Source organism: Manis pentadactyla, chromosome 11 (genome assembly GCF_030020395.1).
Source record: "Manis pentadactyla isolate mManPen7 chromosome 11, mManPen7.hap1, whole genome shotgun sequence".
NCBI classification, from domain to species: Eukaryota; Metazoa; Chordata; class Mammalia; order Pholidota; family Manidae; genus Manis; species Manis pentadactyla.
Genome location: NC_080029.1, coordinates 54620131 through 54691787, shown reverse-complemented (window position 1 = coordinate 54691787; position 71657 = coordinate 54620131). Strand labels below are relative to the sequence as shown.

The following is a 71657-nucleotide window of genomic DNA, read 5'->3' as shown; positions in this document are numbered from 1 at the left end:
TAATTTCTTCCAACTACAAAAGAATAAACTCCAAATTCAAAAATGACTTTCTCCTATTTGAATTGCAGCATGGACTTTCAGTCTAGAATCCTACAAAGAAAACAGGTAAGTTTCCCTACATTAACTACCATTAAACTCTGTTTCTCCCACTAGAAACATAAGTTAAATATTTCTAAAAATATTTTTGTCATATTTTTTTGCAGAGACCAGCTCTGCAATCCAGCTAAAACTGAGAGGGGTGAGTGGGAGGTTGAGAAAAACACAGAGAGAGCAAGAAAGACACAGAAATCAAAGTTGGGGTCCGGAGGTCTACTGACTGCTAATGGTGGAGCGTTGACACAGTTTTATTTCACACCACACCTTATATACACAGGCACACGTTGGCGTACCGCCCACAATGATCTCACTTCCAGGCTGATCTCATATCCGGTGTTCTTACTTCTGGTGATCTCATTTCCGGCCCTCCACATCCCCCCCTTTTTTCTTTAACAAAAGCTTCAGGTAGTGGATAAATACATTAAATATTATAGCAAGCAGGAAGTTTCCCCACACAGCCCTTCCCTACAGCTGCCTTTTCCCTGTGGTCCAAGAGAGAAGTGAGAAACAAATCCTTATGCAGTGAGGGGGCAGCTGCTGATGGCCAGGTCTCTGTCCACTACCTGGGTCCCAATTTGAGCTGTGCATGGGCAGTGAAGCAGTGATGGGGGGAGATCTCTCTCAAAAGTGGTGAGGCGTCAGATCCCTGCAAGGCTGAGGGTTCTGTTGGTCCCCAAGTTCTCTCCTGATGGTCCCTCTGCAACTGTTCCTGTCTTAGGTTGCTCCTTCCCAGAGGAATCTTACCTGTCTCTTGCTAACCAGTCATCCTCTGGGGCCGAGCAGGGTGATGTGAGGCATGCAAGTGAGAGAGGATCAGCATCCCCCCAGAGGGACAGTTCTCTGTCTCCTTGGTTACCTATGCCCCCGTGGCCTCCACACCCAGCCCCTGCCTTGGGGTTCCCTTGCCTGCTGGCAGGGGTCCAGCTCTGGTCACCTGGAGAACCCAGGTTTATTATGGCATGGCACCAGTCTCTTAACACAAGGCAACTTCATGTACAAGGAACATACAAGACACCCTTTGGTCACAGTAGATAATGGAAGATACCCTTCCTGCAACAACAGAGTAGGGAGATTCTAGAAAGGGCTGTGTTTAGGAGGGAAGAAGAAAGGTCACAAAAACAGCAAACATTTAGTCACGTGAGAAGGTTGGAAAAGAGACCTCAGGGCAAGCTGGAAACATTCCCTTCTCTCTTTAATTGAAGCTGCAGTCAATATAGGTTCAATCAGTCTACGTGGATTCCTTTCTTGGGGGCTCGCCAGCTGAGTAATAATAAGCAAAACAAAACGATATCGCAGACACCAAAGCAAGCAGGTTACCAGAGGGTATGTTTCAGGATACTGAATGGGTTAAAGCACTTAAGATATTTCAGGACTTGTTTACCAGTTCTCAGGGATTTATTACATTTACTTGGGCATTCTGGATGTCTAATATCTTTTGATGCAAGTTATGCAGTTCGAGGCTAAGGTTTGTATGTTGCCACAGTCCTAGAAGATGGCTGTGAATTTTGTTCCATTTCCATCGTGAACTGTTATAAGGTGCATTGGTAACACAGATGCTTTTAAGTGCAGCGTGGCATAGGTGCCCTAACTGCCATTGGAGGATTTCAACCTTATCGCCTACGGCTATCACTGTATTTACCAGCGTGGCAAGTCAGCTTGCTATCTTTATATCAATGACCTCTTGAGTTTTTAGAGCTTGTGAGGTGTTTTGGGCCAATTGATTGACATATTGGGCAGTGTGTATGGTTTGTGAGAAGGCCATAGCTGCAGTAACAGTGGTGATGAGGATAGAAATAGCAGCCACTAATCCAGCAATTATGAGCCTTAACAGCTCTCCTGGAGAGTTCATTCCTTATTTTTATGAGTCTGTATCCCCGGGTCATCATACCACATGGCTCAGATAGATTGGAGGGCAGCATAATATATGGTGATTGGGAAAGACCTAGGATGTTCTTTCCTTTGTTCCAGGTAGACACACATGAAGTTAGGTTGCAGTTTATGCAGGTAATGTTATACAGGTTTCCCTGGAGAGAGACATTAAAAGGTCTTACAAGCAGCACCTATGCGGGTTGCACACAAGCTCGTACCCCATAGGGATGTACAAGATTTAGGTCACTTGTGGAAGAGGCAGTAAAATTAACATGCTGCGAGGTGGTGACGATGGGTGATATATATCCTCCAGGTGTCATCCAGTCTTGATTTGGTCCAGTTAAGAGATGGGACCAATCAAACACTAACTCTGATGAATGACTAAGATTGTGTTGGGCAGCCAGAGGGTGAGCACAATCTACCCAATGGACAAATTTGTCCAAATCTATGCTGGTACTGTTCACACAGTAGGGTAAGGGAAAATGAGTTGGGGCCACAATGGTGGTATTAGATAGCTCTACTATAAAAACGGTGGGTATGTATTTGCCAGTCCCAGGGCCCACTAATGGTTGCTATCAGGGCACCTCCCAAAGCAGTTTTGTTCACTTGTCCCAACAAACACCCATCCATGGGTTGGTGGACTCCACATAAAGGAGGATCCACCACTTGTTCACAATAGTTAAATAGTGCTGATTGCTGCCAGCACAGCCCATCTGATCCTGAATGTCCTCCCAGGATCTGGGTGTCATTAACAGACACCAGGACCAATTCATCACCTCAGGTAACGGTGTAACACTGGGGGATTTGTATAAAAGGTCCAGTAGGTCTCTCCCTGTACTAATCCCACCTGGATGGTGATGGCTAACATTGCCAGAAACAGCTTATCAGGCATCAGAGTCAGACCCTGTTGTCTGACCATCTCCTCTCCCTTCTGAATTAACCTCTTGAGCTGTCCCCACGTTGGAGGATGGGTTCTTCGTGTCTGTTGTGATGGTGGTTGTTGAAGGAGGCGGACTTCTGAGGTGGTCCTCGTCCTCATCCCAGGAGTCGACCACTGTATGATTATGCTTGACCAGCTGTTCAGGGAGCCAGCGAGGACCTGTAGCAGACTTAGGAAAAACACAAACATGACCTCTCCCCAGATAAGTACTGGGTCAGGTCCTTGCCAAAGACCCAAGAGGGGGTCTTTCTATCTGACCAAATTTTTTGTTCTGAGGGGTCCAAAATCTTGTCTGATGCTGTGAGGCCCTGTTCATCCACAGAAAGAAAATTTAATGTAAACAGGGCAAGGTTTAGTTGATTTGCATGAGAGGTCTCATATTTTCCCCATCTGTTTAAATAACTGATTTTTAAGTATAAGGTGGGCTCTTTCCATTATACCTTGGCCCTGAGGGTTATAAGGAATTCCCATTACATGTTGAATCTGGAAGGTGGAACAGAAATGTTGGAAGGCTCATCCTGTTTATCCAGGCCCGTTATCAGTTTTAATGATTTTAGGACTACCCATGGTGGAGAATGTGCACAAACAGTGGGAAATAATGTGTTTACTGGCCTCTCCTGATTAAGGAGAAGCACATATGAAACCAGAATATGTATCAAGGGAAACGTGAATGAAAGGGATATTCTTAGAGGATGGCACATGGGTAACGTACATTTGCCAAATTTGATTTGGAACTAGGACTCAAGGGTTGACACCAAGGGGTGCCATAGGCAGTAAAGAGTGACAATTGTGGCATGTGCGAACTACCTGTCTAGCCTGTTCCCGAGTAATTCCAAACTGTTTTTTTAAGAGTTCTGGAATTTTGATGAAATAACTGGTGAGATTGTTGAGTGCCAAGAGCAGAGACTCTGAGATCAAAGTAAAACCCTCTAGAGGAAGCTCACAGTGGCGGCATCAGCAGCAGCATTACCGGCAGTCAGAGGTCCAGGAAGACTGGTGTGTGACTGAAGATGTCCAACATACACTGGATGGCTCCTCCAACTAAGAGCTACCTGAGCTTTATGAAAAAGATGAAAGACTTCTTCAGCAGTGACTTGAGAAATAATAGCTGTTTCCACAGTATGGAACACTGTGAACACATATTTACTATCAATGTAAATATTAAGGGATTGTTCTGGGTACAACTCAAGTGCCCAAAGCACAGCCTCCAGCTCTACCCTTTGGGTAGAGCAGTGGTGAGTGCGGTGGGAGCGAGTGCCTTCAGGTGTGTGAACAGCGGCAGTACCCGAACTGCATCCATCCATGTAGATGGTGATTGCATTGGGGATGGGTTTGCAGCGCATATCCTGGGAAAGGTCAGAGGAGTATCCTTAAGAAATTGTAAGAGCTTGTTGGGTGGATAGTAACAGTCTTCCCAGGGAAATTAGGGAAGGCCAGCTGCCATTTCTCAGAAGTAGACCACAACCAAGCTTGCTGCTGAGCATTGTAAGGGACAATAACGAAAGAAGGTTCAGCAGCCACAAGCTGCCTAAGTCGGGCCCTTACCTTATGAATCACATCACACACCAGGACATGATAAGGAGTAAGATGCTGAGGATGGGAATTTAGGAGATGAACCCATTCAAGGGGCCCCAGGGGTTGCCATAAAACACCAGTAGGAGTTGGGCTGGTGGTACAAACAATAACAGGCAGGTGCCTGGGGATCAAGGTGAAACACCTGAGCATGCCAAATAGCAGGCTCAACAAGTTTTAAAGTATCTTTGGCATTGGGTGTTAAGTGTCTAGATGAGTAATGGTCGGGGTCACCTGAAGGAGTTGGAAAAGTGGTTGTAACTGTCCCATTGTAAGTCTCAGAAACAGTCATAGCCAATTGATGTCTCCAAGTAGTTTTTGGAAATTTTTCAGGGTGTGCAGGTGCCTAGCTTTTATCTCCACCTTCTGGGGCTGAACAATCCTCTGTAAAATACAAGTTCCCAAGTAGAAGAATGGAGTTTGCCTTTGCACCTTCTCAGGAGCAATGCAGAGTCCATGGGTATCTAATTGTATTTTGAGCAGCTCATAAAGCTGAGACAAAACCTCAGGGTCTGCATAGGAACAGAGAATATCATCCATATAATGGATAATGTATGCTTCTGGATATTTGTCACTCACCACTTGAATGGCTTGTGCAACAAATGTTTGACATAAAGTGGGGCTACTGGCCATTTCTTGAGGAAGTACTTTCCATTGGTATCTTTTCATGGGCTCTCTAAAGTTAACTGAGGGCAAACTAAAGGCAAAGCATTCCCTATTTCCCAGATGTAAAGAATAGTAAAGAAACAGTCTTTCAAGTCAGTAATAATCAGGGAATGTTTTCAATGGATCACAGTGGGTGAGGGGATCACAAAGATGGGAGTGTTCCAGGGACTAAGGGAATCCTCAATATGTCCAGCTCCCAATTGCTCAGACACCAATTGTTGGGCAATTTTTAGCTTCTCCTGAGTCAGTGGCCATTGGTCCACCCACACGGGCTCATCAGTTAACCACTGTATTTTAGAAGTCATCAATATTGGGGAGGGTGATACCAAAGCCCCTAGGGCAAATTTAGTTTGTACCCTAAGCCAGACTGATCTTGGTGGGGCTGTGGGGAGATCAGGAGTGGCTGACCTTGGCCCTCACTTCCCAGGCCCGTCCTGGGCACATGCCTCTGGTCCAGCATTATTTGAGCAACTTGAGGACTAAAGCTATAGAGTAAAATTGACATTTGAGCTAAAATATCCAGTCCCCACAGATTAGCAGGGAGGTGACTGAGGACGTAGGTTTGGAAAGTCCCTGTATGTCCCTGCTTGTCTGACCAGGCCAATGTCTGAGAACTCTGTAAAAGACCCCGTGCCATACCAATACCCTGCAGATCAGTCATAGCCTCTCGGGAGGGCCAAGTGGTGGCCCAGTGTGTGAAGAAATGACCAACACGTTGGCTCCAGTATCCACAAGGCCTTCAAAATGCTTCTCATTAATCTGAAGAGTCAAAGTAGGTCGTTCAAGTCCCACCTGTTGGACCCAAAAGGCACCCGAGGAACTGAAGCCTTGGTCCCCTCTTGGCTGGGAGGAATGACACTGGCCGGCTTGTACGAAAAGCAGCACAAGTTGAGCTATACGGTCAGAGGATAACATTTGAATAATTCTGAAAGGTGAGCAACACATCACTTTAACTTCACGTGTGTAGTTGGAATCTTTGAACCCAGGCTTCACCTGTAGTTCTTCAAAGTTCCAGCTACTCCTGCCTAAAATAAGTCATACTGTACTGGGAGGTAAGGAGCCGTATACTCCAGTGGGAATAGCTTGGGGGTCCCATATCTGGAGTTAGTACAAATCGGGAGGTGGAACTGAGGTCCAATCCTGCGCTTCCTGGGGTTGCTCAACAAAGTTGTTGGACTGTCTTATGTGTGGAAGGACGATTGAGGGAGCACGGGTAGGGCCCCCATTATTTGCTGGGGCCGGAGTGGGCCCCGTCGAGAGTTTCCTGACAATGTTAGTCCCTAAACATCAGTACGTGATCTACATTCATTGGCCCAATGTTTGCCTCGTTGGCACCGCAGGCAAATTCTAGGAGCCCTATTGAGTCTTTCCCGGTACTGCAGGGTGTTGGTAGGAGGTGCCCTCGTATATGCTCTTTTGGGTGAGGGCATCCACGAACAAAATGGCCGAGCTGTCTGCAATGAAAACATCCATCTTTAAGATGGCCCTTCATCGTGTTAAGATTTGTAGTGCAGCCACTAATGCTGCACCCGGCATGTAGGAAGATCCACATCTTCACAGAGTTTGACACTCAGAAAGGCTTCCCTTTTTCCTAAAAGGAGGAATGAGGTCCTGACATGTACTGTTTGCATTTTCAAAGGCCAGCTGTTAAGCGAGAATATTCCCAGCCTCAGAATCAGAATCAGAATCTACTGTAGATATTGCCTTCAGTAAACGAGGTACAAATTCCTGAAATGGCTCATCTGGGCCTTGCCAAATACTGCTGAGCTCTTCAGTTTTAGCTCCTGCGGTGGGCAGGCTCCTCAAAGCCTTGCTTCCACAAACATTAATTTGCTGACATGCTTGTAAAGTGAACTGAAGTTGATTTAACAAGGCAGAATACTGCCCTTCCCCGGTCAGCATATCCAGATTGATGGGAATATTATGCATTTGATTTCTATTGACCTGTTGTACGCACAAGTCTACAAACTCATTCCTCCATAGCAAATAATCACCGCCATTGAGACATGCCTTAGCGAGCATTTTCCAGTCATTAGGAGCCATAGCTTCAGATGATACTCCCTCCAAGAGAGCAACAGTAAAGGGCAGTTGGGCCATATTGAGAGCAGGACTTTTTGAGCTCTTTCAAGCTTTTGAAAGGGATAGGATTATGGTGTCTGACATTTCCATCCCCTTCCCCTATTTCAGTGGTAGGCAGAGGGAGTGGAACTCAGATGTGTCTCTGGGCTTCCTGGATTCTGTGCTGCAAAGCTGAGCAGTGAGCAGGACTAAGAGATACTCTGGTGGCAACAGGAATGGAACATCCCCTAGTAATCTGAATACTAGGGGGGTTACATAGGTGCAGAGGGGTTCCCTGCTTGCTGCTCCAAGGCCTATTAGTACAAATGAGTTATAGTAGAGGTTTAGGGGAAAACATTTTCAATTTTTGAAAAGCAGCCAATACAGACTTGGTATCAGTAGGAGGTTTCAAGCTGTCAGAGGGCCCTGTCAGCCCTCTCCCTCCATCTCAGACTCCAAGGAGGTAGATTCCTCCTGCTCACAAAATGAGTCCTCCTGATCACCATATTGGATGCCATGTTGGATGCCTTGGGCGCTATGTTGTCTTTCTCAGGGGCCTCCTTCTAACACTGTTGTTCCTCCTTTAACAAGTCTTGTTCATACTTGGGAGGTAGTAATTCATTGTCTTGTCCACACTTGGGAGGTAACAGCTCACATTACAGAGGAGCTGTCACATAGCCAAAGCCTTATAACTGGTGATGGTTTGTTTCAATTGCTCGACTATAGAGCCTCCCTCCAGAAGTTATCAGGCAGATGGGTAACCTTGGGGGAGGGGTCCAAGTTTTCCTTCACTAAATTCCATAAAGAAAATGTTTCTACAGGAAGTCCTGAGGCCCATGAAGGGTGAAGCACTGTTTAAGCTGCAGCCCCACCTTTTGCCAAGTCTGCTCATTTATGGTTCCTTCTTCAAGGAACCAAGGGCAAGCAAGTATCCTGCACAAAAGAGAAAAGATTCTAGCTGCTGGCTGCGTACATTACTGCCACAGGTGCAAAGCATAGCCTTAAGTATATGTACAAAGACTTCTCGATCCTTTGACCCTAACTGTCCCATGTTTTACTCCTGACTCTATTGTTCTTGTACTTTAGTCCAGACATTGCACTCTTGACTCTATTGCTCCCATACCATACTCTGGAATCTATTGCTTCCATACCTTATTTCCCGATGCGCATCTGCTCCTCAGGGAGTCTCCTCACTTAAGTTTTCCATCACTCCATTCTCAGGTCCCTGTTCAGATGCCACCTGTGGAGACTAGCTCTGCAATCCAGCTGAACCTGAGAGGGGTGAGTGAGAGGTTAAGAAAAACACAGAAATAGCAAGAAAGCTACAGAAATCAAAGTTGGGGTTTTGGAGGTCCACTGCTGCTGATGGCAGAGCAGTGATGCGGTTTTATTTCACACCACAGCTTATATACACAGGCACACTTCCATGTACCACCCACAGTAATCTCACTTCCGGGCTGATCTCACATTCAGTGTTCTCACTTCCAGTGATCTTAACTTCCGATGATCTCATTTCCGGCCCCCCACATTTATTTATTTTTTTCTTAATTCTACTGATAGAAATCATTAGTGGGAAAAGCATCATAATCATAAGTGTGGTAATATGTAGATATGTTTAATGCTCCCTTAGTTCTTCACCATAAAACTAGCATAAGAACCTGAGTGGGCAGTAATGGCCTTCCAATGAAAATTTCTATATTAAATGGCCCAAAAAAGAGACAGGCCATGTTACTACATCCTTTCACATCTGTACGAGAAAAATATGGTAAACGAACCTTATATTCTCACATTTTTGAAAGACCAAAGAAAAAACATCCTTTTAAAACAATGACACCAAGGCTCAGTTTCAAGTTCACAATATAGGAAATCTCTGGTTGGCAAACCTTGGACAATCCTGTGAGGCAGGCTAGTGGGACTGGCAGGGCACTTTTCAGCCATTTACAATGTCACAATGAATATGAAGATGCTTGCTTGAAAACTGGCACTATGACAGCATGGTAAGCAAAGTTTCAACAGGACAATTTACATGTTATATCAAGGTAAAAGAACAAAAACAAGAGAGATTCTACAGTCTTTATATCCTGAACAGTTATGGGAATCTTGGCATGTTTGCTGTTTTGTATTATCACCTCTAAAGGAAGACCCCTCTCAGGGCTCCTAATAAGAAAGAAAACTAGTAGATCAAATGTCATCACTGGTGATCATCTTGGGTATAAAATCAGGAGACAGATCACCACAGAGAGACCAAGCAGACCAGATAATTTCCAGAGCTTGACCATGCTCCTACCTTTCAGTCCATGTCTTCTAGGATTGAGGACTGATGAAGAGGTATTTCCAGTTCTGCTTACACTCTTGAAAAGTTAAATAGAGGGATCTCATCAGCAGGAGAGGGATGAAGGGATAAGAAATCAGTGGAGATATCATCTATTAATGCTATCTTTTTTCCACCTTTACTGAGGTATAATTGACAAAGTTGCTGTTAAGAGGCAAAAGGGAGCAGCCCACAGAAAAAGATCCAGAAATCTGCAGAAATTCATGAGTCTTTTGCCAAATACTAAGTGGTGCACACAGAGAGAGAATCTACAAAGCTGCACAAAGAACTACTATTGGAAGAAGAATAATTGCCAGGCAGCTGTGAGCTGAACAACTACTGGAGTTCACCCAAGTTGGGGAGCCATTCTAGTTCTGATCACCAGACTGCAGAGGCCTTAGTGAAACACCCTGCAGCCCTCAGTGGACACCTCAGAAAGACTCCATCTTAGGAGTAGGGCAAATCTAGTCCTCAAAGAACACTATATACTGCATTAATAATATGTAAAAAAGAACACTATATACTGCATTAATAATATGTAAAAACAACCCTCATTCAAACCACAAACATGTGAAAACTGAAACTTAAAATATTAACATTTACAATTGCTTCAAAGAAAACCAAATAAATATAAACCTCACAAAATGTGTACTGAATCAGTATCCTGAAAATTACAAAATGCTGCGAAAAGAAATCAAAGAAAACCTACTAAATAAGGCCACACTGTGTTCACGGCCGGAAAATTTAATGTAGTAGAATGTCAATTCCCCCAAAATTAATCAATAGGTTTAATGCAATTCCTATTGGAATCCCAATAAAGATTTTTTGTAGACATAGACAAGCATATTCTAAAATTTATTCAGAAAGGTAGAGGACATAAAATAGCTTTAAATTTTTTTTGAAAAAAGAATAAGTGGGAGGAATCACTCTACCCAGAGCAGGGCTTCTGTGTCGAGTCCAAAAGACTATCCTCAGGTTCAATGATTTGCCAGAAGGACTCACAAGACTCAGCATACTGTGGCTATAACTTATTACACCATAAGAATACAAAGCAGTTAGCAGAGGAAAAAGGTGCATGGGGAAAAGCTCGGAGGAAATCAGGCACAAATTTCTAAGAATCCTCTCCCACTAGAGTCACAGCACTTGCTTCATTCCTCCAGTAATGAGTTGTGATTATATACGTGAAATGTTGTCTACCAGAGAATTTCATTAGAAATTCAGTGGCCTAAGCTTTTATTGGGGACTGGTCAATAGGCACATTTTGCTTATACATACCAAAATTCCAGACTCCCAGAAGGAAAGCAGGTATTCAGCATAAACCATTATTTTTGCACAGTGTAGTCACAGTGAGCTACTCTTATCAGTTAGGGTGGTGGAACCTTCCAGAAATCCCAGTTCCCAGAAGCTAGACAAGGGCCAACCTTGGAAATAGACCTTTCTAAGAAAAGCAGTGACAGGTCTCCTTATCTTAACTCTTTTATTCACATCAAATAGCTGCATCACTATATAGTTCCACTATTCAGGACAGTGTGTGGTATTGGCAGAGGGATAGACACATATATCAATGGAAATAGAGGAACCCAGAAATGGATCCATACAAATATGCCCAACAAATTTTGGCAAAGGTGCAAAAGCAACTTAGTGGAGGAAAAACAGTATTTTTGTCAACAAATGGTGCCAGAAGAATTGGATATGTACATACAAAAAGATGAATTTTTGCTTAAGCTTCACATTTAATACAAAAATTAACTTAAAATGGATCTTGGACTTAATGTAAAACATGAAATTATAAAATTTTTAGGAAAAAAACCATACAAAGATCTTTGAAATATGACACTAGGCAATGAGTTTTTAGACTTGATACCAAAAGCAAAATTCATAGCAAAAATTTGATTAATTAGGCCACATCAAAATGTAAAATGTTTGCCCTGTAAAAGACCCTTTTAAGAGGGTTAAGAGACAAGGCTGGGAGAAAACATTTTCAAACCACAAATCCAACAATTCATGTTATTACCTGGAATATATAAATAACTCCAAAACAGTAATTAATCAATCTGATTAGAAAATGGGGAATAGTCATGAACACACATTTTACTAAAGGGGACGTAACAGATAGCAAACAAGCACATAAAAAGATGTTCAGTATCACAAGCCATTACATAAATGCAAAAGAACCACATGAGGTGGTACTATACATCTATAAGAATGGCTAAAATAAAAAATAGTGATAATACTAAGTGCTGGTAAGAATGTGGAGAAACTGGATCACTCATACATTGCTTGTGGGATTGTAAAATGGCACAGCCACTCTGAAAAAGAGTATGGTAGTTTCTTACAAAACTCCACATGCAGTTACCTAAGACCAGCAGTTGCAGTCTTAAGCATTCATCCCAGAGAATTGAAAACTATATATACAAAACCTGTATGCAATGTTCATAGTGACTTTATTCATATATACCAAAATCTGGAGATAACTCAAATGCCCTTGGAACAGATGAATGGTTAAACAAACTGTGATATATTCACAACATGAAATACTACTTAGCACCAAAATGGAATGAAGTAATGATACACACAACAACTTGATAAATCTCAAGAGAAATATGCTGAGTGAAAAATCCACTGTGCCTATAAAAGGGTATCACAAGAGACTGTTGTGATGGAACTGCTTTGTATCTTTATTGTGATGGTCACACAATCTATACCTGATAAAATTGTATGGCACTAAATGTGCACACACAAGCACACACACAAATGAGTACGTGTAAAACTGGTGAAATCTGAACAAGGTCACTGTATTGTATCACATACAATTCTGCTTACACATACCAAAATTCCAGACTCCCAGAAATTTCCTGGTTGTGATATTGTACCATACTTATGCAAGATGTTATCATTGGAGGAAACTAGGTGAAGGGTACACAAAATCTCTGTATATTATTTCTTACAAGTGCATGTGAATGGAAACTTATCTCAAAAGTGAACTTGAAAAAAAAAAAGCTTCAGAGGTATAAAACTGATGTGTAAGTAAATTAAATGCCTGTCAGCAGAAAACATTCCATTAAGGACAACAAAATCTGGACTCACAACAATATAGTATCCATTATGTACAACATATCTTAATTGTAGAGAAGCAGGAAAAATATAAACTATAACCAAGAAAAAAAAATCAGCCAATAGAAATTGACTGAGAAGTGACTGAAGTGATGAAATTAGCAGACAAGTATTCATAACTATTATAAGTATGATTAAATATATAAAGGAAAACAGTGTAATTAAGGAAAATAGAACATCTCAAAGCAGAAAAGTACTAGATATAAAAAGAAGCCAAAAGATAATTCTACAACTGAAAAAATACAGTATCTGAAATGAAAATTTTAGCAAATGGACTTCATAGCTGATTAGACTCTACTGAAGAGAAGACAAGTAAACTTGAAGACAGAATAGAAATAATCCTAAATTAACCCAGAGAAGAAAACTAGCTGAAAAAAAAATGGACAGAACCTCAGTGGACTATGAGGTAATACTAAGTGGCTACCATATATGTAATTGGGAAGGAGAGAGATGTTGGCACAGAGAAACACATTTTTTCAAGATAATAGTTTTCTTTTCCTAAATTTCATGAAAAACATAAACCCATAGAAGCAAAGCAGGATAAGGGGGGAAAACATACAATAAACAAATTTCTGAAAATCAAAATAAAGGGAAAATCTTCAATGTATCCAAAAATAAGACACATTATATTCAAGGTAAGAATTACCACTGGCTTCTCAAGAGAAAGAAAGCAAGTCAGTACACAAGAGAATGAATAATATCTTAGTATGGAAAGAAAAAGACTAAAATTCTATGTTTAACAAAAGTAAAGACCCAAATCAAGGCAAAAATAAAAATATTTTCAGAAATACTAAAGCAGAGAGAATTCATCATCAACAAATGTTCCAATTATGTATTACTTGCTAACAAACTATCCTGAAACTCTGTGGCTTAAAACAACAAACATTATATTTAGCAATACTGTAAGTCAGAATTTTTTGTAGGATGTGGTTGAGCAATCCTTTTCTTTGTGGCATCAATTGAGTTCACTTGATAGTATTCACTTACATATCTGACTTCATACACATAGCTTTTCTCGGATACCGAGTGTACTTCTAGTACTTCAAGATGGCTAAAAGGCAGGAACTATGTATCAAAGAGACTATGTGCAGCCTCACCAACCTGGGGCCTCCAAGTCAGACTTCTTAACACTCACTTCAAGAGCAAGAGTTCTAGAACATTAGAATTGACATGGTCTTTTATGAACTAGATCCAGAAGTCATAAAGCATTACCTCTGCCATATCCTATTAGTTAAAGCAGTCATGAGGTCATGCCATTTCAAGAAGGAAGAACAGAGACCTTTAAATGGGAGGAATGCCAAACAATTTGTGGAAATCATTTTAAACTGCCATAGTCTACCCTCTGCCTAAAAATTATTTCATTCTTTCCTTAAGCAATATATATTTACCTTTTCCCAAGACTCCCTGAAAGTCTTGTCTTATTAGGGCATCAAGCTCAGGCTCAAAGTCCAGGATTTTATCACCATCTAAATCAAGTGTAGATATGGATGAGGCTCCATGAAGTTTCTTGAGTTCAGACCTTGATCTGAAAACCTGCAAACTAAAAAGACAAATTATCTGCCCCACACATATCCAAAATATGGTGGTGTGACATGTAGGGAACAACTGCCAATAAATACATACCCATTTAATAAAGGAAGACAATAGGAAGTCACCAATCCATTGAAATCATAAAATCCAGCTGGGCATGTTACCAGTTCATGATTAGGACCCAATTCTGCTCCCTGGGAATGATTTTCCACGATTTTTGGCTCTTCCCTCTGAGATCTTGGTTTTGCCCTATAAGTCTTGTAAGAAACTATCATACTGTTTTTCAGAGTGGCTGTGCCATTTCTCCACGTTCTCACCAGCACTTAGTATCATCACTATTTTTTATTTTAGCCATTCTTATAGATGTATATAGTACCACCTCATGTGTTTCTTTTGCATTTTCCCTGTAATGTTTTGTCATTTTCAATAGAATTCATTTCTGTAGCTAAGTACCCTACTCAGCTTGCATCCTGCCCATAGAGGTTTAAGGGTCCAAAAGTCTCTTTTCATTTTTATGGTCTCTGAGGCTTTTTGTTTGAGTTTTTCAGTCCAAGCTGATATAATTATTATAAAAACTTTGTGGCTTTCAAATTATAATCTACTCCATAAGATTAAAGCCATATTCACAAATATCTTCTAGATATGCCCTTTTCTATCTTGGGCCCCTGTGAGGGCTGCTGTGGAACAATAACCTTAAAATTCTTAGAGGCTTTAAGAAAGTGAGTCTGTACTACAACCTCTGAAGACCTTTTATCAGTTTCTGAACTCTTAACAAAATATTCTACAGTCATACCCTTGGCTGCATCTCTACCTTGGGTCCATGCTTTTCTGACAGAGCCCTGGACTTGATCTTTGTCCTGTGGCTCTAGTACATTCTGCTGGAAGAAACTAAGAATGAGAAACCATTCCATTTTTAGATAGTATTCCTACATAGTTCATCAAAATTGTTTAAAAATTTAGTAATTCCTTCTTTTGCATAGCTTTGTCTACCCATATTTCATGATACATAATTTAAAAACAAAAAAACAGTTGACAGTTTAAACATTCTGCCTAGAAACCTCCTAAGGCAGATGTATCAGTTCATTAAATACCCTTTATAATTATCCATGTTATCATATTTGCTAAACCATCTGCCATGACAATAACAAGATCCGCCCTTCCTATAGCTTCCAGTAACATTTTCCTTACTTTTCTTTAAGCCTTTATTGACACTCACCTGTCAGGATTCCACCAAGAGTTTTCTTGAAGCCTTTTCAACTTCTGCCTGGTAGCTTGTTCCAAAGCCAATGCACTCCAAATCTTGCTCCACTTATCTAATGCTGTACAACTAACTCCAAAAAATAGTTGCTTAAAACAGTATTTTAAATATCTGACAATTAAGGGAATCAGGAATTTGAGTGAGTTTCAGCTTAGTGATCTTTTTCTATTCCTTGTGGTGTCAAGAGAAGTCACTTGGTAGTATTCACCTGGTGAATGAGAGGTTTGGAGGATTCAAGACAGCCTCACTCAATTATCTGGCACCACGGCAGGGATGAGCCACTTAGCTCAGTTGGCTCTATTGACCAGAATGTGGCCTCTCCAACATGATGGTTTCCTCATGCAGGGGTTCAGGGCTCTAAAAGCCAGTGTTCAAGTGAATCAGGCAGAAACTTCATGGCCTTTTATGCCTTAGCCTCAGATGTCATAGTGTTTCATTTCTGCTGTACTGTGTAGGTCAAAGAAACCACTAGTCTATCCAGATTCAAGGGGAGGAGGTTAAGACCCAATACCTCCATGGAAAAAGGGTCAATGAATGTGCAGCCCTTTTTAAAAAACAAATAGCAGATTGGCACACCAGAAGATGTTAAAGAAGTTCTTCCAGCTGAAGTGAAATGATACGCAATGGAAACTTAGATCTACACCAAAGAATGAAGAGCACCAGAAATGGCAAATATGTAGGAAATAAGAAGGACCTTTTTCCCCTATTTCTTAAGTTCCCAAGTAGTAGTAAAAATATATGACAATTACAACACAACAAAACAGGAGAGAGTAAAATCTGACCTTAGGCAATTGCAAAATCAACTCATTTTGTCGACCAGCATGGAAATTGTCAACATGATCAACCAGTGAAGGAAGGGAGACAGGAAAGGTGCCATTTTCAATTAATACAATAGTAGAAGTATTGACAATATGTCACAATATCAGAGTGGTAAGGGAGGAAAATGATGTAGGGTATTTATTCCCTCAGGTCTTTCCTTGAAGGACCACCCTGGCCTGGCTGTGTCTATAAGATGACCTCTCCAAAATGGCTCTGTCTCCAAATTCAGACATTGATGTTACCCTCTCTCTTATATTTTCAGACACTGTTACTATCCCAGGGTTCCCACACTTCTTTATCCCTTCTGATAGACTCCTGACCTATCTGGCAACAAGTTTACAAATTCAAAGCAAAAACTCAACTTTTGGCAAAGTGATGTTAAAAATAGCTTACTAATATAATTTGGATGCTAAATAATATATTAAGACTAGCAAATCAACATCTGTGTATATTTAAGGAAAAACATCATTATTTTGAAGTACTTGATATGAAATATTTTAATGGATTGTAAACCCATTTACATTTTTGCAAGGAATTTCAACCTTTCACTTGTCAGTGGACCAGCTATTAGATCTTGAGTACAATTTCAAAGAATCAAATTATCTGAATTCTGATTGATGACAATAAAAGATGCTCTGTCAATTGAAGAAAAGTAAGTTCCTTTCTGCTATTTGCCATCACCTACTTATGTGTGCAAAGACTGGGCTAGTCTTCAGAGCTCAGGTCATTAAAAGAATGCAGGGTTTGCCTTGTTCACAGAAATAACTTGCTCTTACAGCCCTGAGCCACCATGTGAGAAGACACCATGCTGGAGAAGCCACATACCAGTCAACAGAACAGAGCCAGATGAGCTCAGCCTTCCTCTGCCAATGGTAACTATCAAGAATCTGAGGACTTCACTGTTAATAGGTTTTGAAGGAGGATTGTGTACAGTTATTTTCAAGCATACAATCTAGAATTAATAAATAATTTTCATGGTTACTCACTGCGGGTGGCAGAGGTTAGAAAACTATTCGGCAGTGTTTAGTAAAGTTGAACATACACATATACTAAACTCAGTAATTTTACCCCTACACATATTCTCAACAGAAATGCTTACACACATAAGTACCAAAAGACATGTACTATAATTTCAAATCAGAACTCATATTAGCCAAGAACTGGAAACTACCCAAACCTATCAACAATAAATTAGACAAGTAAATTATATGCTATTTACAAAATAGAAAACTAAATAGTAAGAATAGTCTACATGAAACATGAGTCAATCTACCATGTTGAGAGAAAGAAGCTAGCCACAAAAGAGTGCATGTTATATGATTCAATTTATATGAACTGCTAAACAGGCAACACTAATCTATGCTGTTAGAAATCAGGATAGTGGTTACCCTTGGGGCAGCAGGCAAGGATAAGAAGGTGACATTGGGACCCTGGTAGTATTCTACTTCTTTTGATCAGGGAGCTGGTTAGATAAGCATGGTGATTTAAAAACACACCCACAGATTCTGTCATACTCTTCCCATCAGATAGCGAAGTCCAATTTCCTCCCCTTGATTGTGGGTTGGCCTTAATGACTCACCTCTAGTGAATTTCAGAATGCCCTGAAACTGATATTGTGACGTCCAATGCTGTTAGAAAAGGCTCTGGAGTTTCCACCAGGCCCTCTTTCTTGGGATGCTCACCCTTGGTACCCAGACACCATGCAGAGAAAGCCAGAGAATCATGTAGAAAAGCCATGTAAACATGCAGCACCAACAGCCAAACTTGTAGTAAGGGGAACTTCAGATGATTCCAGACCCCAGTCTTCAAGTTATACCAACCAAGCCTGCCCAAATTGCAAATACATAAACAAAGTAACTGTTGCTGTTTTAAGCCACTAAGTTTACAGGTGGTTTGTTATGCAAGTATACATAACTAGAACGCACAACAGGTATGCTCACTTTGTGGAAATTCATCAAGCTCCATAATTATGATATATACACTTTTCCTTTGGTATAATAGGTATGAATAAATGTTTGAAATAAAAATTATGTAATAAAAAAGTAAGCTCAAGTAAGCTCACCAAATTTTTTAAGATTTTATTGAAAAGTTTTATATAAATGCAATATTTCATGTTCCCTAATACTTTGCCTTTTTCTTATAATTACATAATATAAAGAAAAGGTAATGAATTTTTTCACCACACCCCAATAGATACCCACTAATCTCCATCAGTTTATGCTTGTGCATTGCCCAGTTCTGACATTTATTACATGTGGATATAAGAAAAGTTAGGAAGCACTGCTATAGGAGATATCTGCCCAGTGCCATTCCCTCTTCTATTATAGGTTCTCATTGTCTTTTGTCCTTTTGGGAACTACCTCCCTTATTAAGAGAACTGAGACCTGATTGTTTATCTTTGTATGTAATTACATTATGCCTCACATCCTTCCAATAAATTTCTTTATTTAAGCTTAGCAATATTTGGTCTCTAGTCTGATGCATATCTCCAGTGCTAGCACAGTGTCTAACATATAGTTGAAAATGAATAAATATTAAAGAAAATGTTTATAAAATGATTCTGGGCAACTGATTTTTCACAAACGCCCAAAGGCAACACAGTGGAAAAAGAGTAATAGCCTTCTTAACACATATTGCTGGAACAACTGATATCCATAGGTAACAAATATGAACTTGAACATACCTCAAACCACAAGCAAAAATTACCTCAAATTTCTTAATAGATCTAAACATACAGCATACACTTTGGAAGGAAACATAGGAAAAGGTCTTTGTGAGCTTAGGGTAGGCAAATATTTCTTAGAAATGACTGAAAGCACAATCCAAAAAAGAACAAATAGGACTTCATTAAAAATTTAAAACTTCTGCTCTTCAAAATACTGTTAAAAGAATGAAAAGACAAGCCAAATAATGGGGGAAAACACTGCAAAGAATATATCTGATAAAGAACTCCTATCCATAATATACAAAGAACTCACAAAACAACTCAATTTTTGAAAATATCTGGAAAGATACCTGTGAAAAATTAGTCAAGGAAAACCTCAAGAAAGTGTCCTGGAGGCTGGGGACAGAGGGTGAAGGGAGAGCATAGCACTCCATGTCAGTTACAGAAAGAATTGTCAACTACAGACCCACAACAGAACAGTATTCAACAGAAAGGAATCATTAAGTACAGATCTCAGCAGGAAGAGATGTACTTTGCATCCCCTATAAGAAATGGCTATCCCTGCAACACAGCCAGTACAAAACCGTCATCACCCTTAACTTGCTTTTTTCCAAAGGACTTTGGTTCAAAACAACCCCTCCCAAGTTTCTCATTCTCCATTAATTAACATTCCTTTCCTTTGTTTCTTGGACTTGCCTACAGTTTTGCCCTAGCATGTATGTACTGAATTGCAGTTCCCTACTATTCCCAAATAAATCCATTTTTGCTGGTAAAATGACAGACTATTTTTAGGGTAAACACACTTCACCAAATATATATATATATATACAGATGAAAAATAAGCACATAAAAAAATGCTCAACATTACTACTCATTAGTGTGAGAAACACATTCACTGGTCCAAATTCAATAAGTGGACACGGAGACAAAGAGAACAGCGGAGAGAGGCTTTTATGACGGTCTTGCAAGATCGGGTGCCTGGTGGACAGGCACACCTTGGGAGTTTGGCGCCAATAATTTATCTCCTAGTACGTGAGTCCCTCCCCTGGTTTCTCATTGGCTGAGTACTACAGGGTTCACATTCTTTCCCGTAAGTCGCCTTAGCCAGTCATATCTTTCCTTTACATTTGTCTTAATTTTATTGATAGGTTTAAAAAAAACTCAAACAGGTACTGCCAGGCCCTTATCAGTTCCCCCACCCCCACTCTCAGCCTGAGCAGCTTCCACCACGTGGCCCTTTGTTAATACCTTACTGTTAAGATGTTTAAACATCCTAGTGGGAATAAATCATATTTAAGTTTTATACTCTTTCCTAACATTAGGAAAATACAACTTAAAATATAAGATAACACTACATACCTACTGGAATAGCTAAAATTAAAAAACAGTGACTATATATCAAGTGTTGGTTGAAAGAGTATCTCGCTGCGACCCTCCTTACCCAGAATGACTCAGGAGTCATGGGCCCACGCAAGAGACTATTATCTGAAAGAGAGTGGCTGCCCCAGAGGGGAGTTGGGGGAGAGAGAGAGAGAGAGAGAGAGAGAGAGAGAGAGAGGGAGGGAGGAAGAGCAGGGGGACAGAGAGACAGAGGCAAAGAGAGGGCAGCAGCATGATGCAGAGTGTTGTGCCTTTTATTGTGGCTGATCTGCTCAGCCTGTTGCCTTGGGGGAGGGTCGGGATGTTTAGAGATAAGGTGGGGTAAACCCAGGCAAGCTCAGGCATAATTCTCACTGCTTATGTGCTTGGGACCATGGGGCAAATGGAGAATAAATTACTATATTCTTACATTCCTCCCTTTTCTGTTTTATAAGTGGTAGAGGATTTGGGAAGGGGTGAAAGTTAGTCTTCAGTAACTGCTTCCTGCTGATTAGGGGTGATGAAGTTCATTTCTGTATTGATGGGGGCGGTCCTCAGATGAGCCCTTGGTCTGCAGTGGCGATGGCATGTTCCAGGTTCAATAAGGATCATCATCTTTGGAGAGGGGTTGCTAATCCTGTAATATAAGCTGGTTAAAGGTTTGGTTAGAAATTTTTTTTGCATTTGGGCTGATTGCTATGTTTACATACGGTGGCTGAATTAATAGCATTTTGGGGGACATATGTGTAGGACAACCTGTAGGGCAAAGGGAATCCTTGATGGTGCAATCTTTTGGACAGTCTGAAAGAGAAGAAAGGGCTGGCATTGGGAAGATAGGTCTGGTGAGAGAGTAAGTGTTGAGACCAGGGTTAATAATCCTGAAGCATGACGCATGGCGGTTGTAAGGGAGGTCTTAGGACTCTGTGTTGGGAGAAACTTCTTCAGTGATGAATGGAAGCGGAGATGAGCAGCGCGAAATGTGGAGAGTAAGAGGTCCTGTCAGGGTGGAGGAGTAGGAACCTGTGGGAGATTTGGTGGGAGGGGAATAAGCTGAGACAAACGGCTTAAGGTGGGAGTTGTGTATCCAATGGGGAAGACCCTGGAGTTTAACTGCAGTTGGGTGGAAAGGATTACTGTGTATGATCTTTGCCATTTGGGAGTTAGGGATGGTGTCTTTGTTGTTTGGAACAGGCATGGTTTGGAGAAGTTTTTTCCTGTCTATGGTAATGGCTTTGTAGCCTGGGGAGAGCTGAACTCCCAGGTATGTAACTTGAGCTGCAGACAGCTGAACTTTGGAGGGTGAAACTCGATAGCTGTGTTCTGAGAGAAAGTTTAAAAGGAGAATAGTATCTTGTTGAGAGGTTTGTAGGGAGGGACTGCATGGGAGGAGATCATCTACATATTGAAGGCGGGTGGAGCTCGAGAGAGTAAGGGATTTGAGGTTCTGTGTTAGAGCCTGTCCAAAAAGGTGGGGACTATCTTTAAAGCCTTGGGGAAGGACTTGTTAGGTGTTCTCTGAATATTAAAAATTAAATTAAAATAAGGAATTTCCTGCCTTGATTTTTCTCTGGGATACCAGCGTCTTGGTCTGGGAGCATATCAAACGGCTGCCTGCTCAGCTCCCAAGGTGGGCTGAGATATTGTCTATTTGCTAAAGAATCCTGCCTTTTACTATGCAGTCTACAGCTGGGTTTGCAGTTAGTTGCTCAGTTTGCAAAATTACCTCATCAGATCTGAAGGAGGAAATACAGCACATAGGCTTGGGCCTTTCAGTATGCTAAAGTGAATCTTATACACGATTACAAATGATTAGCATAATAAAACATGTGTTACTCTTCTTTATCTGGGGAACATTAACTGATCTCACTGAAGAATGATTCTAGGGCTTAATGTTCAACATAGTTTTAGTAGGGGGGGTTTCATAGCACGTAGTTTTACATTGCTCTGACTGCAAATATCCTGCCTTGCTTTCTCCAGAGGCTCTCACCTTATTCTAAGCCTATGGTCCCTGTCTCATTCTCCCCTCTACAGAGAATCTAGCTGCTGCTAGGAAAAAGGGGCGATGACCACTCTGGCTGCTTTGTGCTGAGAAGGGGGCACAGTAAAGGGTGCAGCTAGGGCTCCATCACTGGTCAGTTGAGAGGGCCTCAGAAGGTTGGCACTTCTATTCTGGGTTTCATTTCTATTACTATTTGCAGTTTTGTGGCTTCTAGGCAAGATAGAACAAATTGTTATTATGTTAAGTAGCAACATCTGGAGTTGGATTTTCCATTTTGGAAGGACAAACTTGATGAGATTAAGAATGCATGGCTGAATATGAGAACTAGAAATATGAAGAGTCTAATTGAAAATCATAGCTAGGTATCATGGGGAAACTAGAATTCTGAATCGAGTCTCAATGACTAGTATTAGGATTTAGTATAGATAAGCCTGCATTATTGAAACAATACTTTTCTCTAAAATCACCCTCACTTTTATTAGAAGTAGCCAGATTAAGAAAATAATTAACAGTTGGCTCACTTATTTGCATAAGTACAGCAAGAAGAGTAATTGATTACATAGGCTCTTTTAAATATGCTTTGCTGGAACTTTTTATAAGGAATTTCAGATGGAACTTTTAAAGGCTTCTCGAGGCCAGACAGCTAAACCAGACTTGCCATCAGGTTGTGCCTGCAGTACCTGTAGATTTGGGTGAATTCCTCTCTTCTTGAGGTTCTCAAGACATTCCTGAGGTTCCTGCACTTGCCAGAAAGTGACCTTCCTTACTCACCTGGTCAGGCTGCTGGGAACTCTGTAAGCAAGGTACCAGGCCAGTTCTTTTAAGGGGCTTTGTTGGCTTTATAAAGTCAATCTTAGTTCCTTAAAGCTGTCTGTTCATATCTGAGTTTACACACGTCTCTCTCAAGTATGATGTTCCAGTCAAAGCCTTGGTAATATAACCAGTGTTTTTAATTGGTCCTCTTACAAGGAAAGCAGATTCTTATTGAACTTGTGCAAATAAACATACTACCATGAAATATAAAAATAGTCACTGAGAGTTTTTAAATTCTGGAGGGATCAGGTAGAGAGAAAGATAAAGTTTCAATTCTGCTTATAAAGGCAGTTATTTACTAAACTGTTGTCAGCTTAAGAGAAAAAGCTTAAAGCACTTTATCAACAACATTTGAAACAAAAAGACACAAAATTATCTTCCTTAGTTTACTTAATCCTATGTAACTAATACCTGTTCTGCTGAAATCTAGTTTTTTACTAGTTTAGGAGTAATAAAACAGTGAGTATAGATGACAAAAGACTTACAAATGACAATGGTTAAAGATCTGATGAGAGCTTACTCTAAGACAGTTGTCATAAGGAAATTTGGATCTTTCTGTAACACAAAACATTCAGTAACAAAGTTTAGCATCATTCCCTGTGACAGTGCCTTTAGGTAATTAAGCAGGTAAATAAGCCAAATTAGCCAAATATTTTCTCCAATGAGAAAAACTTCCTCTGACATGTTCCAGGGGCCCTCTGGAAAATATCAGAGTTAACTAGAGGTAAAAAGAACCTTATTGCATTTGATTTTGGGAAGTTGTTAAAAGTTTTAAGCCACTTGCTTAAATAGTTACTCACATTAGACAAAGCAACACTTCACTTTAAGCATTTTTCTTTGAAAGATTTAACAGATACCATCAACTTAAATGACTTTAGGTAAACTTAGGCAGCTGATAACCATAAGGTCATATCTATTCAGTTCAACTTAAATTAGCATTAATGCTTAATATCTTCTATTAGAATTTTATGGAAATTTTAGAATGCCCAATTTTTACAAGCGCTTGTCTTTAAATCAATTTTTATTAATACCATCTGGAGGTAGAAAAATACTTTTCATTTATGCACTTAGACACAAACATACAGATTGAGACATAATGATACAGTGAGAGGACAGACAGAGCTCCTGGCATGAGCCAGGAGGGGACAAGAGAGCCCGTGGTGCTGCATTGTCTAGGAGTTTTATAGGCAGTTGAGGATATTTGGGAATGTGAAAAAAGCTTAGGGATGTGGACTTTAAGGCAAGTAGTAGGTGTTTAGGATTGCAGGGGAGACAGAGAGAGAACTTGGTTCGGAGGTAGGAGAAAGTCTGGATATATGGGATCTCTTTCTATTTGCCCATATGCTCACAGAAGTTGTATAAGTCACAGAGAATTTTAGGACTTAAAGAGCCATTTGGGGACCATTTAGACTGATTGTCCAAGGGATATTGTGGCCAGATCTCATTACAGTAGCGAACAGGTTTGAGGTCTGGAGTGAGGTGGAAGGGCTTCAGATTATTAAGCACTCTAGCGGTGAATCTGCGGAAACGGAGGGGCCAGATTCCATGATGAGAACAAGACTGTTCAGAAGTCGCTGAGGCATCCCTGAGCGATTGAGAAGTCATGGAGAAGACCAGACACAGTTAGGGGGTCGTCACCACCTCTAACTTCAGGGTCGAGGCAAAAACGCCGGGGATGCTCGGTACCTGGTACCAGGCATTTATGAGTAGAGTAGATACGTAGATAAAGGGAGTGTAAAGGAGTGTAGAGAGCATCAAGAGTCAGGAAAAAAGAACTAATAAATCTTAACTTGACCCTAGAGCAAGAGCCACCCAGTTTTCATAAAAACTACCCGAGACTAAGTTAAGAAATGTGCCTGCCCTAAGTTAAATAACAAGAAGTGGGCAACAGCCTCGGGACATGACCCGTGATAAGTCACGTAGACATGCTTGTGTAAGCAAGAGATAACAGGAAGTGGTCAGGCGACTGGCGCATTCCACCCAGATGGTGACGCCCATAAAAGGTTAAATTGTTTCAAATCCATTGGTTAAAATATAGAATGTGTTTTAAAATTATTGGTTGTAGAAATGCGCGGGCTTCGGTGCAACGGCTGTGAAAACCCTATATAATCCCTACCTAAAGTTGTCTGGGGGTCGACTGCTCTGAACCGGCCTGTGTGTCAGGGGAGGTGCTGTCAGCCCCAGCTAGCTGGCTGAATAAAGACTTTGCTTGGACTTACATCTCCGTGCCCATGTGTTTTGTTCTCTTGGGGAACCCCCAGATTCCTGGACCTTAACATTTTTTGGGGGCTCATCCAGGATCCGAGCGGCTTCCCTGAGAACAAAGGATGGCTGGAGGCAAGGTCTAATTGTCCAGACGGGGCAGTGTAATTTGAAGGTCGCCCCCTCATGTCTGCATAAACCCACTATAAAGCGGGAGTTGCCATCCCGTGTCTGGTCTCAGGTTAGTGATCCCAAGCGAGGAAGTCCGGGTTGGTAGTCCCGGCCCCCAGGTTAGTGACCCTGGGTGAAGCCCAGGTAACCAATCCTGGCCCTAAGGTCCGAGTGACTCGGCCTTAGGAAGGCAAGTCCGATCGGCAGGAACCTGGCGCCCGAGGAGGAAAAGATCAAGCTCGTCACCCTGCGGCAGTCCAAGTGGACGCCTTTCGGGAGAGTCACGAGAGTTTTTGAGAATCCTGAAAGTGGTGAGTGTGGTGGGCACCAGAGTGAGAGAAGGACCGGTCTGAGCGAGTGCGATCAGATGTGGTGTGTGTGTTTAGTGTCATTGTTGATTGTTTTATTGTGTTTTGGTTTATATTTCTTTCTGCGCTTTTCACTTTAAGGTTCTCCTATTCTGAGGTTCTCCTGTTCTTTCCATTCCTCCCTTCTGCCACTAAATCATTCCCCCTGCGGGCACGGATTAGGCAACTAAGAGCCATTAGGGCGCCTGCCGCTAGAAGACTCCCGTGACAGGATAAGGGGGTCACAGCCACAAATCCCAGATAAATTCGCGTCCCCCACAAAGGAAAAACTGTGCAACAACAGGCACCCGTTCACAAGCACATACACCAGTCATCTTGTTTAAAGTGGCATCTCTATCCTTCGCCTTTGTCTTCCTCGTGTTTTTCACTATGGGCCAGACCCAGGCTACTCCTAAAGGTCTGATCCTTTCCCATTTCCCGAAGGTCAAGGAACGGGCCTTAAATATGGGCCTTGGCATCAAGAAAGGTAAGCTCAACACCTTTTGCTCGGTCAAGTGGCCTTCCTTTGGAGTAGGCTGGCCAATCCAGGGGTCTCTTTCCCTGGACCTTATCAGCAAAGTCAAAGCCATTATCTCCCGGCCAGACCCTGAGGGCCACCCTGACCAATTTCCCTATATCCTTGTCTGGGAAAATCTGGCTGAGAATCCTCTGTCCTGGCTGAGGCCCTTTTTGGTGGGGAAACCTCACACCGACCCACTAAAGACCTCCGTCCTAGTTGCCCAGGAAGATTTAAAGCCCTCTGATCGCAGGGCCAGAAACCCGAGTGCACCGCCTGTTCTCCCTGACAGTTCTCCCCTCTACCCCCTCTGCTGATTGAGCGACCACCCCCATATGTGCCTCCATGGGAGGGAGGGGTTGAAGCTGCTGAGAGGGTAGAAAACGAGGTTGGGGAGCCCAGCAGGGACCAGGCGGCCACAGCTTCTCCGGACTCTTCAGCAGGAGAAGGCAGGCAGCCAGGAAGGGCGGGAGAAATGCAGTTAAGCCTCGGGGGGCCAGGGAATAAGAAGGGGAGGCTCCCTCCTCCACCTCAGAAGGAGCAGTGCCGGTTCTGCCTGTGCGTGCCATTGGTGCAGGCAGTCCGGACGGAGATCAACAATATCAGTACTGGCCCTTTTCATCTAGTGACCTCTATAATTGGAGGACTCAGAACCCTCCCTTCTCAGAGGACCCCAAGTGTCTCATAGGTCTGGTGGAGCCATTATTTTTACCCATTGTCCCACATGGGACGACTGCCAGCAATTGCTCCGCACCCTCTTCACAACGGAAGAAAGAGAGCGTATCCTCAATGAGGCCAGGAAAAATGTCCTCGGAGAAAATGGAAGACCCACTACCCTCCAGCCCACCATCGACGAGGCGTTCCCACTTACGCGCCTGAATTGGAACTTCGGGACTGCAGAAGGTAGGGAGCGTCTCCGGGTCTACCGCCAGACTCTGATGACCGGTCTCGAGGTAGCCACCAGACGGCCCACTATCCTGGCTAAGGTAAAAACTATTGTTCAGGGGGAAATGGAAAGCCCGGCCATGTATCTGGAAAGGCTGTTTGATGCTTACAGGCAATATACCCCCATAAACCCAGAAGCAGAGGAACATAGATCAGCTGTAGTCCTCTCATTCATCAACCAGGTAGCCCCCGATATCCAGAGGAAACTCCACAAGCGGGATGACCTGGGGGAGATCTCTAGCAGAGAAATGCTGCAGCAAGCGGAGAAGGTCTTCAATGCTAGGGAAACTCCGAAAGACAGAGAGGAAAGGCTGAGGAAAAAGAAATGGGAAATGCAGGAGAAAAATAGGAAAGAAGACAGAGAATTTCAGAGGAGGGAGAACAAGAAGCAGAGGGAGGAAATGGCCAGGATATTCCTGGCCGGGGTGAAGGAGAGCCCTAGATCACCTCAAAGAATGGGACCCCACCAATCCCAACTAGGACGAGATCAATGCGCCCTGTGTAAGAGATATGGGCATTGGAAGAGGGAGTGCTCCAAAAGGAGGGAACAAGGAGGAGAGAACCCCATTAAGACCCTACACCTAGGAGAGGAGAATTGACAGGGATGGGGCTCGGCACCCCTCCCTGAGTCCTGGGTAATCCTGTGCGTGGAGGGGACTCCCATTGGGTTCATGGTAGATACTGGGGCACAATATTCAGTTCTCAACCAAGCCCACGGTCCCCTGAACCCAGGACACACAAGTATAGTCCAGGGAGCAACAGGGTCCAAGAGATGTGCCTGGACTACTAACAGAAAAGTGGACCTAGGAAGGCATCAGGTCTCTCACTCATTTCTGGTCGTACCCGAGAGCCCCGCACCATTGCCGGGTAGAGACTTACTAACCAAGGTCGGGGCGCACATCCATTTTGAACCCGAGGGGATAAAGATCATGGACAAAGAAGGGCAGCCCCTACAACCGGTGCATGTGTTGACTCTATCCGGCCGATGAACATCGTCTGTTTCAGGTGGATCAAGAAGAGGGGGACCAGGGAGAAATGGACTCTTGGTTGCAGAGGTTCCCTTCCGCATGGGCCGAAACTGGAGGAATTGGTCTCGCCAAACATCTGCCCCCGGTTGTTGTTCAACTCAAAGCCGCGGCCCTACCCATCCGGGTCCGACAGTATCCAATATCGGAAGAGGGTAGGAAGGGGATAGCACCCCATATCCACAGACTGTTGGAGACAGGAATCCTTAAACCCTGCCGATCTGCATGGAATACGCCCCTGCTTCCAGTAAGGAAGCCTGGCAGTGGAGATTACAGACCGGTGCAGGACTTGCAAAAGGTCAATGAGAGGATAGAAGACATCCACCCTACAGTGCCCAACCCTTACACCCTACTCAGCCACGTGCCACCCTCACATGTGTGGTATACTACTCTGGACCTGAAAGATGCCTTCTTCAGTATCCCACTCTCTGAAGTTAGCCTTTGTTTGTCTTTGAGTGGCAGGAGCCAGGGGGAGGAAGAACAGGGCAGCTTACCTGGACTAGACTGCCACAGGGCTTCAAGAACTCTCCCACTTTATTCAATGAAGCCCTAAGCCAGGACCTGGAGCCCTTTCGCAGGAGCCACCCCCACGTGACACAGCTGCAGTTTGTGGATGACCTGTTGCTGGCCACAGAAACCCATGAGGAGTGCAAAGAAGCCATGGGGAACTTGCTGGCTGAACTAGGCGAACTGGGATATCGAGCCAGCACCAAAAAAGCCCACATCTGTCAGAGGTCAGTGGTCTACCTGGGGTACAAAATATCTAATGGAGCCAGGTGGCTAACGCAGGCCATGAAACAAATTATCCTGACTATCCCCGTCCCTTCCTCACCCCGGGGAGTGAGGGAATTTCTTGGCTCAGCCGGGTTCTGCAGACTCTGGATTCCAGGGTACACAGAAATAGCCCAACCGCTATATGAGGCGACCAAAGAAGGGCTGGGCTGGCAATGGAATCAGGAACAACATGAGGCTTTTGACAGACTAAAAGAAGCCCTCCTCCGGGCCCCCGCCCTATCTCTGCCAGACCCAGAAAAACCCTTCATCCTGTTTGTAGATGAAAAAAAGGGAGTGGCTAAAGGAGTCCTGGCTCAGCAGCTGAACCCGTGGAAAAGACCTGTGGCCTATTTGTCCAAGCGGCTAGACCCAGTGGCCTCTGGGTGGCCACCTTGTCTGCGTATCCTAGCAGCCATCGCTCTACTAGTAAAAGAGGCAGACAAGCTGACTTTTGGGCAGAACCTGAGAGTAACAGCCCCACATACTGTAGAGGGGATCCTCAGGCATCCTCCAGGAAAATGGATGACAAATGCAAAACTCACCCACTACCAAAGGCTCCTGCTAGATTCTCCACAAATTGCCTTCTTGGACCCGGTGACCCTAAATCCTGCCACCCTTCTGCCAGACCCAGATCTGTCGACCCCCATCCATGACTGTAGAGACATCCTTTCCAAAATTATCCAGGTGCGAGCAGACCTGAAAGACACACCATTACCGAACTGTGAGCTAAATTGGTACACAGATGGGAGCAGCTTTGTGCAGGAGGGGGTCAAGAGAGCAGGGGCAGCGGTAGTGACCCATGAAGGGGAAGTTGTCTGGAGTGCAGCTCTGCCCCCTGGCACCTCAGCACAGAAGGCAGAACTTATTGCTCTCACTGAGGCCCTGGAAAGAGCAGAAGGCAAGCAGGCCAACATCTACACAGATAGCAGGTATGCCTTTGGCACTGTCCATGTCCACGGCACCATCTACCGAGAAAGAGGATTCCATTCCGCGGAAGGGAAGGAACTGAGGAGTCTACAAGAAGTCCAAAGACTACTAGCCGCTATCGAAAAACCAAAAGCGGTAGCAGTTATACATGTGCCGGGCCACCAACCAAAGAAGACACCTGAGGCCATTGGCAACAACCATGCTGATGCGGAAGCTAGGAGGGCGGCCCTCTCGGATTCCCTTGTACTTGCAGCCCTCGAGATACCCATACCTGAACTGCCCGCCCTGCCACCCAAACCTGAGTATTCCCCTCAGGATCTTGAGTGGATTAGGAAACAAGTCTCGGGGAAAGTGTTTGGGGAGGAAAATTGGAGTAGGGACCAAGAAGGTAGATTGATCCTGCCAGACGTATTAGGACAGTACATGCTTGCTAATCTGCATAAGTCCACCCATCTAGGCTGGAAAAAGCTGCTCAGCCTTTTCCAGTCTGCGCAGTTGGTGTTTCCCCACCAGAACGAGGCAGCTCGTCAGATCACGAAAGAATGCAGTAGCTGTGCAATGCTAAGACCAGCCCCAAGAGGGCTGCAACCGGCAGGTACTCGGGAAAGGGGGAGGGCTCCAGGGAGGAATTGGGAAATAGACTTCACCGAAGTAAAACCAGGGAAGTATGGAAATAAGTATTTGCTGGTTATGGTGGATACCTTCTCAGGGTGGGTGGAGGCTTTTCCAACCAAGCATGAGACCAGCCAGGTGGTAGCAAAAAAAATAATTGAAGAAATCGTCCCCAGATATGGGGTCCCTGAAGCCATAGGTTCCGATAATGGCCCGGCTTTCGTTAGCAAAGTCCTGCAGGGACTAGCCCTGGCTTTGGGGGTAGATTGGAAGTTACATTGTGATTACAACCCACAAAGCTCTGGGCAGGTAGAGAGAATGAATCGGACCTTGAAGGAGACCCTTTCTAAATTGGTATTGGAGACTGGTGGGGACTGGGTGACCCTTCTTCCCTTAGCCATCTTCCTCGCTCAGAACTCCCCCTATGTACATGGTTTAACTCCATTTGAGATCATGTATGGGGCCCCTCCCCCCATAACCCGGCGAGTGCAGCTCCCCGGTGCAGAGGACCCGGCCCCTGACTACCTGAATGTGTTGCAAGCTCTTGCTAAAGTGCAGCAGGAAATCTGGCCCCTGATCAGAGCATATTACGAGGGCGGGAAAATTCCGAGCCCGGAACATGGCATAGTCCCAGGGGATATGGTATGGGTCAAGAGATACCAAGTGAGGACTCTCAAGCCCAGGTGGAAGGGACCTTATGTTGTATTGTTTACCACCCCCACTGCTCTCAAGGTTGATGGTATCACTCCATGGGTGCACCACACCCACATTCGGAAGGTCCTACCTCATAAAGATCCAGGGGCCCGTAAGGAAGAGTGGAAGGTGCAGCAGCATCCTGCCAATCCCCTAAAACTACACCTAAGCCGAAGATGAAGGGGATCCTGCTAATAAGCTCCTTAATATGGACCTTCACAGGAGCCACATCTGTGGAGACCAGAGGCACAAGCCCCCATCAGCCAAGGAACCTGACCTGGATGCTGATTGATAGCGACACTGGGGAGGTCGCCAACTCCACACAACGCACTGCGCCAATCGTAACTTGGTGGCCTGACCTGTACTTCTGCTTTCGGCAGATCAACCCCGTTTACCAATCCGTCCCTCCAAATGTGGCTCGCTCCCATGGGTTTTATGCTTGCCCAGGAACAGGTAAAGGAAAGCGATGTGGGGGGGGACAAGACTTCTTTTGTGCCAGCTGGGACTGTGTAACCTCGAACGATGGGGATTGGAGATGGACAGTTACAAAAATCGATTCTGTCAAATTTACTTATGTCAACAAGGGCATCCCTCGTTACCAGACTATGGCCCTTTACAAAGATAAGGCTTGTGACAGAAGGGACCAGGATTGGGTAAGAGTTCAATTCACTGAGACAGGCAAAAAGACTGAGGTATCGCGCTGGATAAATGGAGTAACATGGGGGATGGTGTACTATAAGTATGGGGGGCATACCGGCTCGACCCTCATCATTAAATTAACCGTGTCAACTCCCAGCACCGCCGTAGGTCCCAACCCGGTTATATATCCCCAGAAACCTTCGATCCAGGACAAGGGCCTGGGCCAAAAGGACAAGAAAATGTCTACCGGAACGTATGCCCCAGAGCCCACAAGAGGACCGGGTCTCGTTCCCTCGGGGTTAGATAATCCCATGTGGGAAATGGTGCAGGCAGTAGTAGAGACCCTTAACCACACCACTTCCTCCCTCACTGATCCCTGTTGGCTATGCTACCCAGGTTCACCCCCCTTCTATGAGGCAATCGGGATAAATGGCTCCTACACTATCAACAACTCCCATCCCACTTACTGGGACAGGAGACCATGGGGACTTACGATCGCTCAGGTCTCAGTCGCTGGTATGTGTGTAGGCACAGTCCCGACGGCCCAGAGCCAGTTATGCTCCTCATATAATAACACCACGTGGGAGCAGGAAAAGTGGATTGTACCCTCCTCAGGTTGGTGGCTCTGTTCAAAGACAGGCCTCACCCCGGCCCTATTCACCTCTGTGTTTAATGCTAACAGTGAGTTTTGTGTGCTTGTGGCTATTTTACCTCGCCTAATATATCATTCTCATGAATCCCTCCTTTCTTATTGGGAAGAAGTGCCAAGCCCTCACCAGAGAAAGAGGGAGCCTGTTACTGCCCTGACCATTGGGGCCCTCTTCTCCCTAGGGATAGCAGGGGCAGGCACTGGGGTCGCAACCCTTGTAACTCGGGAACAGGGGCTCACAGCCCTGAGGCTGGCAATCGATAGGGACCTAGAACAACTCCGACAGACAATGTCAGACATGGAGCAATCCCTCACCTCCTTGTCAGAGGTGGTTCTACAGAACCGAAGAGGCCTGGACCTCTTAAGAGAAGGTGGGCTGTGCGCAGCCTTAAAGGAAGAGTGCTGTTTCTATGTAGACAAGACAGGTGCAGTCAGGGAGTCCTTGGCCAAGCTAAAAAAAAATCTAGAGAGGCGGCGTAATGAATATGAAAGCAGCAAAGGCTGGTTTGAGTCTTGGTTCAAACACAAGCCATGGTTTGCTACCCTCCTCTCGGCCATTGCGGGGCCACTGGTCATCCTGCTGTTGTTGCTTACAATCAGTCTGTGCATAATAAACAGGCTGCTTAGGTTTGTACGGGAGAGGTTTGACACTGTCCAGCTCCTGGTCCTTCGCCAAAAATATCAGGCCCTAGATACCACTGTGGAAGATTCCTCAGTCTGATCAAGAAAAGGGGGGAAATGTAAAGGAGTGTAGAGAGCATCAAGAGTCAGGAAAAAAGAACTAATAAAACTTAACTTGACCCTAGAGCAAGAGCCACCCAGTTTTCGTAAAAACTACCCGAGGCTAAGTTAAGAAATGTGCCTGCCCTAAGTTAGATAACAAGAAGTGGGCAACAGCCTCGGGACGTGACCCGTGATAAGTCACGTAGACATGCTTGTGTAAGCAAGAGATAACAGGAAGTGGTCAGGCGACTGGCGCATTCCACCCAGATGGTGACGCCCATAAAAGGTTAAATTGTTTCAAATCCATTGGTTAAAATATAGAATGTGTTTTAAAATTATTGGTTGTAGAAATGCGCGGGCTTCGGTGCAACGGCTGTGAAAACCCTATATAATCCCTACCTAAAGTTGCCTGGGGGTCGACTGCTCTGACCCGGCCTGTGTGTCAGGGGAGGTGCTGTCGGCCCCAGCTAGCTGGCTGAATAAAGACTTTGCTTGGCCTTACATCTCCGTGCTCATGCTTTGTTCTCTCGGGGAACCCCCGGATTCCTGGACCTTAACAGGGAGACCGGGCCTCAGTGGATGAGGATTCTCACCATGGGGAGGCAGAGAAGGGTCGACTATGCGGATCAACCATGACTCTGAAAGTCATGGTTGGGGGTGCCGGATGCTCAATGGTCACTTCACAGGTTCCAAAGGCACATTTAAGTCGACCATGAAAGGGAGACTCACCAAATCGAAGGCCGGTGTTGGGCGAGAAGACGAGTGACCAGGGAAATGGATGGTGAGCCCATGGAGGAGGATCGGGCAGTGAGGGTTCCCAAAGCAGCTCAGATTCCCGGAGGAAGAGCAAAGTCAATGGGAGAGCCTCATCCGAAGTCATGACACCAATGAAAGGGTATCTCGCCATGACCCTCCTTACCCAGAATGACTCAGGAGACACAGGCCCATGCAAAAGACTTTATTGTCTAAAAGAGAGAGTGGCTGCCCCAGAGGGGGGTGGGGAGAGAGAGAGAGAGAGAGAGGGAGCAGCAGAGAGAGCAGTGGGACAGAGAGAGCAGAGAGCAGAGAGAGAGAGTGAGAGAGAGAGAGAGAGCAGGGGGACAGAGAGACAGAGACAAAGAGAGGGCAGCAGCATGGTACAGAGCACTGTGCCTTTTACTGTGGTGGGTCTGCTCAGCCTGTTGCCTTAGGGGAGGGTCAGGATGTTTAGAGATAAGGTGGGGTAAGCCCAGGCAAGCCCATGCATAATTTCACTGGCTTATGTGCTTGGGACCATGGGGCAAATGGAGGATAAATTACTATATTTTTACGTTGGTGAAGAGGTAAAGGAAATGGAACTCAAATACACTCCTGATGGGTATGTAAAGTGATACAACTAAAAGGGTATCTCGCCATGACCCTCCTTAACCCAGAATGACTCAGAAGACACGGGCCAATGCAAGAGATTTTATTATCTGAAAGAGAAAATGGCTTTCCCCAGAGGAAGGGAGCAGCAGCTCATGGGTGAGGAAGCGCGTTTTTAAGGAGTAGGGGTAGGGTGTGTTCTGTGTTGGTGATTGGATCTTAAGGGGAGGGCAACCATCTGGTCATTGGTGATTGGATCTTAAGGGGTTGGAAACCATCTGGTCAGTGCTGATTGGATCTTAAGGGCTGGGGGTCTTAGCACACCAGACTTTGCCTTCATTCCCATCTTTTTCTTTTCTTAATTGGCCCTCTGGGGAACTTGGCATAGAATCTCATTCTGTAGCTACTTCGTGCTGGAAGTGGGCACAGATTCTGGGGTTAGCAAGGCCATTGCTGTAGAGTTGGAGAAGAGTGGGCATCTTGAGATGATTCATGATGTCATCTAGCTGGTTTTGTTATTCTTCATGAGAAGGCCTTGATAGCCCTGGAGGAGTAACTGGTTGATAATATGGTTAGAAATTTTCAAAATTTGATTTTGAATGAATTTTTGGAATAGGTTAATAAAGCAGGGAAGGAAAAGGAGAATAATAATAAAGGTAATAGGGGCTAGGAGGGGCAGGAGCCAATTGAAGGGGTAAGGGAACGGATTGTTAGGGGAGTTTTCTAGGAGTTTAGAGGCTTGTTCACAGAGGTGTTTTGCTCCATGCCGGATGAGACCAGATTTGTTGGTGTAGAAGCAGCATTGTTCTTGGAGTAGGGCACACATGCCGCCTTATGCAGCTGTAAGGAGGTCCTGTTTGGGTTGTAGGTAGATTACTGGAGGATTTGTAGTCTGTGGAGCTGAAGATGTAAGTGGTCCCATTGGGATGGAGGAGAATCATGAAAAATGAATTTTTGAGGTCAAGGACAGAAAAGTGAGTGGTGGAAGCAGGAATGGTGGACAATAAAGTATAGGGGTTAGAGACTACTGGATGGATTGGAAGAACAGCTGCACTGATAATTCTTAAATCTTGAACTAGCCTATAAGAGCCATTAGGTTTTTTGATAGCCAGTATCAGGGTGTTATAAGGTGAATTGGCTGGTCTCAAAAGGCCCTTTCATAGAAGGGGTGTTGAGATTGTGAGGGGAAGGAGGTAGGGTCTTTGAGTTTGATGGTTATGGATGGGCAGGTGGCAATAGAGAAGGTAGAGGTGTCCCAGATTGTGGGGTTTACTTGACAAGGGGGTAAAGGAAAAGGGGAGGGAGGTGGGTCTAGAATGGTTTGGAGAGCAAGTGGAAAAGGGATCGAAGGCAAGTCGAGGTTGAGGTGTGGGCCAAAGGTAAAGGAGATAAGAGCCCCTAGCTTGGATAGAAGGTCTCTTCCCATAAGGGGAACCAGACAATGGGGAATCACTAAAAAGGAATGAGAGAGAGTAATGCTCTTAAAGAGGCAGTGAAGCATGGGAGTTTGTAAAGATTGATGAGGTGTGCCCTCCCCCCTGACTACAGAGGACTGTGAGAAGGAGGTAGGTCCAAAAAACTCCTTCAGGACTGAGTAGGTGGCCCCAGTGTCCAAAAGGAAAGAGATAGGCCTGCCTGCTACCACAACGGTTACCCTGGGCTCCTGTACAGTGATGGTAGTGGTCGGGTGGAGGAGTCCCAGGCCCCCTCAATCATCAATTGCCAGACCCAGGAGGTCTTTGTGTGGAGTGTTAGAGCTGGATGGCCTGGCACCTCTCGGTGTGCGAGGAGAGTCAACAGCCCAGTGTCCCTCCTGATGGCACTTAGGGCATGGACCAGAGGGCTTCCGGGGATTTGGGCAGGCTCTGACCCAATGACCCATTTGACCACATTTAAAGGATGGACCAGGAGGTCCTCCTGGCTGCTTCTTAGGAAGTGAGGATACCTGAGCACCAGTGGTTGGGATAGGTTGAAAGGCCTTAGCCAGCATTTGATATTTTTGTTTATGGGCCTTTTCATCTCTTCCATTATATACTTTGAAGGCCACTGCCAGGACTTCTGCCTGAGGAGTTAAGGGTCCCTTCTCTAGACGTCTAAGTTTAGCCTTAATATTGGGGAAACTCTGGGTGAAGGAGTAGGTCAATAATTGTCTCCCATCTGGGGTCTCAGGGTCTAGGTTTATATATTGTAAAAGAGGTTTGGTGAGGCAGTCTAGGAACATAGAAGGATTCTCATTTTTATCCTGAATAACCTCTTGGAGTTTTTCATAGTTAGTGGCTTTATTGGCTGACTTTCTGAGACCCGCCACGAGGCAGGTTATGAATTGATCTTGACTGGTGACTCCCTCTGCCGTATTATAGTCCCCGTTAGGGTCTCGGTCAGGAACCACCTCAGCACCAGTTGGATGAGCTGGAGTAGTTTGATGAACCTCATTGGCATGAGTTCTAGCCTGTTTCCAGACTCGTCTACACTCCTCGGGCAAAAGTGTGTTGGATAGGATCATGTGAATATCATGAAAGGTAAGATCATATGACTGAGTTAGGTACTGGAACTCCTTTATGTAAGTAGCTGGGTTGGAGGTGAAAGAGCCTAATCTTTTCTAAATTTGAGATAGGTCGGAAAGAGAGAAAGGACATGGACCCAACGACACCCTCTGTACCGGCTACTTCCTGTAGTGGGGCTAGGATCTGGGTTCAAGAGCGAGTGACTGGAGGGCTTGGCGCAGGACTGGGTGAGGGAAGGGGAACTGGTTGTGGAGGAAGAGGAGGTGCTGCGGCTCCTGCACCAGCACTAGGGGAGCTGGGAGGGTTGGGATTTTGATCTTGCAGAGAAGGAGGTTGGGGCGGGAGAGGAACTGGTGGTTGAGGGGGAGCTGTAAGGGTTTGAGATCAGTAGGGAGGAGGTTCATCAGCAGGGTCAAAGTCAGAGGACGTGGGAATTGGTGGGTGGTGAGGTGAAGTTTTTTAGAGCAAGAAGATGTTTAGGATTGCAAGGGAGACAGATGGGCTTGGTTCAGAGGTAGGAGAAAGCCTGGATATACGGGATCTCTTTCCATTTGCCCGTGCGCTCACAGAAGTTGTATAAGTCACGGAGAATTTTAGGATCTAAAGAGCCATTGGGAAGCCATTTAGACTGATTGCCCAAGGAATATTGTGGCCAGATCTCATTACAGTAGCAAATAAGCTTAAAAGGTTTGAGGTCCAGAGTGAGGTGGAGGGGTTTTAGATTATTGAGTAAGCACCCTAGTGGTGAATCTGCGAGAATGGAGGGGTCAGATCCCATGGTGAGAATGAGACCATTCACAAGTCGCTGAGGCATCCCAGAGCAATTGAGAAGGTCATGGAGAAGAGCAGACACAGTTAGGGGGTGGTCACCACCTCTAACCAAGCAGTCGAGGTGAAAACGCCAAGGAGGCTTGGTACCTGGTACCAGTTTACGAGTAGATAAAGGGAGGCCGGGCCTCAGTGAATGAGGAGTCTCACCATGGGGAGGCAGAGAAGGGTCGACTATGGGGATCAACCGTGACTCTGAAAGTCATGGTTAGGGTTGCCTTGACCCCGGAGGAACCCTTGGGGGTGCCAGACACCCAACGGTCACTTCCCAGGTTCCAAAGGGAGATTTAAGTTAACCGTGAAGGGGAGACTTACCGAATTGAAGGCTGGTGTTGGGCAAGAAGACAGGAGACCAGGGAAATGGACAGTGAGCCCATGGAGGAGGATCAGGCAGTGAGGGTTCCCAAAGTAGCTCAGATTCCTAGAGGAAGAGCAAAGTCAATGTGAGAACCTCATCTGAACTCACGGCACCAAAGAAAGGGTATCTCACCATGACCCTCCTTACCCCAGAACGACTCAGGAGACAAGGGCCCACACAAGAGATTTTATTATCTGAAAGAGAAAAATTGCTGCCCCCAGAGAGAGGGAGCAGCAGCTCATGGGTGAGGAAGCATGTTTTTAAGGCATAGGGGCAGGGTGTGTTCTGCATTGGTGATTGGATCTTAAGGGGTGGGGACCATCTGGTTGGTGGTGATTGGATCTTAAGGGGTGGGGGTCTTAGCACACCAGAATTTGCCTTCAACAACCACTCTGCAAAACAATTTATCAGTTTCTTTAAAAGTTAAACATACATCTACCATATGATCCAACAAATGCACTCCTAGATATTTATCCAAGAAATAAAGGAAATATATGTCCATAGAAGGACTTACACAAAAATGTTCATAGCAGCTTTACTGGTAATAGCTCAAAACTGGACACAACCCAAATGTCCATCAACAGATGAGAGGATAAATTGCAGTACATTCCTATAATGTAGTACACTCAGCAATCAACTACTGGTACATAGAATAACATGGATGTATGTCCAGATAATGATCCTGAGTTAAATCAGACCAAAAAAAAAATGTCTGATTCTACTTACATAAAACTTTAGAAACTGCAAATGAATTTATAAATACAGAAAGTAGATCATCAGTGGTTGCTTAGGTATGGGACATATGGAAAGATGGTAGCAAGAAATTACAAAGGGGCATGAGGAAACTTGCAGATACATATATTCACTTGATTGTAATGATGTTTCAAGGGGGTATACATATGTCACATCAAATTATATACTTTAAATATGCCCCAATATTATACGCCTCAGTAAAGCTGTCTTTAAAAAAAAAACCTGCAACTCTGCTGTCAGATTTTGAGGGGGGCAGAAAGCAAACAGAATGGAAATCTCAGTTAAAGGCCTCAGTTGAGGTTTGTAAATTATCCAAGTATGTAAGGAATCCAGCTAGTCAAGCCTCAGCATAGTTTCATGAGCTGTCTCCCTGCTGTTCTCCAGAAATGCTAACAACCACCACTATTGGATCTGTTTTGGCAGAATGACCCAATCAGTATAAAATAAATTGTCTTTAAAGAGACTGTCAGTTAAACATATAATCCACATTTCTAAACATTTTAAAAGGGCTATCTACTTGCAGGATAGTTTTAATATTGAAAGTGAACGTTTGCGTGTGAATCTGAATATAGATATACCAATCTCTCAGAGCCTTGTTTCCTCATCTGTGAAATGCCATAAGAAGTAAGAAAAACCAGGACACAGAAAGAGTAGACTTTGCTAGAGTTATTAATTCCTCCTTTTGGGGCAGAGGCTCTTTCATCCCCCTCTGCTCTGAGAAACATCCACTTCTCCCCATCTTCACCAGCAGCAATTATCACTAGCCATCCTGAGAGAGGTCCAGGAGGAAAGCTCCTGCTGTAGCCCAGGCTGACCATCACATTAGTCAAGAAGGCATCTCCATGAGTCTCAACTGTGACTGAACAGGGACTACGCTGATGTGCGGGGCTGGCCTTGAGCTCTCCACATTGTGCTCTGGAGGTTGGGCTTCAGTTTCCAGTATTATTTCTTGAACAGCTAGATGGGGAATATCTCAACAACATACCCATTTCTAATTGTGGGTGGAGGTAGTTTTCCAAGGTGGCCCACATTCGGGAGCAGAGCCACGCAGCCTTTGACTCTTTAAGGGAGTACAAAAACTAGGGCCTACCCTAGAGGAATGGTGTTTGAGCACGCACAACCTAGTATTACATAGCTCTAGCTTCATTTCCCAGCTGTCACTTCATGTGCGGGACTTTATTATTCTCCAAAACTCAATTTTTCATCTTTACAGTGGGGCTAAAGCTACTTAATTTCTTTAAATGCCATTAACTTCCATTATAGCATATTGGCCAATTATTACCGTTAACACTAAAAGCGGAATTTAACAAGCTAATACAACGTTTTCCTAAATATGTACTTAAAAGCTTGAATAATTACAATTTGCTGAGAAAACAAAGCTTCCCCTTCCTGAGTAAAGAATTTGATAAAATCTAGAAACAAACTGAAGGTCCTAGAAACCTCTAACAGCCTAGCAGGTTTGCCAACAAAGCTCCGCCTCCGGGAAGCCCAGCCCACTTCCGGCAGCCTCGCCCACCCACTAACACTGGCACCCCGCCCCTCACACGATGTCCCGGTCCCTGCGCCCCCGATCCGGGTTCGCACTGGGTGGATCTGACGCTGGATACACACCCACACCCGCACGTTGGGCGAGGGCGTCCTCGCGCCTGCGCAGCAGTGCCGTCAGGCGCAGGGCACTCGGGGCTGGGGGTAGGGGGGCGAGGTCAGGCCGAACCTATCGCCGTAGTGAGAAGCTACGCGTCCTGCGGTCCTGGCTCCGTGGGTCCGGTCGGATCGAGCCTGGGCGCTGCAGCTGCTGTGGCTCCCGCCGCGGCGGGTGCGATGGAGGCCATGCCGATGCGCAGCGCTCACGCCGGAGCCGCCGAGACAGCCGGTGGTGCTAGTAGATGAAGTGGCGGGGGCGCAGCAACGGGTTCTCCATGAGCAAGCGGCGGAGGCAACGGGTGCGGCGGCACCGGTGTTTTTCGGTCCCCGAGGAGGTACGAGGAGTCGGCTTCCTGGCGGACGGAGACTGGCCGGTGTGGGAACGCCGTCCGGAGCCCGGCTCTGAGCCCTCCGCCCGCAGTCCCAGCTCAGCCGTACCACTGCTCGGAGGCAAACAGGAGCGCCCAGCGGTCCCCGACTCCTGGCTCGGGGGCCCTCCCGCCGTGCGGGGCAGGCCTTGAGTGCCGGGCCTCCCCAGGGGCGCTGGCTGGGCCGAGGTGGGCGTGGCCCGAACGCGGGGGACGAGGAGGGCTCCGTCCGTGCCCGGAGCCCCGCACGGCTTGGAAGCGGAGCGCATGCCTGTTACTCAGATTATATTCTTTCGGGATGCTGACTCGAGAGGGGAACCTTAGGCTGCCCCAGCTTTTAGGGAGTTTGGCATTCGATCCCTTGGGCAAATGGTCTGGTCCTTACGACCGGTGTGATTGTCCTTAGAAATGACCGCAAAAGAAAGGTGTCCTTGTGCCAAGGAAATAGAGGTCGGGGGAGTTTTCCAGGTGTATTCAAACTGGAGGGCCTGTTGAGGCAGGAAAAAAAAGCCAGCGGGATACCTTCTCCAGGGCTTCTAATACAGAAATAGTGTTTTCGACCATGTAGCGAGAAAAGTTAAGACAATTTTAAGTAAAGCCCTTTGCAGCCATTTCTCCATCTACTTCAGTCATCTTTTTTTATTTGTAATTTACTTTAGAACAAATCCCGTTAATGCTGAAAATAGATTGTCATCTAGCCCTCCGATCCTCTCTACCAACCCCCCCTTTTGTTTTTTTTCCAGAAAATGGCTAAAATAGTGTCATTTTTATATATATGTATAAAATTGTAGCTTAATTCTCTTAAGTATAACTTTTGCTTTACAGAGCTGTAGTTAACTCATTATTCAGTCATGTCTAAAAGATAATTTGAAGAAAAAATAGAGATTTTATGATTCCTTTCCAGTGCAGTATAGGAATCTTAACTCTTATGACCTTGCTACAAAGTTCTTTAAAACTCAACAGAAATAAATTAGTGCATGAAGAAAGCGGTTTTCATTTTTAAAGTACTTGAATGCCTTAACGATTCCCATTTAAAAATCTGCTCTGGAAACATGTCAGTTCCTATGAAGAAGAACCTGAACTGTGTTTTCCTAGACTCCCAAGATTGCCACGCCCTCTTATTCCTAAGTGGTTGACTAGAGCCCAACCTGTTACCGACTGTATATAAACAGCTACACTTCAGACTAAATATAGTGTTGAATATTTTAGAGTCCACAGTATCCTGCTCCATGCTGAAAATACTGTGCGCTGTGTGTGTATGTTTAATATATCTTAGAACTGAATTTTTAGTCTGTTGGTATTGAAAAATCCGTTTGAACTTAATTTCTCACAAAAAACACATAGGTCTACAGTATTGAGTATTGGATTCATGCTATGCTTGGGAGGATGTGGCACTTGAAAATACAGTCAAAATAAGACACTGACCTCAGTCACTAACTTCTCTGTTCCTATTCCTCATGCTTCCCTTTTTTCAGGAAAATACACTTTTCTGTAAAAGTAAAATTGGGAAACCCTGATATTTTTAATTTAGGCATTTTTTTTGTCCCAAGTAACCCAATTCCAATTAAGTTTCATTAGAACCTCATTCTTTAATTTTTTAAAATTTTGTTCTGTATTACATACATATGACACAAACATATTTGTTACAGTACTGGCAGTGACTTTAAAACAAAATGCTTAGCTGTCCCCAAGATTGAGGGAAGGACGAGTACCAGTTTAAATAGGGAAGACACAACAGTTCATTCCCAAATGTGCAGAAGGGGAATCAGGATACTAACCAAGTTCTGAATCCAATTTTCACAACATGACCTCAAACTATAGGATATCTATCATTGCCCTAAACTGCCAATAAAAAGCCCAAGTACTAGAAATGATTTTTGTATTAGCTGTTATAATCAGTTAAGTTCTGTGTTATATTCAGTTAAATTTTCAACAATTACTTTTCATATACTGTCTTTCAAAGATAATTAGCCACTATTCTGAAGCCCAACTAAAAATTCCATTGTATCAGTTTCATAAGTGGAACATATTAAGAAAATAAAGCACAGATTGTTTATTGGAGGAAGAAAGGTTTACATTGGGACTACACCCAACCGAATTTATATTGTATTGTTCAGTAGCTTTATTTTCATTTAGGATTTTTTTATTACAGGGTTTTTTTCGTATATCAAAGGTAAAATCTGTGGTGTAATTAGCATAAAGACCTATCAAATGGCCATTCTGCATCTCAAAAAAATTTGTAGCTTAAATGGTCTTTCCAGAAACCACGGATATTGCCAAAAAGTTGCTTGTAGCTTGTTTTAAATTTTTTTCTTACATGGGAGGCCATGTAACCAAATTTAATTTGAATCTTTAAGTAGCTGTATTTTCATTTAAACATACCTCATGCATATAACATACAAAATCACAAATTTACATGTTCTATTTTTAACTTTTAAAATGCAGGATGAAGACATTGTTTGAAGAGATCAAAGCATCAATTAAAAATAACTATAACCAAGATCGCTCATTTTGGAGGCCTGTTCTTCCTTGGGGAGGTGTTTTTACTATCAAAGCTGGCCGCAAAGCAGTATCCTGTACACCACTGTACGTTGAAATAAGACTGAAAAATACCTGCACCATAGATGGATTCTTGATGTTATTATATGTAATTCTTAATGAAAATGAAAATTTCCCCAGGGAACTCTCTCTTCATTTAGGTAGAGAGTTTGTAGACTGTTTTCTTTATTTAATGGACACGTACAGTTTTACAACTGTGAAGCTACTCTGGATTTGGGACAAGATGGAAAAACAGCAATATAAATCTGAAGTTCATAAAGCTTCACTAATAATTGATTTGTTTGGGAATGAACATGATAATTTTACAAAAAATCTTGAAAATCTCATGTCTACCATACAAGAGAGTTACTGTTCCAACTGGCGATGCCCAACTCGAGTGCAAGAAGATCAGCAGCGCACAATTAATATAAAGTAAGTTACTTTGAAGTCTGTTTTGTCACTTTTAGCAAAACTAGTATACTTTTAAATGAACATTGCTGTAAGTATGTATATATATAGTCAGAGTATTTCTTAAAGTACAGACCCTGTATAATTACACATAAAGCAACCACACAAATGCAAAACTCTTTAGTAGGTCTCATGACAAAAATATTAGTCTGGAACATCCAAACATCTTAGAATTTACTTTACAAAACCAATTGAAAACTGTTTTACTTGGCAAGAAATGAATTATTCAGTATGCAAAATATTTTACTCTTGCTTTGAATTTGCTAATATGAGTGTGTAGATAATTCCTTGTGTCTCAAATTTAAAATTCTTGTAGAACACTTAATATTATATCAAAATGTTTCACCCCTTAATCTCTGTCAGATAGGCAGTTCTATATGAACAAGAAGATTGAAATTATTCATGTCATGGCCAGAGCAAAATTACAGACAGATACCTTAAACTTAGTATCTGAACACCTAGAAAGGCTGTGAATGTGAGGAGCTTTTTCACTTACTAGGAAAAGTGCTGATAGCCTGCTGAGTATTTTTGGCTTTCAAAGAGAATGCAGACCTCTAAGCTATTAAATGCCACAGAGGAAAACCAAACTGGCAAGCCCTATGAGTGTTGGGAAACATTAAAGCCCCCAGGAGACATGAGCTGGAAAAGGGATAATTGCCAGTAGGGAAAAAAACACCCAAACACATTGTGTCAGAAAGTGTAGTTGGCCCCTGGTCCAGAAAAACAGCCCAATAGATTGTTCCCTTTTGGGAACATGCATCACATACCCTAACTTACTAAATTCACATTTCTTTTTAACATATTTAGTTGAGTATTATAACATGCTATTTATGAAAAGCTGAAGACAATTTTTTAAAGTCGGCCAATTAATGTTCTGAAATAAATTTTGTCTATTTTCCTGTATGCTGATATGATGATGTTGATTTTCAAATCTCCATTGGGGAAAAAGTTCTGTTGCCTCTAAATCATAATAGACTAAAAAGCATTTCAGAAATTTGTCTTTTTTTTGAAAACTAGTATCTTTTAATTTGTGTGTTTTAAAACTAATGAAATGTTAACAATCCTATATTAATACTGATACGCTTCTCTTAATAAAATATTTTCATCATACTCTGTAACTTTTTAAGGCTTTTGCCAATTTTTTAAAGTCCTGTATATAAAACAACCTCTGAAGTATGTAGGAAAAAATTTTTAACAAGCCAGGTAATGAGGCTAACAATGGCTGTAACTGGCCTTGATCAGGTGACTATCTAACTGGGTGCTCTCCTCATTCTGGGTCCTACTTCCTTCCCCCAGACCAGAATCCCCTCTTGAATCATCTCAAAAATTTCTTAAATAACTGCATTTCAGGATGAGTTTACAGAAAGATTTGGTGTTTCTTGGAAAGCTCTATGCATTAATGTTTATCACTGGTTAATGTACTATCCTTAAAAAATACACAGGTGAATAACAGGTTTTTTACTTGATTTACTAACAATGAGTTGACCGATAAAGTTTGTTATCCTGATTATATATTTATATGTAAAATGTTGAAGCAATTCTTCCATGCATTTTATAATTGTTGTAGTCCTCCCCAAGAAATACCACATGGAAACTTGATACGACTGGCTGTGGATGAGTTATTCTGTTCCAGGATTGAACTGTGTGAAGAAAGTGGGTGAGTATGTGATAGACTTATAAAATGAAATTATTTCTATGTTTTTTTATGAATAAACCTGAACCAGTGTGTTCTTTGATGTTAATACTTGATGAAATAGCATTATAGTATTCCTCATAAGTATTTAGGAAGCCTAACATTTTTGGAATCTTAACACCTTCTAATTTACTATGCCATCTTATACTCTTTGTTGTTACCAAACATCACTACATAAAATATTATACTACAGTTAATTGATGAATGCAAAGAAATGCCTTTTCTTTTTTTCCCCATTGCTGAGTAGGTACAATAAAACCTTGGTTAACCGGAACCGAGCTTATCAGGACCCTCAATTAACTGGATTTTTTTTTCTGCACTCCTCATTTAGAAGAAAGAGGTAAATGACAACCAAAAAATTTAACATAGTTAAAAAAAGGTTCAGAGGGGCAAAGCTTAATTTATCCCAATGCCTTAACAATTTCTGTATCTACAGTATTGTACAATGAGAATATTTAGAAGGGTGGTCCTACAGCTAATTAACCACAAAAGAAGGAAAGAATATGTTCAGTTAATTGTACGTAAGTCCAGCAAGTGAACTAATGTATTTTAGCAATAAGTACTGAACCAAAATGGTTTTGTGATTAACTTAGTTTAGTCAATAATTTTTGTTACCCAGAACACTGTGCCCTGAACATTCCGGTTAATTGAGATTTTATTGTATAATTTTATTTGTTGTATTCCGATCCAAATGCTTAATATGTGATATTACTAAGGAAACAGAATTTGCTTTTCCCAAATGGCAAAAGGAAGCAATTAGGGAATTTTATACAGTCTAAATAAGATTGTAAGAGTCTCATTATTCCCCTCTGCCATTATTTTCCTTGGAAACCAGTTTAGGGGGAAAAAATGTATCTCCAACTAAAAGCTTGTATCAGTTTGAAAGACTACTTGCTTTTATAATCTTAGATAAAAATAGCTAGCTTTTTCTGGAGTTTTAAAACTATTGTTTCATGTGTGTAGAATTTCACAGCTTATAAACTTCTGGAAATAAGTAAATAAGGTATTACTATAGCTACACCACTACCTATACCTAAAATAGATAATTATGCTTATTATGAAATTAAATAATGAACACAAACCAGAAATGATATAAGGAAGCTTTGTCCCAAGTGTATTAATAAAGTTAATGCCTATTTTCAATTTTAGGTGTAGTGGCTTAAGAGAATTTTCCCAACGAGTTTTCTGCCATGGGGCACCCCCTTTTGTTGTCTTAAATATGCAGCATTGGAAATCTGAAGACCTGGCATATGTACCCTACTACTTGGATTTATCTGATCACAAGTAGGTGCTGTGTTTGTTTTATAAAATTAGTAAAAGTTGTATTTTTCTGCTATTCTATCATGATTTTGACTAGCTCTTTAGGAAACACTGTTGAAAAAAATCATAGCTATCTCTAAATGTATCCTGAATAAGATCAGAATCTACTACAGGGGGTCAGTCACTGGCAGTGTTGGTGGTTAGGTGCTTGCACTATGGAATAGACAGAATTGGGTTCAAATCCCCGCCCCACCTCTGCAAGCCGTGTGACCTTGGGACAGTAACTTAACCAGTTTACACATCAGTTTTCTTATCTATAGAACAGATATGACAGTATCTATCTGATGCCATTATTGTTAGGATTTAAAGAGTTGGCACATGTAAAATGTTTAGGATAGTACCTGACACATAATAATACTGGCTATTGCTTGTATTTCAAGTCAAATAGTGTATAGTTTGACATCATCATTGAAACATAAAATGTTACTGTCATTGTTCTAGATGGAAATACTTGCATAAAAATTGTGATGTAGAGGATTCTTTTAATTTGTTGCATTTAAAAGTATTTTTGTGTGTGTTCTCTTATTTAATAGAACTAAACAGCTTATTTTAATCTCTTAAAATGTTTTCTAAATTTCTTAAGTTAAAAGTTTTTATAATTCTTAAACATTTTACTCCAAATTACCAATTATATTGATTTTTTTACAGATGAATATCTTTTTCAGGGACTAGACTACAATCTCAAGAACTTAAGAAATGTTTAAGAACAGAGTATCATAAGTTTCTGCTATACTTTGTCATTTAATTTGCAGGTATTTATTGGAAGGTGCCACATTATTTAACAAAGAGGAACATCATTATTCTGCCGCATTCCAGATAGATGGACATTGGATGCACTATGATGGCCTCAGAAATGTGAATTTAATTTTGTTAAATAAACCCCCAGAGTTTCTTCTCTTGTCATCATTGGTTTATATTCGAGCAACAGAGAAATAAATATAGACTGATGCTAAATTAAATTGTTTTCCTTGGTATCCAAGGAAACAGTTCAACTATACTAGTTTCAGGGGTGTGTTTTCCAGTATTTTAGCCCCACGTAAATGTTTTATATAGAGAATCTATGCAAAAATGTTTATATTTCTTTTATCTACATCCTGGGTTATTTTTATACAAGCATATTTTATGTTGAAATAAAATATATCTTGTAGCCTTTGTATTTTTATTTGTAAGTACCTCAAAGGTTTTTTATAATTCTATCCTTGAATCTAAGAAAATACTTGATCATTTGAATTCTCAATTTTTTTTTTTGATATCCAAAGAAAACCTGATACAAGTCAGTATTTCAGTTTATAAACTTAACAGTTCAAAATGTATCTGACTATATTTCTTTGCCCTACCTCACTATAATCCGAAGTGCACTATTGGACCTAGTATGGACTTGAATGTATAACTTATAGATGGCTTAGTCTGTTTTACCTTTTGATTTGCCTAATTTCCCTACGTCAATTTTTTAAAAAACACTTTGGTGAAAATGTTCTTCTGGGCTTGAATTATTTCTTTATAATGACAAATTACTTTAGCCATTTGCTAAAATATTATAAACTTGCCAGTATTTTAAGTGGTATTTAAGCCCTCTGTTATTGTTAATGGAAGTTATTGTTACAAATAAATTATATAATTAATGTAAACATTTATCTCATAATTAAATATAATGGAAATTCTCTACTAAAAATTATTTTGCAAATACAACTGTAAAAGATAATAGGCAACTGGATGTTTACTAATGTTGGATTAACAATAGAAATGTACTTTAAATATATATTTAAAAGAAAATGGGTGCTCAAAGACCCTAAGAGTTTCTTCCTTTTGCAATTTAAAGGAAAAATTAGGTAATATTCCCAGTAGTCCATCTTAAGTTCTGGGTTGGAGCTGAGTGTAATATATTTGGAGAGTTTACTTAACAACACAGTTCACTGCCATATACCAAATTGCTAAGGTTTAAGTCAATAAATTAAGTCTTATATTGGTTTGGTGCCATGCTGAAATAACTTTACTAAAGAATGAATAAACGTGAGTACAGTGTTGCTGAGAATGACTCACTTTGAGCAAATGCTATGAAAATTCTTTTTTATGCAAGATAAAAAGTAGTGATGTATTTTCAAAAAAAAAAAAATCACCCCAGGGTTGATTTAAATAGTTCCTCACATGTATTTAAATAGGATTTGATTTACAATAAACTTTTCTGGGACATTTTATTGCATGAATGAAAGTATACAAAAACACAAATATTAGGATATACACAAATGATGTAAATAACAAATTATTCCTGATGCAAATTTATTCTTTTAGGAATTGCACTTTATTTGGAATAACACTAATTTATCACAAAACAATGACTTACCTACCTCACAGGGTTGTTGTGAGGATTAAAATGTTTGTTAAAATATTGACTACTCTTAACATGCTAATAAAAAAACATATTTTGTCTACTTCTTTCGTGTACATGTAAGTCTCCCAGATTGTCTCTTACTAATGAACTTTACAGACAGTAGCCCATATCAGTAATCAGTAATAGGTTTAATGTGTAATAGGATTTAAATGTGCCTTCTGGACCCCAGAGGGTAGGGGTTTAAGAATGACTTTACTGTTGTGGTGGTGGTTGGTTTCAAGAAGAAATTATCCCTTGCTGACCAGATAGTTAGAAAAGGGGTGAATAAGAATGAACTAGATTATCTGCAGGATATGAAAGTGAGGTTATGGAAAGTTCTTTATAATCTTAAACACCCTTAGAGAATTCGGAATACTGGGTGAGGGGGCAGGAATATATGTTTAATCAAAGTGACACAATCCACAGCTGTACCTACACAGAGCAAAAATGATTTAAAAACCCTGGCCTTAATCAGAGTGGGGTAAAGAACAATTAAAACAAATTTAAGGAGGAATCTCCAACTTCTCTTCAGCCAAAAAAAACCTCACCCCGCCAGCTTAGCAGTAAGATAAAATCTTAGATTTATCCTTGGAAGTAGCTTTTCATTACTAGAGTTGATTTAATATCTGAATTCAATGTGCAATCAAAAAGGAAGAAAAACAACTCTGACTACCATGGGCATGCTTACTAGGGTGAATCCCATGTTCTATTTCATAAGCATATGAGCAAACAAGTATATTAACAGATAAGTACTATGACACATAAAAGCTGTACATATTGAACAAATCAACAGTTTAGTTTTATGGTTAAATGATTTAATTACATGTGTTTGAAAGTAATTGTGTTAAGTAGGCAGAAAGGGTAAGAAGTTCATGTAAAAGTAACTGAAGTTGGTACTAAACTACAATGAAAATACACATTAATAAGGAGAATGAGCTGTTGGGATATTTTATGAAACGGTTGGAGGAGTAATACTGTGGGTACCGGGAGTTACCCATGTAGTGAATGACGCAAGACCTATAGGGACATCCCCGTAGGTGTCTGGCCATCGCCTGCAACAGGCTTGTTTTTGGTCATAGAGGAAGCAGAGGTAGGGAGAATAAAGGTAGCTGCTAGTGAACACTTCGGTGGAGGGAGGAAAGTGGAGGTATAAAGGCTCGGAGCAGCCTTTCAGAGGGCAGTCTGATGTGGCAATGAGGGCAGTAATTTTTGTTTGATGCTTTGTGTAAGTCTGTCTGACTTTGAATCGCCATACAAAGGAGGCTGGGGTGGCGGGGAAGACAATAGGAATGAGGAAAAAAAGCGAGAGAGCAGTAAAGGAGGAAAAAGTCATGATTCGGGTATGGATGGCAAAGGGAGTGAACGGGAGATGCGGAGTTTCAAGGGATCAGAGGGATGAGGCGTGGTAGAGTAGACAGCGTCTTGGGCTGTATCCGAAGGACTCTGGATTGTGACCGATGGGTCTTGAGTGTCCAGAGAAGGTGGGTCCTGGGTGTTTGGTTTCAACCTGGAGATATGAATCCAAGGGGTGACAGAGTTATCAGGCAGTAAGAGCTTGGTGGCCGAGGGGGTGCAGAGAATAACTGGGTGTGGACCTTCCCATTTTGGGGTGAGAGAAGGCCGATCCTTTGGTGGCTTATAAAACACTAGTTGGCCGGGCTGTAAGACAGGAGGATTTTGGGAGGCAGATGGATCAGGAAGGAGCCAATCCTGATATTTCCACAATTCGGTGCGGAGGAGAGAGAGTAGCGGAAGTGCCATATTGGGAGGAATCGGTCCTTTGTGGGAAGGGAGCCCTGGGGGTAGAATTGGGCGGCCGTACATGATCTCAAAGGGTGACAAGAAGGAAGATTTCTTTGGGAGGGCCCGAATGCGGAGTAGAGCTAAGAGAAATAGGCGAACCCAGTCAAGGTGTAGTTCTAGAGATAGTTGGTCAGGATGTCTTTTAGAGTCCTATTGGCTCTTTCTACTTTTCCCGAAGCCTGTGGTCCATAAGGACAGTGTAGATGCCAGGGGAGTGAGAGCGACTTGGAGAGGTTCTGAATAATTTGGGCAGTGAACTCAAGGCCATTATCTGATTGGAGGGAAGTGGGCATCCCGAACCTAGGAAAGATCTGGGTGAGGAGGATAGAGGCAACCGCAGAAGCTCGTTTGTTAGTGGTGGGGAAAGCCTCGACCCATCCGGAAAATGTATCTACTAACACGAGTAGGTATCTGGTACGCCGTACAGGGGGCATGTTAGTGAAGTCTATTTGCCAATCTGCGGCGGGGACATTACCCCTTGCTTGATGAGCCAGGAAGGGTCGGGCCTTGAGGGGGGTATTAGGGTTAGTGTGTTGGCAAATGGTGCACCTGCGGGTGATTTGGTCAAGTAGGGTTTTGTCTTGAGGAGAGAGAGGAAAAAAAGGATTGTAAAAAATGGATTAAGGATTGGGGGCTAGGATGGAACAGATCGTGTAAGAGGCGGAAGAGAGACTCTCTGTCCTGGGAACAGAGGGTGTAATGTGATAAGGCTAAAACCGCAGGGGCAGACAGATCGCTGTCTGGTGCTTCCTCTGATAGGGCAATCGACCGGGCTACTCTGTCGGCTTTGTTGTTACCTCTTGTAATGGGGGAGTCGACCTTTTGATGTGATTTGCAGTGGACTATGCCCAGTCGGTGTGGGAGTTGTGAAGCCTCTAGAAGTTTAGTAATTAAGGCTGAATTAGTGATGGAATTCCCTTTTGTGGTGAGGAGGCCTCATTCTTTCCATACTGCCGCGTGAGACAAGAGAATGTGGAATACGTATTTGGGGTCAGTGTACAGTGTGAGAGACATGTCCCGGGCCAGAGTGCAAGCTCTGGTGGCTGCAATGAGTTCGGCCTGTTGATTGGTTGTACCGGGGGGTAGGGCTCGTGCCTCGATGATGTCTTCGAGGGAGACTATTGCGTATCCTGCGTAATGGGTGCCCTCATGTTTAAAGGAGGACCCATCAGTAAACCAGATGAGGTCGGAGTGTGAGAGGGCTCCTTCGGAGATCGTGGAGTGGCACAGAAGGAAGTTGTGAAGGGCTTCCAGGCAATCATGCGAGGGAGTATGAGGAGAGTAGGGTAGAGGAAGAAGAGTGGCCGGATTCAGGGGTGGGCAGGGGAGGAAAGCAATGTCTGGATTTTGGAGGAAAGAGGACAGTAAGGTCAGGAGTCTGGAGGGAGGGAGAGTCTGTAAACTTTTGTAGGTTAAGAGGTCTTTTAGGTGATGTGGGGACAGAATGGTAAGGGGCGCCCGAATGTCAGTTTATGAGCTTCCTTCTTCAAGAGCTGTCCAGCGGCTAATGCCCGTAGGCAGGGGGCCCATCCCCAAACTGTGGGGTCTAATTGCTTGGAAAGATAAGCTACTGGGGCAAAGGATGGGCCATAATATTGGCCTAGGACTCCTAGAGCTTGACTGGACCTCTCATGAATGTATAATGAGAAGGGCTTCAACAAATCAGGAAGATGGAGAGCTGGGGCTTCCACAAGGGCTCAATGGAGCTTAATGAATGAGTGTCGGGGTGAGGATAATGGTTCTTCAGGGGGGCCCTTGCTGAGGTCGTATAGGGGTCTTGCCAACAGGGAGAAGTTAGGGATCCACGCTCTAAAATACCCAGCCAGGCCTAGAAAGGAAAGGATTTCTGTCTTGGTTTGGGGAACGGGCAGGTCAGAGAGGAGCCATTTTCTGTCTAAGGTAATGGACTTTCTTTGTTGAGATAGAAGAAATCCGAGGTAAGTGACGGAAGGGGAAGAGATTTGAGCTTTGACAGGGGATACCCAGTAACCTTTGGAAGCTAGAAGGTTAAGTAGGGAGGCAGTGTCAAGTTGAGACTGTTCCCACGAGGGACTGCAGAGTAGAAGATCGTCCACGTATTGTAATAAGGTGGATTCAGAGTGATCATGATGAAACTGTTTGAGGTCCTGAGCTAGGACCTGTCCAAAAATATGGGGACTATCTCGGAAGCCTTGTGGCAAAACTGTCCAAGTGAGTTGTTCAGAATGTCTTGTGTATGGGTCTGTCCAGGTGAAGGTGAAAAAATCTTGGGAGGAGGGGTCCAGAGGGATAGAAAAAAATGCGTCCTTGAGATCTAGGACTGAGAAGTGGGAGGCCGAGGCAGGGATCTGCGACAAGAGGGTGTATGGATTTGGAACTAAGGGATGGATAGGGACAGTGGCCATGTTGATGAGGCGAAGGTCTTGGACGAGACGGAAATATCCGTTGGTTTTTTTACCAGCTAATATGGGGGTATTAAACAGGGAGTGAGTGGGTCTGAGGTAATTTTTGTTTAAAAGATCTTGAATGATGGGTTGGAGGCCTATGAGGGCTGAAGTGGTTAGGGGATATTGGGCCTGACAGATATACTGAGAGGGGTCACGTAATTTGATAGAGGCAGGAGGACATAGAGCCACGGAAGGCCTTGTAATGTCCCAAACTTTGGGATTTACAGGGTGTATGAGGGCGGAACTGGAGCTTTCACTGGGTAGAGGGGGGTCGTCGGCTATGAGGGCCATCATAAAGGGAGTACTGGGGGCTGTGGGAGTGGATATAGTTATGGAAACATGGAGGAGAGAAAGGATGTCCCGTCCTAGTAAGGGGATGAGACACTGGGGCATAACCAGAAAGGAGTGGGAGAAAGGTATGGGATTGTCTTGGATTGTGCATAAAAGGGGGGGGGTTTAATGGGAAAATCTGTTTACCTCCTACCCCGACTATAGGAGTAATGGCAGGCATGGGAGGGCCCCAGTATTCCCGCAAGACTGAGAAGGTGGCTCCTGTATCTAGGAGGAAGGAGATGGGGTGACCGTCTACTATTAGAGTAACCCTGGGCTCCTGTTTGGTGATGGAAATGGTCGGGCGAGAAGCCCCCAGGCCCCGTCAATCTTCTTCTGCCAGCCCCACTACAGCGGGCTTAGGATGGGGGTTGTTCGTCCAGCCTCCCCTTTGGGTGGCTGGGCAATCAGACCCCCAGTGGCCCTTTTTGTGGCATCTGGGGCATGGGGTGGTAGGAGATCTGGGGGAGGGGCACGCCCTTGACCAATGTCCTTCTTGTCCGCACTTGAAACAAGCTCCTGTGGGGGGCTTGTTTGTAGAAGGGCGCCCAGGTTGTGGTTTTATCAGCTGGGCCAACATTTGGAAATTGGCCTGATCAGCCTTTTGTTTACGGCGTTCTTTCTCCTCCTCCCAGTTATGGAAGACTTTAAAGGCCACTGTTAGGATCTCAGTCTGTGGGGTAGCGGGGCCCTGTTCTAAGTTTTTGAATTTAGCTTTAATGTCGGGGTAGCTTTGAGCTAGGAAGTATGTCATAAGGACATGTCTCCCGTCAGGCGTTTCTGGGTCCAGGCTGGTAACTGTAATAGGGCTTGAGTGAGTCTGTCTAAGAACTCGGAGGGAGCTTTTGAAAATTGACTCTTTACGAGCTGCCTTTTTCATACCTGCTATTAAGCAGCAGGTGAAGATATCTCGAGAGCGGAGACCCATGGCGGTGGGGGACTAAAGGGTTCTGGCTCAGTCTGTGGGGGAGAAACAGGTGTTGGGGGCAAAGACGGAGGAGGCTCCTGGGACTTAGAGGGGGGCTGAAAGGCTCAGGCTTGATCTGCAGGGGGGTGAGGTGTGGGAGGAGATGGTGGTGGAGGAAGGGGGAGGGGTTGTTGTAGGAGAGGAGGGGGAAGGGAGTGAACGGGAGGCTTCTGCGGGGGAGACGGCTTGCAGGCTAGGAGAACTTGGGGGGAGGCGGGGGAGGAGGAGGGGGAAAGCTTCGGTATAGGGAATCTCCTTCCATTTTTTCAGGCGCTGGCAGTAGTTAAAGAGATCGCGAGTGATGTTAGGATCAAGAGTTCCCCCTGCGGGCCATTGGTTGTGATTGTCTAGGGGGCATGTCGGCCAATCTTGGGAGCAGTATTTACGGAGAAGTTTTGGTTTTATATCAGGCATCAGGGAGGGGGTGGCTAGATACTTGAGCAGGCATTCAAGAGGTGAACTTTCAGGGAGGGATGAGGAGGCTCCCATGGCTAAAGGGCAGAGAGGGAGACAAACAGGGGAAGACGAACGGAGATCCTCGGACTGGGAGCAGACGGCAAGGAGACAAAGGGCGTCCCCGATGATCCTTGGGGGTCTGCGGAAACTCGTATACGAGTCGGTTTCTTAGGAAGTGTGGGTCGTCACCCAGACTTCTCTAAGAAGGCAGAGTGCCGGAGTCACGAGGAACCTAGTACTAGGAATTTTCGGTGGAAGGAATTTTCGGCAGAAGGAACGGAAGGAAGAGGGGGCGGAAAGGGAGCGTTCTCATCCGCAAAGGAGTCACCTCGTTTATGGCTGTTGGAGGAGGGGCCTGAGGGTCCGCCGCAGCCGTGAAGGCCTAAGGCGGGGAGCGTTCCCTCCTCATCGGGGAAGAGTGGCCCACTCCGGGGGAAAACTTACCCAAAGGACAAAGAGGAGTGGTGAGTGTGAGGAGCCAGCGCCGGAAAATGAGGACGAGGGCAAGCTGCTGCTGGTGTCGGGGGGAAGACGGGGCCCAATTGGGGTGTCCCGTCTCCCGGGCTTCGGCACCAATGAAAGGAAAGGAGCGACACACAGCAGCAATTCACCGGAGAATTCCGCTTTATTAGGGAGAGGTGCTGGGTTATATAGGAAGGGGCATGGGGTGATTGTGGTGTCACTTCTACAGGGCTGGTGGCTATTGGCTAGGTGCTGGGATTAGGGGGGCTAGGAGTGATTGGGGTTCAGATGGCACCGGCAGGAACTGAGGACCCGGAAGAGAAGCAGGAGGTTCGCCATCTTATGGGTGGGGGCCCCTCACTGACAACTACCTGAGGATGAATATTAGATTAATTAACCAAATAATCATAGACCATCTGTTTTCTCAATGAGGTTGTCTGCAAGGAAAAAAGAGGAATGTTGCTTGAAAATGAAAAAGTGGGCTCTTCTGGCAAGCCCCTTAAAAATGATGTAGAAGAGGGGTGGAGCCAAGATGGTGGCATGAGTAGAGCACTGGAAATCTCCTCCCAAAACCACATATATTTTTGAAAATACAACAAAGACAACTCTTCCTAAAAGACCAGAACACACAGGACAACAGCCAGACTACATCCACACCCGCGAGAACCCAGCGACTTACAAAGGGGGTAAGATACAAGCCCAGCCTGGTGGGACCCGAGCGCCCCACACCCCAGCTCTGAGCAGGAGGAAAGGAGACGTAGCGGGGAGGGAGAGGAAGCCCAGGACTGCTAAATACCCAGCCCCAGCCATCCGCACTGGAGCGCAGACACACAGTGCATTTGTGGAGTGCGGGAAACTAGGGAAACAGGACAGTAAGATGTGTGAGCGGATCCCCGCAGCCAGTATCCTGGGCACAAAGAAAAGCAAGTACTTTTTGAAAGTCTTAAAGGGACAGGGACCCCACAGCTGGACGAAGCGTCCCAGAACACTTAGCCCAACAGCTGGGAATCCCAGGGAACTCAGGGCACCTTAACCCCCTGCGCAGTAGTGCACCTCAGAGGCCCCTCATGGAGATAAAAAGCCTCCCGGCCGTTTCCCCTCCAATGCAGCTCCTCCATATCAGAGCAGCTGCCTGAGACAGGCCATGCCCACAGCAACAGCAGAGATAAACTCCATAGCTCCCGAGCAAGAATCAGAAGCCCCATCTGCGAGCAGCTGCCCAGCACAAGCCGCTAGAGGTCGCTGTTCTCCCAGGAGAGGAGGGCCACAAACCAACAAGAAGGGAAGTTCTTCCAGACGTCACTCGTGACAGCTTTGCAAACTATCTCTATCCCCAAGAAAAGGCAAAATTACAGGCAGACAAAGATCACAGAGTAAACACCTGAGAAGGAGACAGACCTAACCAGTCTTCCTGAAAAATAATTGAAAATAAAAATCATAAACATGCTAAGAGAGCTTCAGAGAAATATATAAGAGCTAAGGGATGACATCCGGAGGGAGATTACAGAAGTGAAACAATCTCTGGAAGGATTTATAAGCAGAATGGGTAAGATGAAAGAGGCCATTGATGGAATAGAAATCAGAAAACAGGAATGAATAGAAGCTGATGCAGGGAGAGATAAAAGGATCTCCAGGAATGAAACAATATTAAGAGAACTGTGTGACCAATCCAAAAGGAACAATATCCACATTATAGGGGTACCAGAAGAAGAACAGAGAGAAAAAGGGATAGAAAGTGTCTTTGAAGAAATAATTGCTGAAAACTTCCCCAAACCAGGGGAGGAAATAATCGATCAAACCATGAAAGTACACAGAACTCCCAACAGAAGAGACCCAAGGAGAACAACACCAAGACACATAATAATTAAAATGGCAAAGATCAAGGACAAGGACAGAGTTTTAAAGTCAGCTAGAGAGAGGAAAAAGGTCACCTACAAAGGAAAACCCATCAGGCTATCATCAGAATTCTCAACAGAAACCTTACAGGCCAGAAGAGAATGGCATGAAATATTTAATGCAATGAAACAGAAGGGCCTTGAACCAAGAATACTGTATTCCAGCATGACTATCATTTAAATGTGAAAGAGGGATTAAACAATTCCCAGACAAGCAAAAAGTGAGGGAATTTGCCCTCCCACAAACCACCTCTACAGGGTATTTTAGAGGGACTGCTCTAGACGGGAGCACTCCTAAGACTAAACAGATGTCATCAGAGAAAATAAAATCACAGCAAAGAAAGTAGAACAACCAAATATTAACTAAAGGAAAAAAATAAAATCAACTACCCACAAAAAGCAGTTAAGGGAAACACGAAAGAGCACAGAAAAAACAACCAACATATAAAGAATGGAGGAGGAGGAATAAGAAGGGAGAGTAGTAAAGAATCTCCAGACAGTGTATATAACAGCTCAATAAGCGAGCTAAGGTAGGCAGTAAGATACTAAAGAAGCTAACCTGGAACCTTTGGTAACCACAAATCTAAAGCCTGCAATGGCAATAAGTACATATCTTTCAATAGTCACCCTAAATGTAAATGGACTGAATGAACCAATCAAAAGACACAGAGTAACAGAATGGATAAAAAAGCAAGACCCATCTATATGCTGCTTACAAGAGACTCACCTCAAACCCAAACACATGCAAAGACTAAAAGTCAAGGGATGGAAAAAGATATTTCATGCAAACAACAGGCAGAAGAAAGCAGGTGTTGCAGTACTAGTATCAGACAAAATAGACTTCAAAACAAAGAAAGTAATTAGAGATAAAGAAGGACATTACACAGTGATAAAGGTCTCAGTCCAACAAGATGACATAACCATTATAAATATATATGCACCCAACACAGGAGCACCAGCATATGTGAAACAAATACTAACAGAACTAAAGGGGGAAATAGAACGCAATGCATCCATTTTAGGACACTTCAACATGCCACTCACCCCAAAGGATAGATCCACCGGACAGAAAATAAGTAAGTACATGGAGGCACTGAACAACACACTAGAACAGATAGACCTAATAGACATCTATACAACTCTACATCCAAAAGCAACAGGATACACATTCTTCTCAAGTGCACATGGAACATTCTCCAGAATAAACCACATACTAGGCCACAAAAAGAGCCTCAGTAAATTCAAAAAGATTGAAATTCTACCAACCAACTTTTCAGACCACAAAGGTATAAAACTAGAAATAAATTCTACAAAGAAAACAAAAAGGCTCACAAACACATGGAGGCCTAACAACATGTTCCTAAATAATCAATGGATCAACGAACAAATTAAAATAGAGATCAAGGAATATATGGAAACAAATGACAAAAATGACACAAAGCTCCAATTTCTGTGGGATGCAGCAAAAGCAGTCTTAAGAGGAAAGTATACAGCAATCCAGGCATACTTAAAGAAGAAAGAACAATCCCAAATGAATAGTCTAACATCACAATTATCAAAACTGGAAAAAGAAGAACAAATGAGGCCTAAAGTCAGCAGAAGGAGGGACATAATAAAGATCAGAGAATAAATAAACTTGAGAAGAATAAAACAATAGAAAAAAATCAATGAAACCAAGAGCTGTTTCTTTGAGAAAATAAACAAAATAGATAAGCCTCTAGCCAAACTTATTAAGAGAAAAACAGAATCAACACACATAAACTGAATCAGAAACGAGAAAGGAAAAATCATGACAGAGTTCACAGAAATACAAAGAATTATTAAAGACTACTATGAAAACCTATATGCTAACAAGCTGGAAAACCTAGAAGAAATGGACAACTTCCTAGAAAAATACAACCTTCCAAGACTGACCAAGGAAGAAACACAAAAGTTAAACAAACCAATTACCAGCAAAGAAATTGAAACACTAATCAAAAATCTACCCAAGAATAAAACCCCCGGGTCGGACGGATTTACCTCGGAAATTTATCAGACACACAGAGAAGATATAATACCCATTCTCCTTAAAGTTTTCCAAAAAATAGAAGAGGAGGGAATACTCCCAAACTCATTCTATGAAGCCAACATCACCCTAATACCAAAACCAGGCAAAGACACCACCAAAAAAGAAAATTACAGACCAGTATCCCTGATGAATATAGATGCAAAAATACTCAATAAAATATTGGCAAACCGAATTCAAAAATATATCAAAAGCATCATACACCACAACCAAGTGGATTCATCCCAGGGATGCAAGGATGGTACAACATTAGAAAATCCATCAACATCATCCATCACACAAACAAAAAGAGGGACAAAAACCACAAGATCATCTCCATAGATGCTGAAAAAGCATTTGACAAAATTCAACATCCCTTCATGATAAAAACTCTCAGCAAAATGGGTATAGAGGGCAAGTACCTCAACATAATAAAGGCCATATATGATAAAACCACAGCTAACATCATACTGAATGAGAAGCTGAAAGCTTTTCCTCTGAGATCGGGAACAAGACAGGGATGCCCACTCTCCCCACTGTTATTCAACATAGTACTGGCGGTCCTAGCCACGAGAATTAGACAAAACAAAGAAATACAAGGAATCCAGATTGGTAAAGAAGTTAAATTGTCACTATTTGCAGATGACATGATATTGTACATAAAAAACCCTAAAGACTCCACTCCACTCCACTCCAAAAATACTAGAACTGATACTGGAATACAGCAAAGTTGAAGGATACAAAGTTAACACACAGAAATCTGTGGCTTTCCTATACACTAACAGTGAACCAACAGAAAGAGAGATCAGGAAAACAATTCCATTCAAAATTGCATGAAAAAGAATGAAATACTTACAAATAAACCTAACCAAGGAAGTGAAAGACCTATACACTGAAAACTATAAGACACTCTTAAGAGAAATTAAAGAGGACACTAACAAATAGAAACTCATCCCATGCTCCTGGCTAGGAAGAATTAATATCGTCAAAATGGCCATCTTACCCAAAGCAATATACAGATTTGATGCAATCCCTATCAAATTACCGACAACATTCTTCAACAAACTGGAACAAGTAGTTCAAAAATTCATATGGAAACACCAAAGACCCCGAATAGCCAAAGCAATGCTGAGAAGGAAAAATAAAGTGAGGGGGATCTTGCTCCGCAACTTCAAGCTCTACTACAAAGCCAAAGTAAAATCAACACAGTTTGGTACTGGCATAAGAACAGAGCCACAGACCAGTGGAACAGAATAGAGACTCCAGACATTAACCCAAACATATATGGTCAATTAATATATGATAAAGGAACCATGGACATACAATGGGGAAATGACAGTCTCTTCAGCAGATGGTGCTGGCAAAACTGGACAGCTACATGTAAGAGAATGAAACTGGATCACTGTCTAACCCCATACACAAAAGTAAATTCAAAATGGATCAAAGACCTGAATGTAAGTCATGAAACCATAAAACTCTTAGAAAAAAACATACACAAAAATCTCTTGGACATAAACATGGGTGACTTCTTCATGAACATATCTCCTCCGGCAAGGGAAACAAAAGCAAAAATGAACAAGTGGGACTATAGCAGGCTGAAAAGCTTCTGTACAGCAAAGGACACCATCAATAGAACAAAAAGGTACCCTACAGTATGGGAGAATATATTCATAAACGACAGATCCGATAAAGGGTTGACATCCAAAATATATAAAGAGCTCACACCCCTCAACAAACAAAAAGCAAATAATCCAATTAAAAAATGGGCAGAGGAACTGAACAGACAGTTCTCCAAAAAAGAAATTCAGATGGCCAACAGACACATGAAATGATGCTCCACATCGCTAGTTACCAGAGAAATGCAAATTAAAACTACAATGAGATATCACCTCACACCAGTAAGGATGGCTACCATCCAAAAGACAAACAACAACAAATGTTGGCAAGGTTGTGGAGAAAGGGGAACCCTCCTACACTGCTGATGGGAATCTAAATTATTTCAACCATTGTGGAAAGCAGTATGGTGGTTCCTCAAAATGCTCAAAATAGACTTACCATTTGACCCAGGAATTCCACATCGAGGAATTTACCCTAAGAATGCAGCAGCCCAGTTTCAAAAAGATATATGCACCCCTATGTTCATCACAGCACTATTTACAATAGCCAGGAAATGGAAGCAACCTAAGTGTCCATCAGTAGATGAATGGATAAAGAGGATGTGGTACATATAAGCAATGGAATATTATTCAGCCATAAGAAGAAAACAAATCCTACCATTTGCAACAACATGGATGGAGCTAGAGGGTATTATGCTCAGTGAAATAAGCCAAGTGGAGAAAGACAAATACCAAATGATTTCACTCATCTGTGGAGTATAAGAACAAAGGAAAAACTGAAGGAACAAAACAGCCACAGAATTACAGAACCCAAGAATGGACTAACAGTTACCAAAGGGAAAGAGACTGGGGAGAATGGGAGGGTAGGGAGGGATAAGGGCAGGGAAGAAGAAAGGGGTTATTATGATTAGCATGTATAATGTGGGGGGTGGGAGAAAGGGGAGGGCTGTGCAACACAGAGAAGACAAGTAGTGATTCTACAACATCTTGCTATGCTGATGGACAGTGACTGTAATGGGGTTTGTGGGGGGGTCTTGGTGTAGGGGAGAGCCTAGTAAACATAATATTCTTCATGTAATTGTAGATTAATGATAACAAAAAAAAGTGGTATTACTCCCTGATAGGATAAAATTAACTGCAAATCAACGATTAATGCATGCTTTACATATCCTTAATTTTGATCTTTTAAAGGGTGTCAGATGATCAGCTATGGAAGTACATTTTTCTGATATTTCTTTCTCTTAAAAAAAAAGCAGTTCCTGTGTGCTAGTCTCCAGTAGGTTCTTCACAATGGTATAAAGGTCATATCAAAGTGTGGGCAAAGGGTTTGTTTGTGTTTATACAGAGTATCAAAGCCTAATTTGGCTACAAAAAAAACGAATTAAGATACGATATGAAGAAGAACTTCCAACATCAACATCCTCTGGAAGAGTCATTCCATATGATGATCATCAAAAAACTTCCACAAAGATCCTGGCGCTGTTGCAGTTGTAGCTGCATTCATCCCGTCGGTTCCTGAACTTGCTATTGGAATGCAGAAGGAGATATCTAAGCTGGCCTGTACAGTAGAACAACAAATTTGACTGGTTCTATATTGTCGGAACTCAACCAAGAATTAGGAGAAGTGTGAGTTGCAGTGCTTCAAAATCATGCTACTATAGACTATCTACTGTTAAAAGAAGGTATGGGATGTGAACAGTTCCCAGGAATGTGTTGTTTTAATTTGTCTGATTTTTCTCAAACTATTCAAATTCAGTTAGACAATATCCATCATATCATTGATGAGTTTCACAAATGCCTAGGGTACCTAACTGGTTTTCTTGGTTTCACTGGAAATGATTAGTAATTGTAGGTCTGCTTTTGTTATGTATCTGTATTCCTATTCTGTTAATGTATGTACGTAATTTAATTAGTAGTTTGTTAAAACCTATACATGCTGATGTTACTCTACAAGAAGTTATGTCAAAGCCCATGTTTTCTTCCATCTGCTACTTCTATAGCTTTTCTTCTTCCTTCCTAATTACAGCCCTTTAGTAGAATTCGTGCCTCATATTGAAAATTACCAAGTATCATAATTCTTCCAAGTTGTAAAGATACCTCAAGACAAATGCTGGGCATAGAAGCTACAGGGCATAAATCTGCTAAGAAGTAAAAAACTAACCTTTTCAAAGAATATTGCTTCTCTCTCCCTTACCAACTTTACATTTCCCTGTATGGCCCCGGAAGATGGCTGGTTAGCCAGAGACGGGTAAGATTCTTCAAGGGAGGAACAACCTAAGACAGGCACAGTCGCAGGGGGGCCATCAGGTGAGAAATTGGGGATCAACAGAGGTGAGGCTTAGAACTTCACACCCCCTGTTTTGAGAGAAATCTTCTACATCCGTGGATGTTTTGTTGCCCTTGTCTAGCTTGCATTAATACTTAGTCTATAGGCACAGACCTGATAATCTACACTTGCCCTCTTACAGCACTAAATTATGCTTTCTATCTTTATCTTGCATCTACCTACCACTTCAGCATTTTATTAAAAAAAAAATAAGGGAGAAATGTGGGATTCGCATATAAATCAAGTATAACAATCAAATGAATAATCATATCTGACTTGATTGTTTATACTTCATGATGTGTGATCAAAACCAAAAGTTTCTGTGATATGATTGCCCTTGCACTGTTCACCATGTAAGAACTTATTCACTATGTAAGAACTTGTTCACCATGTAAGAACTTGTTTGTTATGCTTCAGAAGATTGGAGACTGTTGAGAGTTAGGCTTGGAGTTGATTAATGATTGTGCATTGAGTCCCCTATACAGAATTTTATTGTTGTTAGAAACCATTTGATCAATAAATATGAGAAATCTCCTCTCAAAAAATAAATAAATAAAAAATAAATAAATAAAATGAAAAAAAATGATGTGGCATGGAACAGCAGCTTGGGGAGCAAATGAGCTGTGTAAATAAGGTAGCAATGGTAGAATTAGAAACTTGTTTGTGTTCTTAGGTGCATTTTCATTGCTTGTTTCCCTTTTGAATTTTGTAAAGTCTCATTTTTAACATTATTGTAAACAATACATAGATCAGTAAACCCAAAAAAGGTGTAAAGAAGATAGATGATTAACCATGATTTCTCTACCCAGTGATAATCATTGGTTCATATTGGTGAACTCTTTTGAGTCCAGCATTTCTTCATAGTACTGAAGAGAACAAAGAACCAAGGAGTTAGAGCTTTGAAGAAAGAAGCATATGCTCCTAGGGGCCAGCATAGTGAAGACAGAAGTGCAGGCATGCCTCAGATGCTTCAGTTCCAGACCATCACAATAAAGTGAATGTTGCAATAAAGTGACTCAAATGAATTTTTTATTTCCCAGTTCATAAATGTTTACATCACACTGTAGTCTATTAAGTGTGCAATAATGTCTAAAAAAATGTACATACATAAATTAAAACTGCCTTATTTTGCTAAAAAAACCTAACCACCATCTGAGCTTTAGTAAGTCATAATCTTACTTGTGGAGTGTCTTGCCTCAATGTTGATGGCTGCTGACTGATCAGGGTAGGGTTGCTAAAGGTTGGGGTGTGACTGTGACAACTTCTAAGAATAAGTCAACAGTGAAGTTTGCTACATCGTTGACTCCCTTTCATGAATGATTTCTCTGAAATGTGATGCTATTTGATAGCATTTTACCCATAGTACCTCTTTCAAAATTAGAGTCAATCCTCTCAAATCCTACCATTGCTTTATCAACTAAATTTAGATAGTATTGCAAATCTCTTGTCATTTCAACCATCTTCACAGCATCTTCAAGATGCAATTCCATCTCAAGAAGCTTTTTCTTTGCTCATCCATAAGTAGAAACTCCTCATCCCTTAAAGTTTTTTCATGAGCTGCAGCAATTCACATCTTCAGGCTCCATTTCTAATTGTAGTTCTCTTGCTATTTCTATCACATCTGCTGTTACTTCCTACACTGAAATCTTGAATCCCTCAAAGTCATCCATGAGGGTTGGAATCAACTTCTAAAATCCTGTGTATATTGGTGTTTTGACCTCTTCCTATGAAATCACAAGTGTTTTTATGTCCTCTAGATGGTAAATCCATTCTAGAAGGTTTTCAATTGACTTTTCCCAAATCCATCAAAAGAATCACTGTCTATGGAAGTTACAGCCTTACAAAATGCATTTTTTAATAAGACTTGAATGTTGAAATTGCTCCTTGATCCATCATGGATTGCAGAATGGATGTTGAGTTAGGCATGAGAACAACATTAATCTCATTGTCCATTGTGGATAAAATGAGAGTTCCTGTGGCCAGGATTCTCACCTGCCCATGGTTGACTAGCTCACTGCACACCTGTGGGGAATACATGGCTGTTGACTCTATATAAAGAGCTCCACCCAGTGCTCTGTACGTGACATCGTGGCAGGGTTGCAAGGCTGCAGGAGAGCAGAGCAGAGGCTAGCGTGATGGCAGCACCAAGGACAGAGGACCAGAGGATGCCTGTGCAGGATGACTGTGCAGAGAGGCCCAGAGGACAGCTGTGTGGGACTACTGTGCAGTAAGGCCCGGAGGACAGCTGTATGGGACAGCTGTGCAGAGAAAACCAGAGGACAGCTGTGAGGACAGAGGGGCCCAGAGGTAGAGACTGGCTTGCTGCATACAGACTCGCTCTGAGTGAATGGAATTCTAGTGACTGACCTGTCACCTGGAAATAAAGTTGGGTATAACCCTTTCACCCCAAGAACGTTTTGCTGTCATTTTCTTTGGTCACACTGAATCCATACTGAACTTATCTGGGGCTGAAACTCATTGGCAAGACAATTGGCGTAGTCGGCAGGATTCATTGTTGACCAAAGAAAATGGCAGGCTGCTCTTATTGGAGGGGTGCTTCAGCAGGCTTCCCTATGAATGGGGAAACAGTGGATTGTCCCCCAATGGGTATGTGGTCTGAAGTGGCTTGCCTTCTAGAGGACTGGGCCCCACCTCAGGACTGGAGGCAAGTGGAGGTGACACCTGAGGCAGTAGGGGTGGCTCTTGGTATAGTAAGCAGATCCTTTGAGAAGCAGAGTGCCCGTGAGGCAGTGGGGACTGTGGGTTGGCTGCTTCTCACAGTATTTAGAAGGTCTACAGAGGAGACCTAAGGAATGGCGGCACCAGAATGCAAGCTGCAAACTTCTGTGGATTCCCTGAGGAAGGAGATGGCCTTGATGCAGGAGGAGGCAGCATGAGAGTGCCGGCAGCAAGGTGCCATTGGAGATGAGATGGCAGTGCTGCCAGGTGTTCTGAAGGAGGAAGAGGCCATCAAGGAAAAAGACAAACTCCTGAGGGAAGCACAGGCAGAGGTGGCACGAGAATGTCAGCTGTGAAGCATTGAGTTGAAGGTAAGAGACCTTCTGAAGACTGAGCTGGCACTGTTGCGAGGCACTGCAGCAGAGGAGGCACTTGGGGGAGTGGAAAGGTGCCATCAGCCCCAGAAATGGAGGAGCTAGGAAAGGATGAAGGGGTGGTGTTGGAGGCACTGGCCCCTCCTGTATTGAAAGCACGCCCAGTGGTTGTAAAGAAAATAAAGACCCAACAGCTGAAAGTTCTCCAAGGAGAGGAGCAGCCCCCACCCCAGGTCATGGAGCACTCTATGGTCCACCCCTATACTCAGGCTGAGCCGGTGGCTGTGGGACTTAGGGGTTTCAGGATCAGAGATGGGAAAGCTGTCTTCCCTGACAGGGCAGCCTGCCTTGAGGCAGCGATTACAAAATGCGAGGTGACATGTAAAGTAGCTGAAGCAACAAGAACACGGAAAGAAATAAGACCTGTTACACACAGGAGGAATTTGAGGGGCCTCGTGAGGGTTACAAGGACCCAGACATGGGTTGATTTGATACGGGAAGGAGTAGATGGAAGGAAATTAGATGGGAAGCCAAATAGGATCTTACTGGAGCTATGCAACAACTGAAACCAGAGTAGCAGTTCCAGTCATTAAGACCAAAGAGGCAGAGGTCAGAGACAGACCACGAGTCCAGCCTGTGTGTCTGCAAGACTTTTTGCTGGAGAGGCTGGAGAACAATGTTCAAGCTTCCTTGCACAGGGACCAATGCAGAGGACTAAGGGCACATAGATTGAGAGGAGAGAATCCTGGAGGGGTGGAGTGTGGATAAAATGAGAGTTCCTGTGGCCAGGATTTTCACCTGCCTGTGACTGACTAGCTCACTGCACACCTGTGGGCAATACATGGCTGTTGACTCTATATAAAGAGCTCCGCCCGGTGCTCTGCGCGCCACATGGTGGCAGGGCTGCAAGGCTGCAGGAGAGCAGAGCAGAGGCTGGCGTGGTGGCAGCACCGAGGACAGAGGCTCAGAGGACGGCTGTGCAGGATGACTGTGCTGAGAGGCCTGGAGGATGGCTGTGAGGACAGAGGGGCCCAGAGGTAGAGACTGGCTTGCTGCATACAGACTCGCTCTGAGTAAATGGGATTCTAGTGACTGACCTGCTACCTGGAAATAAAGTTGGGTATAACCCTTTCACCCCAAGAACGTTTTGCTGTCATTTTCTTTGGTCACACTGAATCCATAGTAAACTTACCTGGGGCTGAAACCCATTGGCAAGACATCCACCTCCATCAGAGTTCTTGGGTGATCAGGTGCATTGTCAGTGATCATTCATGTTTTGAAAGTAATCTTTGTTTCTGAGCTGTAGGTTTCAACAGTGGGCTTCAAATATTCAGTGACAGATGTTGTAAACAGATGTGCTGTCATCCAGGCTTCCTTGTTCCATTTATAGAGCACAGGCAGGGTAAATTTAGCCTAATTCTTGAGGGCACTAGGATTTTCAAAATGGTACATGAGCATTGGCTTCAACTTAAAGCCACCAGCTACATTAGTCCCAAACAAGAGAATCAGCCTGTGAAGCTTTGGAGCTAAGCATTATCTTCTCTAGCTTTGAAAGTTGTAGATGACATCTTTCAACAGAGTTTCATCTATATTGACAATCTGTTGTTTAGTGTAACCACCTTCATTAACTATCTTCACTACATCTGGATAACTTGCTGCAGCTTCTACATCAACACTTGCTGCTTCACCTTACACTTTGATGTTATGGAGATGACTTCTTTCCTAAAATCTCACAAACCAACCAATGCTAGTAGCATCAAATTTTCTCCTGTATCTTGCTCTCCTCCTTCAGCCTTCATAAATTTGAAGAGTTAGAGCCTTGCTCCCAATAGACTTTGACTCAAGGGAATGTTGTGGCTGGTTTAATCTCTCCAGACCACTAAAACTTTTCCATATCAGCAATAAGCCTGTTTTTCTTACCATTCATGTGTTTAGTGGAGTAGTACTTTTAATTTCCCTTAAGAAATTTCCTTTGCAGTCACAACTTGGCTAACTGGTACAAGAGGCCTAGCTTTTGGCCTGTCTCTGCTTTTAACCTGCCTTTCTCACTAAGCCTCATCATTTCTAGCTTTTGATTTGAAGTAAGAGAAATGTAACTCAACCTTTCACTTGCACACTTAGGGGCCCTTGGAAGGTTATTAATTCACCTAATTTAAATATTGTTGCATTTCAGGAAATAGGGAGGCCAGAGGAGAGGGTAAACTTATATGATTTTGGCAGTAGGGAAATATGATAATTTTTAGTATTTTGTTTTTCGTGATTACTTTTTAGTAACATTTTTAATAGAAGTATGGGTCATTGTGAGACTGGAAAACCAGTTTTATGTTTATCCAGGTGAAAAGTGAGGAGGGCATGAAGACCAAGTTAAGGATTGGAGGAAATATCTGGCTGGCGAGGGAAATCTACCCAAGCAGACTAAGTTTGATTTGGGAACTACCACCTAGAATAAGTTAATAGTGGACATCCTTTCTCTGCAGCATTCATTTAGTATATACTTACTATCTTCTCTCTGCTGGTTGAATTAAGTATGATTTCTGCCCTGGAGGTGTGCCTATGTCTAGAATAAGGGAAAATGAACCAATTAATTGTGACTGTGAAGAGGAACAGTACTGTGGCAGGGTAAGTACCTCAGGCTTTGAGAACAGAGAGGAGGGGCAACTCCACAGACAAAACTGCAGTGAGATCTTCGGAACAGGCATTTCACAGTTGCTGTCTAGCATACCTGGGTGAGGTCTGTGGAGGAAAGAGACTACACAGTGTCCAGTTTGTGATGTCAAGGGCAATTGTTAAGGTCCTATTGCCTCTACCTCTATCCCCAATGCCTAACCCCTTTTAATTTCCATTAGAAAGCTCTGAATCCTAAACACCATCAAATTTAAAAAGAAATTTATTGTATGTAGCTAAAGTAATCCACAAGAATTAAAAATCTCAAATATTTTCTATTTCAGGTAAGAGGGAAGACACTAGAGAGAAGTGAGAGGGCCATGGGATGGGTCCTCTTTAAATACTTGGTGAATGAGCTGTCGACTGGACTTATGGAGGGACAGGATTGGTGGCAGACGCTCCTCAATATGGACTGTAAAGGAGCTGGAGAGAAAGAACCATACCTGAACTTACCAGCCTTAAAATATTAAACCACTTTATAATTTGAGTGAGGCAAGTCCAGTTCTGTTCTATGACTTATACACACTCAAACCTTGGTGATAACATACAGTGGTGACACCTTTACTGAGGTGGCTCATGTCTTTGCCAACAATACACCAGCTCAAATATTTGAAATTGACTCCTAGGCTTTCATCATCTACTTCCCCAGCCCTCGTGGTTTCTCTCCACTTTTTTCACCTCTTCTTCTGAGAAGGGTTAGCAACTCCTGTCCCTAGAAAGCTAATGAAAATGCCAGAAGATGATTCAGGATTGACATTTTTACCCAAAGAAAAAGGTAAAAGGAATTGAAGCCTTTTGAGGTGAATTGTGACTCTAAAGCTACTGTTTTTATTATTTATCCTTATGAAATATATTCTAAGAACAAAAAGAATCACAAAGGACTCTTAACTGCATTCATTGGTCTTATATTGATTTTAGTATTATTTTGAAAGTATTAAAATGTTACAAAATAAATCATGTTAGTGTTGATTGAAACCAAGATATTCAGACTAAGAAAACATTAAAATCCAAGAATTAAGTAAAAGTCTTATTTCTCTCTTTTAAAATAATAAAGGAGGCACTCTGCCTATTGAATAGCATATAAGCAATGACAACTTGGTTGCAGAAAATACCACTAGCAAAACACTGGGATCTCTACATACCATTTACCAGCAGAAGGCACCAGGGTCTTTTGGAGGAATGACTGATTCTAGATCTGAGGAAGAAAATGTGAACAAAAAGCCAAAACAATCATGCTTAAATTTGACATCTGAACTGTGGTTATATAAGAGAACAAATATCCTTACTCATAGGATATATGCACTGAAGTATTAAGGGATAAAAGGACATAATGTATGCAACCTACTTTCAAATGGCTTAGAAAAGAAAAAAATGAAAGGATGGTAAAACAAATGTTACAAATTAGTGAACCTTGGAAAAGGTATACAAAAGTCCAAAAGTCCTTTATGTTATTCTTACAACTTCTCTGTAAGTTTGACATTATTTTAAATTGTGTCAGAATAATTTTTTGTGAAAAATTTTAAAAGCAAGGAGACTTTTGATGGAATTTAATGGAGGTATCTTCAAGCCTAATATGGAAGTATTGACTGGAACACATTGAAACAAACATATAAAAAAAAGTCATGAGTTTATGACATTTTATCACTTTTGGAGGTTTCTAGGGCCCAATTCTTTACTCTGAAGATTAAAAAAGGAATGAATCAATCATTTTCTCCAGCCTTTCCCATATGGACCTTATCTCAGGGTAACCGAGTAAGTGATGAGGAAATGCTTTTCTCTGTTATAGAATTCCAACTGATAAATGCAGAGTTGGTATTACATTTTTAAGTGTCACTATATCAGTGTAGCTTATAGAATGAAATTTTTAAGTGTCCTTATCACTTGAGATGCAGCCTCCATTATTCACCAGTCATGTTATATTGCATGACTAGAATTCTCTTTAAAATATTCCAGAAAAAAAAAAAGCATGAATAAATGAAGTAGGATTAGCAAACCGTGGTTAATTGTTGAAGCTGGATGATGAGTACATGGAGATCCCATTTATTTCAAAAAGAAAATAAATGCCTGGAAGACATCAAACCCACTTGAGTTTTCTAATACTATCTTATCATAGAACTCAATTTTACTCTTGCCTTT

At 42.9% G+C, this 71657-nt stretch overlaps 3 protein-coding genes across 6 annotated transcripts; 2 read left to right on the top strand and 1 right to left on the bottom strand.

Annotated features, from left to right (window-relative positions):
* The first annotated feature begins 29572 nt into the window (after nt 1–29572).
* Nucleotides 29573–31890, top strand: LOC118908875 (uncharacterized). Its single transcript, XM_057489030.1, has 2 exons — nt 29573–30572; nt 31322–31890. The coding sequence occupies exons 1-2, from the start codon at nt 29573–29575 to the stop codon at nt 31324–31326; spliced, it is 1005 nt and encodes a 334-aa protein (XP_057345013.1). The 3' UTR covers nt 31327–31890.
* Nucleotides 31891–34725: 2835 nt separating this feature from the next.
* LOC130679651 (uncharacterized) lies at nt 34726–41656 on the bottom strand. Its single transcript, XM_057489029.1, has 4 exons — nt 41615–41656; nt 40795–41363; nt 38285–38390; nt 34726–35181 (listed from the first exon to the last, which is right to left on the bottom strand). Exons 1-4 carry the CDS (start codon nt 41654–41656, stop codon nt 35140–35142), a joined length of 759 nt encoding a protein of 252 aa, XP_057345012.1. The 3' UTR covers nt 34726–35139.
* On the top strand, nt 40922–49534 carry C11H14orf28 (chromosome 11 C14orf28 homolog). 4 transcript variants are annotated; one of them, XM_036881337.2, is made up of 6 exons: nt 40922–41059; nt 43538–44062; nt 45666–45755; nt 46039–46131; nt 46941–47075; nt 47864–49534. In XM_036881337.2, the coding sequence occupies exons 2-6, from the start codon at nt 43539–43541 to the stop codon at nt 48045–48047; spliced, it is 1026 nt and encodes a 341-aa protein (XP_036737232.1). In that variant the 5' UTR covers nt 40922–41059; nt 43538; the 3' UTR covers nt 48048–49534. The 4 variants fall into 4 exon arrangements, with proteins under 4 accessions (XP_036737232.1, XP_036737234.1, XP_036737233.1 ...); XM_036881339.2 differs by having other exon boundaries at nt 47760–48027; XM_036881338.2 differs by lacking the exon at nt 46039–46131.
* The last annotated feature ends 22123 nt before the right edge of the window (nt 49535–71657 follow it).

Excerpts from the sequence above, each read along its gene's own strand:
- LOC118908875 (XM_057489030.1), top strand. The coding sequence starts at position 29,573 with ATGACAAATGCAAAACTCACCCACTACCAAAGGCTCCTGCTAGATTCT.
- C11H14orf28 (XM_036881337.2), top strand. The coding sequence starts at position 43,539 with ATGAAGACATTGTTTGAAGAGATCAAAGCATCAATTAAAAATAACTAT. Across the intron at positions 44,063-45,665 it reads CAGCGCACAATTAATATAAA|TCCTCCCCAAGAAATACCAC; the intron begins GTAAGTTACTTT and ends TAATTGTTGTAG. Across the intron at positions 46,132-46,940 it reads TCCTCATTTAGAAGAAAGAG|GTGTAGTGGCTTAAGAGAAT; the intron begins GTAAATGACAAC and ends TTTCAATTTTAG.
- LOC130679651 (XM_057489029.1), bottom strand. The coding sequence starts at position 41,656 with ATGGTCGAAAACACTATTTCTGTATTAGAAGCCCTGGAGAAG. Across the intron at positions 41,364-41,614 it reads TATTAGAAGCCCTGGAGAAG|GCATGCGCTCCGCTTCCAAG; the intron begins GTATCCCGCTGG and ends TCTGAGTAACAG. Across the intron at positions 35,182-38,284 it reads CAACACCAGCCTTCAATTCG|GGCTATCAAGGCCTTCTCAT; the intron begins GTAAGTCTCCCC and ends TTACTCCTCCAG.